Source organism: Hirsutella rhossiliensis (assembly GCF_020360975.1).
Source record: "Hirsutella rhossiliensis strain HR02 chromosome Unknown scaffold00013, whole genome shotgun sequence".
Taxonomy (NCBI): Eukaryota; Fungi; Ascomycota; class Sordariomycetes; order Hypocreales; family Ophiocordycipitaceae; genus Hirsutella; species Hirsutella rhossiliensis.
In genome coordinates, this window is record NW_025408679.1 from 2,062,824 (window position 1) to 2,129,213 (window position 66,390).

Genomic DNA, 66,390 nt, shown 5'->3' on the forward strand with positions numbered 1-66,390 from the left:
CGGGGCGAGCTCTCCGGAAGGAGGGGGTAGTGTCAGGGCCCTACCTGGGACCCCTGGGTTACCGTGACACACCTGGGGACTACTACGGAAACCGCGGACGGGCACGGCACCCGCGGACGGGCAGCTCCGGGCACGGGCAGCTCCGGGCACGGGCAGCTCCGACGGTAGGTACGGGCAGCCCCGTCATCCAGGTCCGAAGCGACAGGGAGGATATGAGGAGGTCACGGCGTTAGGAGTTATGTGGTTTTCTTTCCTCTTCATCTTAGTATTCTTTCGTTACAGAGTATCTTGCTAGCTTTGTCTGCAGTCTCCTTTCGCTCGCCGTGACACAAATTCGGGATCGCTGATGCATCGGCATCGCTTGGGTCCTCTTCCACAACCTCCTCAACGGGGCCCTGGGGGACTTCGCCGTCAGGTATGTCAGCCACTTGGCTGGCAATGGAAGCAACTATGCTGCCATCAAGAGGAATCCGTTGCAGGCGATTCTGGCTCACAACAATATCGCGATAGCCCGGGTGGTGACGCTGTAGGTAATGCAGCCAGGCCGACAGGCATGAGCGACGTACCCGGAAATCGCGAGCAAACTGTTGCCGGAAGCGAGGGTCGCCCTCTATATTAGGAGGCCGCAGGAGGATGATATCTAGCTCTTCAGGTAGGACTGGGAGCTCTTCAAAAAGCCTGCCAACATTGCGAAGGAAGTGGACAACGTGACCGCGATATTTATACTGAGCGCCACGCACCTGCAGGACTTTCACGTGTACGTGAACTCTAGCAATGAGCATCTCCTCGACCATCGTTAGATCAGGTAGATCGGCGGGGACTTCCCAAAGTCAAGGTGATTCGCAGCGCTAAAGAAGTACGGTTCGTTAGGGGCTTTCTTCCTGTCTCGACCAATGCAGCGACTGCAGATTTTCAAGCTATTTCGCTTCATATCGAACCAACGCTCCTGGCAGCGAATGCAACTATGCATCTTGTCGTCATTCACAGCAGTATAGAACTCGCGCACAAGGGCTTGATCCCCCTCACTAAGGGCAGGTAAGTCAAGGTCCCTGTAAAAGGCGGATCAACTATCTGATCGAACTGTCGCTCTTCAGGCTGTGGCCGTGGCCGGGGGTTAATGTTGACTCGACGTGTATAGCGGCCGCGGCGATGACTCTGTGGCAGTAATGAAGGAGGGGTACGAAGCGGGGGAAGAGATTCCTGTGGTATAGGCGTGCCTTGCACAACAGAAGCCGATTGAAGAGTGCCTTGAGGAATTGGCGTTTGTGGAATCGGCGTGCCCAGAACTACTGTTGGCAGGCCAAAGGTAGGAGGGGTGGAAGGTCCTCTACCGCGCTTGAGGTAGATGGCCTCGGCAGAGGTCTAGGCAGTCCCTGGAGTGCGGGTGCCAGGCACGGCATAAAGTTGATGTGGCAGGGGTCGTAAGGCTTGCACACAGGCAGGCGTTGGCGCAGTCCGCCTTGAAGGCGTCAGGTTAGCTAGAGAATCGGTCCGTTTCGTGGCTCTGCGTGGCGATAGCCTCAAAGCGAAATTCCGCATTGCGGCAACGGCGGCTCGAGATTCGGTAACCCGTTCCTTTCGGCGTGCCCTACAGCTAGCACAGTCTCTTGTAAACTTCGTAGGGTCCTTGACGCTTCGAAATTCGACTTCGGGCAGGTCTTGCTTGCAGGTATGGCAATTGAACTGCCTGGGGTATGTCGTCCTCCATCTGGCCGTATATGTATGTATCCACCTCTTACCCACCAGACTGCTAGATGAGGCAGAATTACCGAAGAATATTGGGAGGTGGGCCGGCTGCCGAGGTAATATGTGAACCTATGTACCGTTAGTAACCTGATGAGTTTGATATATTGGGCAGAACAGGGAAGCAGCCGCCATGTAGGTTAGTTAGTGTGAAGAGTGCCGAAGAATGGAAGAACTGAAAGAAAGCTCTTGGAGAGCTTGCCAGGCTGGCTAGTTACCTAGTCAACGCTCAGGGGTAATTTTTGCGGGCCTTCATTTGGTGGCGTTATCGGTCGACCAATCCGCGCACGAGTTGAGCACAGGCCAGGCCAATTAGCCAATCAGAGGAGGTTTTATGCTCGAATCTTTCTGACTGAGTAGAACGCCCTTCGGGCTGAATAACGAGGGGAAGGCTCGCCAGCCGCGGCTCGCGCAAAGAGGCCTTTCGGAACGAAAGTTGGCGATGGCGACAGGAGAAAGTCGGGGAGAGGAGAGAGTTGGCGACAGGAGATAGGAGACAGGGGAAGTGAGAGGAAGACAGGAAGAAGAGTGAGATATGAGATATGAGATGGAGATCCGGTGAGAGACGTAGAGCATTATCGTGAGTGAAATCGAGACAGAGCGTCAGAGAGGCAGCCTAGGCCGCTGCAAGGAGATTTTGCTTTGCAAAGGCGCAAAGGGCGTGGAGAGGCGGCAGGGGTGAAGAGAGTTGTGGGTGGGTAATGCATGTGTGGGCGAGTGGAAGGCTCTGAGGATTTACAGGTGCTATAAGTGGTGGATATAAACAGAATAAGGAGTATATTGAGAAGTTTTGACTGGATTGTCTTTGTGAAAAGGAGAGCAAGAGGAGAAGGAAATATCCCATTAGGGCCTTTCGCACTTGAGTTTGAGGATGATGAAACATGTTCCTTGTCATGTTGTGTTGTTTCGTTCGTTGCTTTACAGAATATTCTTGGGCGGATGTCGGGCGCGGTGGGGTCGGGAAGAGATTGACGCCGGAGGTCTGATAGGGCCAGAGGCGGATGTGGCTGGGTGATTGACTGGCTCGGTGTCCGTCTCTGAGTCTCCGGGGTCTTCGTGGGACAGAAGGGAGGAAGTGTCGGATTTGGCGGGGCCTCGACTATCACAGGCGGCGACTATGGTGGAAATTTCTGGAGAAAGTCGCGGTCTCTTGGTTGGGGTTTGGTCGGGATCGGGCAATGACCGCTTTGATGTCATCATAAGGATCGACTGACCTAGATGCAGGCGGCGTGGGGAGGCGCCGCTTGGGGCGGCATTGCGTTTTTGGTAGAGGTAAACCTGGCCAACGCATCGCTATAGTCCGAGGGTTGCCGACTGAGCCCTGGGTGTCGTCGGCAGTAGCTGTGTCGCAGAAGCCTGGTTGGACATGGCCCTGTCAAGGAAAGTCCATGTATCGGGGACGACGATGAAGATATAGTCTTGCTCGAAGGCCGGGGCATGTGTCATGATCTGGTGATCGAGTAAGCCGGCGATTTTGCCCGTGCAGGTGAGGAGAGCGTTCGGCTGGAACTGGCTATCGCGCCTCTCGGTCATCTTCTTGCATAGGAGGTCCAAGGATTGGCGTGAATGGGAAGATGACGAAAAGTTGAAAGGGATGAAAGCCCTTGAAGGGTGTTTTGCCCGGAATCCCAGGACAGATAAAGGTCGAGAGCTGGACAAAGCCGCAACAGCTCAGCTGGGTGTCGTCAAGGGCCGCAGCCGAGTTTCCATGCAGAAGGTCGCGGCCGGAACCGATGACAGGTCCCGTGAAGGAGACAATTGGTTGTATCGCTGGGAAGGCATCCGCCGAGCCGAGGGTGCGAGGGATGACTCTGTGGCCATCGTCAGAGATGGTAGTGGTGACGGAGGTCTGGAGCATACACCTACGGCTGGTAGCTGTGGTCGCGGACGATGAGAGCCGGGATGGTGTATTCTGTAATGTTGTCATCCTCCGACTCGAAGCTATCACGTCGCTCGATTTCCCACGTCAGGGCAAAGGGATGAACACGGCCGACCATAAAGAACCACTGCTCGGTCCATTCCGAGGGGATTATCTGTTGGTTGTATATGGAAATATTAAGGCTCAAGAAGATGCAGGTCGATGGATTGTCAGGATCTGACCGGATTGCTGCATACTCTGGAGTCGACAGCCATGAGGGCGTTGGAAGGAAGACCTCGCTAGGGTTTCTGCGTTGAGCCCTTTGACACGATGCTCATTCTGGTAGGCGAACCTAGACGGGCAGCCGGGCTGGACAAAGGCCATCATGGACATGTCGGCGCCAGCATTTTCTGGCTGTCAAGAGGTTGCCGCGGGGAGGACGAGGTATCGACGTTGAGCTGGGAGGCCGACATCGTGAGAACATGGCAGATGTGGTCACCGTGGAAGTGTAAAGGAGGGTTAGGCAGAGTAGAGGTAGGCATCCTATAAAGCAGGTTTTCTTGCTGCTCGAAAGAGGGCTCGTGGCTCGGGTCGGGGAGACTTGAGAGTCAGTGAATGCTACCTAGGTGATAGATCAGAAGCGGGGGTATGCGGGAATGAGCTGGCGAGGTTCTCGAGCAGTCTCGACCATCTGGTTCTGTGGTCGTGAGTGAAGTAGGGAGCCGGGGGTTGGAAGTTGAGTAGGGGTGATGGCTATGTTGCGAGAAGTTGGAGGTCGGCGAACGGTAAGGTTAGTGTGGGTAAGACTGCGGAGAAAGAAAGTCCAGTAGTCCCCTTCGGTGTCATCGTTGCATGGAGTAGATAGCAAAGGGGGCAATACCGAATGAGAGTGAAGGAAAGAAAGAGGTTATGGTAGTATTGCAGGACTCCCTTTGACGGTCGTCGGTAGTTGGATGGGCATTGCGTGCGGCTGAGCGAGGCGGGTGCCGACCGTGTCGAGTCTACTATTGGGACACGGTGAAGTCGGATATATGGGTCGACCTGAGGAGGAGGATGCGAGTTGGTCACGAGAACTTTCCAAGAGGGTTTGCAAGTCGAGACTCCGGTGGCTAGCGACTACAAGAGGACAGGCAGGGGTCCTGGCTATCGCTTTAGCATTAAGGCCGTTGATGCGACATTGGTGCTGGCGAGGGAGCAAATCTAGAAGGGTAGTCCGGCTGCATGAGGGACGTCATGGACATGTTATCGCCGGCAGCCTTGTGGCTGTTGCTCGACAAGGCGGATTGGCGGGTATTGATGGTGAACTGATGCGCAAGGTTGGTAGGATGGTGTTGGAAGGGCTGAAGAGTATGGTTTGAAGTGTGCGGCAGGCGGTTGTCGCGGCCATCTCCATGTGCCGGAGGTCGGCAGTGGCCAGGGATTCGCTGGAGTGCGCAAAAGAGAGCACGGCGATGGAAGGGTCGCTTTTGGCAAAGCCGGGGTAGCAGGTCGCACGTGGAGACCAGGCGAGGCCGGGACGGTGGACGCACATAGATAGGCATGGTAACGGGGGAATATAGAGGGGTAGTATTGCATCGCCTCGGTACCATAGGGAAGCATTTTATAGGGAAGCTATAAGGGAAGAAACGCCACGGCCATGAGGGAAGTGATGGCTAGGGAGCTTCCCATTCGGGAGAAGTAGCGTCGTCAACAAGCGAGACTGTCCAAGTGGAGGTGCTCCGGAGCCAAAGCTTTATAGCCTGTTGCCAATTTACGGCAGTCGACGTCGAGGAGGCAGCAGCATGGCGGACAGTCCTGCAGTGAAGTTAAGCGAGGCGGTTGCTCACCCTGAAGCCTGTTCGTTGTCAGTCGGGGATGGAGAAGAGGTGAGAACGTGAGCGGGTCGGGTTCGGGGCTCGGAGATGGTGCGACAGGAGCCGGTGTAGATGTGGTGGCAGCTTCTGAGAGGGCCGCAGAGCACGGGGAGAGCCTGGGACGGTTACGAAGATACGAATCACGGGCGAATGCGGCATCAACGTTCCGGCCGATTCAGCCTAGGAAACCTGTGGTTGAAGACACCGCATGGAGACAGCACGCAGAAGCAATTGCGAGGTCGTTGCCGAGAAGACCGCCGCGAGGCGGTTTGCGGTCAAACAGAGCACGGAAGTTCCATAATATGGTTAGCAGCGGAAGTTCCGCGCAACATCAGTCACCGGGTCAGCTTCGGAGGCCCCTGTTGCCTAGGGAACGTGGAGATATGGGGTAGCGGACTCTGATCGTCCGCTCCTCATCGGCACTTTCTGCCTCAGGAGGAGATCCTGAAGATGAGGAGCAACGTGTTACGGCGGCGGCGGGCGATGTCCCGAGTGTTCATTCGAAGGAGGTACCGAAGCTTCGATCCATCCAGCCTAGGGAACCGGTATTCGACAACTTAAGAGAAAACGGGCAATTAGCAGCAGCGATTGCGTCTGGTTTGCCCAAGCGCCGTCGGGGACGGAGTTGGCGGGTAAAGGGAGTACCAGGCCGCAGGGGTGTCTCCAACGCAGCAGGTACGGCGCAGCATCCGGGGCCGTCTCCTGTGGGGGTGGGCGACGCCGCGGCAGAGCCAGCGGACGCTTCGCTGAGCGGGCGGAGGCTGCAGCAAAGGGAGGTGGGCGGCTCATCGCGGGTGGCGGCTGGGGAGCCCGTGCAGTTTGATCGGCAGCAAGAACGAGGAGAGTGCTGGAAAGGGCAAGGACTGAGGTCAAGGTTCGGCGTGGAAAACGTTCGCCAGCACGGCCCGGTGCCTGTCCAGTGCAAAGGGCCGGATGGCGTGTCAGGGGATGCGCACGTAGTCGGGCAGTCGTCGCCAAAGCTGCCGCATCCGACGGCTTGCGAAGAAGCGAATCAGCCACGGAGAGAAGAAATCATGGATCGGAGGCGGCCCGGAGGCGGCCCCGGAGGCGGGAGAAGAGAAAACGTCTTCCTGGTCCGGACGAGCGCCCGAGAAAACAGATTCGGAGGAATCGGAAGGCAGAGGAGTCGGGAGCTGCGGGCCGAAGACCTGGCGAGTGTGCTGCGTTTTTGGAGGAAGACTTCGCCATGAAGGAGAGGCTGTCTAACGATCAGACGTGGTGTACGCCAATACCGCACGACAGGAAGGTTTCGACGGTGCGGATTTTTATCAGGCGTTCCACGATGCGAGCACGTTGCCGATACGGACCTGCATGATGTGCTACCGCAAGCGTACGAGAAAAGAGCTGAGGAGATCAGATGGGATCAATGGCTGTCAAGCTGCGTGCCAGAGGGCGGCCGCTCACCATTTTCATGCCGGAGCTGCTTTCCCGAAGGCGAGCCCGTGTCGGTGTGTGCGGAGTGTGCCCGATGCCTGGCGCGCGGGAGTCTGTCGCCGGCGGTCCATCTTCACACTCGCCTTGGCTGTGAGCACATGTTCCTGACGAGCTCAAGGGACTCACGCTGGTCGAAGAGAAGCTCGTCTCGCTCAACTCCTGCTATGGGTTTGTCACGAGATATAGCATTCCGGGCGGGCAGAGGCAGGCCGTGAGGTATCCGAGGCACGTCAAGGGCCACATCACAGTGTTTCCCAACAACGTGCAGGAGCTGGCGACCAGGTGCTCCCGCACCCCTTTGCAAGCACTGGACGAGATCCACGTTTCGTGGCAGGGCGTGGAGAAGCCGGCACCGAGCGACCTGTCGAGTCTCTTGTCGGTGAGGCGGCGGGTCGTCGAGAGGGCTCTTGTTTGGCTGAAGAGGAGCAACCCCCACTACGCCGAGATCGAGATCGACGTGGCGGAGATGGAGAGTTGGGAGACCCGATAGACGGGGTGCCGGCCTTGGTGTATGATCGCATGGAGCGGAACGAGCCGTCCGCATGGGAGAAAACGCGGACGGCGCACGTTGTGCCGCCCACGGAGCGCGCCATGGACGACGAGGGGTCGGTGGAGATCGAGGAACTCTTCGCTCTGCTCAAGCAAAGGCAGGAAACGGGAGGCGAGGCTGAAGGGCACGGGCCCAACGAAGAAGGCGCGGGTCGTGATGGAGTTGGTGCTAGCCCCGATCAGAACGTTCGACCAATCAACGAGGTGACGTCTTCCGGCATGTTTGGGCTGGACGGACCGCCAGACGTGGCGGATGTCGAGAAGCTGCGGTTTGCCTGTGACGCTGTTGGCGCAGGTGCCGACGACGGCCGCGCGGGCCCGAGAACGTGGGTCGGATCCTCGGTGGGGGGGGGTCGAGGGCGTGGCGACGATGGCAGTGAGCCATACATTCGAGTCTCGCGGGGGGATGAGTTTGCCGACTCCTTTGAGACGTCCTTCTTCGCCAGAACGTTCCCGACCCTGTTCCCATTTGGCGTTGGGGGACCAAGGCTGGCCGAAGAGGCCATAGCCGAGGCGGGAAGGCCCTTACCAACTTGCGAGGCACCGGTAGAGCTGTTGAGGCAGGGGCGGCAGCGGGAGACATCGTATCCTCCCGAAGCTTGAACCTCCGGATCTGGGCCGACATCGTGCTCCGGCGCCATGGTGGCCGGTTTGCGTTGCACCACATATTTGCATTTCTCGTCTTCAACATGGGGGTGCGGTCGAGGAACCGCCGCGTCAGCATGCTGAGTGTGGCGAGGAAGGACTTCGGCAAGGTCGAGCGCGTTGCCCGCTCGATGACCGCGCAAAGGTTAGCGGCGGCGAGGGTCGAGTTGGAGAGCTCGGGCAAGACGACCGATGAGGGCGTGAAGGAGCTTCTCAGGAGCCTCTCGCTGTACGGCCACCGGCAACCCATGTCGAGAGAGTTCGGCTCAATATGCGGCGGAAAATCCAGTCGCTCATCGTTGGCTACGGCGTTCCGGCCATCTGGTTCACCATCAACCCAAACGACATTACGAACCCGGTGAAGCTGCGACTGGCGGCATATCGGACACGCGATCCCGGCGCGGCCGAGGAGTTCCTAGAAGGCCTTGGGAGTGCGTACAAGCGGACAAGGCTGGCCATGTCCGATCCGATGAGCGCCGCCGTATTCTTCCACCGGGAGATGAAGCTGTTCTTCGATCATTACGTGAAGGTCGGAGAAGAGTCGGTATTCGGGCGCATCGGCAAGTACTATGGCGCTGTGGAGACCAACGAACGAGGGCGCTTCATGTTCACGGCTTGCTCTGGTTGCATGGAAACGCGCATCTCAGCTCGATGCTTGCCGACATCCACGGGAGGATCAGGCGGCGTATCGCGAGCGAATCATACGATACGTCGATAGTGTCTTCTCCGAGGTAAGAATAGCTAAGACGTGTCACTGAGAACCTGAATTGCTCGTCCGATGGACAAACGGGGCCAGGCTGACGTGCAAGATAGGATCTGGATCAGGAAGGGTTCTGCGCCGTGCAAGCGGGGCGATCTGTGACGTCCGATATTTCCTCCCTGCTGGACAACACCGAGCAGTTTTCGGCCGCATTTGACCAGGAGGCCAACTTCTGTGCCGGCGCTACACAGGTTCACACGCATAGCCCGACCTGTGTCAAGTATTCCTTGGGCAAAGGAGCGCGGAAGGAATCTATGCCGGTTTAAGTCTCCATGGAGGTTGGTCGACAAGACCGCCATCACGGCAGACGGGGTGTTGCAGATCCGGAGGACTCACAGCATGGTCAATCGATGGAACAAGGCTATCGCTGTTGGGCTCCGGCACAACCACGACATTTCCTTCATTGCGACGCAGCGCAAGACCATGGCCCTTATGTATTATGTCACGAACTACGCGACGAAGGTGGAGGACCCGGTGTGGAAGCGTGTGGCGGCCGCGGCCGATCTCCTGGCCGCCTCAACGGGTGACGGCACGGCCAACGGAGGACAGGACGACGGTGGAGGTGCTGTTGGCGATGACGCCGCCAAGGGAACAGGACGCGACAGTTCTTGATGAGGTGGCGAATCGTGTGTTCACGGAGCGTCCGCTATCTCAGGTCGAGGTCGTCGCTCATCTTCTTGGATATCCGGCCGAGTTCACCAACAGCAGCGCCTGGGCGTACCTGAACACATCTCTGCTGTACTGGGAAGTCTTTCGACGGTGGCCGTATCTCCGACGAGCAAGTGGCGCGGCGGCCATAGATGATACTCTGGATGAGTCGGTCGTTGTCGAAGAAGCAGGCCTGAGGATCTCCCACGTTGAGGCGTACCAGCACCGGGAGAGCTCCTGCGAGGGCTATGCTTATACGACTACATATCGCTCGTTAGACTAAAACGCACCAGTAAGGATGAGAGCTGTGCGGCCTGGGGGGAGGTGCCCTTCGAGGATGGATGGGCGCCAGGGAGACGCTGGGTCCAGGTGCTCAGGCGGCCGGGCAAGCATGCTACCGTCTGCCTCGATGGCTACCTGAGCAAGGACTTCGGCCACAACGACGACGAGGAGTCGTGCCACCGGAGGTGTGTATGGCAACCGCCCTGCCGGCAGGCATCATCAGAGTGGCTAACCTCCCCCCCTCCCCCTTAAAGGGCAGCCGTGCAGCATCTTGCGCTATTTGTGCCGTGGGAGTCCTTTCTGTGCGAAGAAACAGGTGAGATCAATAGCATCTGGGAGCGGGCGCGAGAGGCGCTGGCCCCGAGAATATCATGTCTCGTCGACAACGTGCAGCTGCTTCGACGATCAGCCGAAGACGCAAAGCGCGACGCCAAGCAATGGGCGGCCTCATCCGGCGATGGCGATTCCACGGTCGCCCACGTCGAGGAGGGCGAGACAGGCGAGGCGGGCGCAGAATTTGCAGCGACGTATCGGTCCAACAACATCGGAGACGCAACGCGCCTGATCGACGTCGTCCGAGGCGCAGTGGGCACGAATCAGGTGACGGCCAAGTCGCCGGAGCTCATGGCAATGATGCGGCAGCTCTGTCGATTCCAGCAATCGGCGCTCTGCTCAACGGCCGAGCTCGAGGCCATCGCGATTCCCGAACAAGGGTTGAGGTGCATAAGCATGCCAGGGCGGGTATTTTCCGGGGCCGCACTACCGCCGCAGGATCAGGTCAAGGCTATCAAGTCGCAGCAGATAAGTGCGTCGAGGAAAGGAGAGAATGATCCAAGGCGTACAAACCACAATCGCAGTCCGGGAAAGCGATCGCCGAGCTGCGTTGCGGAGGGTGATGACCGGCTTCGGGAGGACGACGTCGAAATGACGACAGCCGACTCCGACGAGACGGCTAGCGACGCAGAAGCGGGAATGCGCGTCCAGCTTGGCCCATCGACCTCCTTCTTCGCGGCGGGCAAGGAGTTGTCAACACGGCTAACGCTGAACAAGAGGCAGTCGATCGCTTTCCTAATAATATGCCGCCAGCTCGATTTGATGCGACAAACGAATAGGGCGATGCCGGCCAGCTCTGCCAGTTCGTCGGCGGCGAGGGGGGCACCGGCAAGTCGCGGATCATTGGGGCACTCGTCGAGCTGTTCAGTGGGAAGAGCCTTTCGAATCGTCTGCTGATCACGGCGACGTCAGGGACTGCCGCGGCGCAGATCAACGGCATCACGATCCACCCGCCTGCGGGTTCACTAAAGACCAAGGGGCGGGCGGCGCGAACACAGCCAAGGACCTTGACGGGGTGCGGCTGACAAAACGGGCGGAGCGGTTCATCCACGGCCAGTCTCGGATGGACTGGCAGGAGAAGGACGTGCTTGTCATCGACGAGGTGAGCATGCTCGGAGCGCGGACGCTGCACGCCATAAACGAGCGACTCTGTCGGCTTCGCGGATCGCAGAAAGATTTCGGGGATCCCCATCGTCCTCTTCTGCGGAGACTTTCAGCAGTTCCGGCCGGTCCAAGAGAGGTCGATCGTCCTGCCGAGCGCGGCCATCTCGTGGGACGTAGACAACTCGTTCAAGGCCGAGCAGCGGCACCAGCACGACAAAGCGCACGCGCTGTGGAAGAGATTCACGACGGTCGTCATGTTGAACGAGCAAATGCGCGCCGCCGGTGATCCGGAATTGCAGGGGCTGCTGAAGCGGATCCGGCAGGGTGTGCAGGACCGCACGGATCTGGACCTCCTCAACTCAAGGTGCTACCGCGAGGGCAGGCGGATCCCTTGGGAGACTGGCATCACCGTGGTGACGCCGCTGAACAGGAATCGGTGGAACCTAAACATGGAGGCAAGCTTGGCGTTCCGGGTCCAGCAGCGGTCGACGATGCGCATCTTCATCTCTGAGCACAAGTGGAAGGAGGGCCTGCCGACCGAGGAAGAAGCGATCATGGTACTCAATCAAGGCGACGATAGCGCGATCCCCGTGCCGGCCGTCTTCATGTTCGTGGCCGGGATGCCGGTCGTCGTGAACCACAACACCCATCAGGGGCTGAAGCTGGTGAACGGCGCCGGCTACTCGGCGGTGGAGGTCATTGTCGACAAGGCGTCCCCAGGGCATCGAATCTCGTCCGACATGACGATCCACTTCGGCCGCCGGCGGGGATATTACTGGAATCGGCGACGACAAAGGACCTCCACTTCGTCGGGATGCCGCCGGGCACGATCTTGTTAACGCCGATGAGCGTCAGGATACACTGCCAACGAAAGCGGCCGTGGCAGCAGAACGACGTCAGCCGGAAGGGATTGCCGTGCGCAGCAGCCTTCGCCTGCACGGACTACAAGGTGCAGGGCAGAACGCCAGAGCGCGTGGCCCTGGAGCTGCGGGGACACGGACGACGAAAGTCGATGGAAGGGCCGTGCCCTCGCAATGCGACCCGTACAGCTTATATGTGCAGCTATCGCGCTGTCGAACGCTAGACGGCATCACGCTCGTGTCCAAGGTGCGGGAGAGACTTGGTGGGCAACCGAGTCCCCGAAGAGATGACCGCCGCGCAGGCCAGGCTGGAGGTGCTAAGCGAGAGGACTGTCTAGGAAGCTTTGCGTCGGTCGGATGGCGACGCTGAAGAGTCAGGAGAGTTGTCAGGGTGAGGTGACGAGGGGAGAAGACGGAGGAGCGCCGGCGGGCAAGAAGAAAAGGGCACTGGGCAGCAGCGATCAACGAGGGGCGACTTTTAGACTTGAAGGAAGAAACCGCTAGAAAGGCATGAACGAAAAGGGCAAAGACAAAAGACGCAAGTTTTAGACACAATAAGAAAACCGGCGGACGAAAGGAAAAAGGTTGGCATTGGCATTGGCAAGGGGTAAACAGGAGTATAAACGGGGGGGAAACAGGGCAAGGCATGAGAGGGGCAAGAGAAGGCGGCAGCGACCAATGATGAGGGAGGGACGGAAGGGTCGGCGACCAATCACACGGGATCTTTTATTCCGAAAGAGGAAATAAATCAGCCAATCAGAGGCGGAGGATGTGGGGGTGAAGCAGTCTGGGGCCTTTTTTCCCCGCGCGCTAATGAAGTCCTTTCGTTCCTCAAGGCAAGTTAGCAAAAAGGACGGCTAGACAACACGCCGTTCTTGTTCGACAGGTAAGGCAACCCCTCATGGGTTGCGCAAAAAGCCTTGAGGAACGAAGACTGAGGATTGAGACAAACAAGACGAAGACAGAGGGCGAGAGCAAAGAACGCAAGCAGGCGGTAGCGCCAGGAACTAATGCATGCAAGAAGGTAGGCAAATAAATCGGCCATTCGGGCACCATCCCGCAGCGGGAAGAGGGAGAAAAAGCAAGAAGGCAAATACAGCGATGATAACGGTTGCGGGGTAAGAGAGAGAAGGGAGTATAAGAGAGGCACCAAGGCACGAATAGGAGAGCAGAAGCGTCTACCTAGCTACCGATCGAGCAGTTAGGAAAACAACTACAGCATGGCCACTTGCAACGTTTCCGTGGAGTTCTGGTGCGAATTCGGGGCCACGGAGCTGAAGTACAAGCATAGCATCCCGAAGACGCTCGTGACGCAGGTAGGCCAGGCGAGGCCGAACCACGCAGCCAGTGCACTGTTCCTACAGTGGATAAGGCCGATCCTACGGGAGCACGAGGCAGCGTGTCGGAAGGCAGCAGGGGTGCGCTGCGAGAGCTGCGGCGGACTCGCAAAGGAGATTCTACAGAGCCCGATATCGTACCTACACGCAGAGGCCGTTTGTGCTCGTGGTCGTGTCGTCGTTCTGCGGCAAAGAAGGATGCGAAATTAGGACGAGGCAGGAAATGCAGGACACGATGGCAGAGGCGGGGCAGGCGGGCGGAAACAAGGGCGCGACGCAAATGCAAGGGCAGGATGCGCAGAGCACAGAGGAAGGTCTGCCGGGTTTGTGGAGAGATGGCGGGGCGAGGAGGTGCAGCCGATGCCTGACGGTGGCGTACTGCAGCAGGCAACACCAAAAGGAGGACTGGAAGGTGCACAAGAAGGGATGCAAGCCAAAGGCAAGCTAGGAGCTAGGGAGAGGAGGGAAGGAAAGTAAAGGGACAAGGCATAACGCGCAGGACATAAACAAGGTCACGGAGAACAAATAGAGGCAGGCACTATCGTAAGAAATAGGTCGCAAGCTAAAGTTGTTGTTTCAAAAAGAGATAAACGTTGTAATGTGTAGAGTAATGGTAATTTTGCAGCGATAAGTTTCGTTAGGAATAGCATCTCGAGAGGGAGAACGGTTTATTTTAGTAAAGGCAAGAGGCGTAAGAGAGCGATAGGTTTATAGTAGGCAGCTCATTTCTGCATGCGATAGCGGATAGGTCGAGCGGGCGGGTCGGAGGTGCTCGCGACAATAGAGTCAAGAGGGAGACCCGGCTTGGCTGCAGGAGCGGAACGGCGGGACGCCGCTCGGTCGAGACGAAGAAGCGGCCGGCGGGGAGAGGAGGAGGGGCGGCGGAGCTGACGGTGTCCGAAGACGAGGAAGGCGGCGAATTCTGCTGCTGCAGCAAGCGCCCCTCTTCATGGGCGTATCGGCAAGGGCCGGGTGGGAGCGCTTAGGCGGTGGTGTGACGGGGTCGAGGGCGGTCGGGGCCGAGGCCAAGGAAGGGGAGCCGACGCAGCCGAGGCCGGCGCAGCAACGGAGTACAAGGCGGCGCGGACGGAATCAAAGGTAGAGGAGGCGGATAGGGTCTGACGTTTAAGGGGCGTAGCGGGGAAGCCGAGGCGGAGGCGGCCGCCGAGGGCCTGTCGACAAAGTTCCAGCTGTCCGGGACGACGATAAAGACGTAATCGCGCTCTGAGCCCGGGGCAGAGCATAAGACGGTGGTCGAGAAGGCCGACGACCTTTCCAGTGCAGGTAAAGGGACGCCGGGCAGGAAGGAAGAGTTAGGCCTTTCAGCAATTTTCTTGCATAGCACGGCCCAAGGGTTAGCATAGATGGGAAAGATAACAAAGACCTGGAAGGGGTGGTAGCCCTTAAAGGGAATCCGGTCCGGCAGGCCAGGGGCGATGTAGGTAGTGAGCCGGACGAAGCCGCAGGAGCGGAGCTGGTCGGGCCCGAGACCTGGCAGGAAGTCTCCACGCAGGAGGTCAAGGCCAGGCCCGGCGATGACGCCATGGAAGGAGACAACAGGATGCGTAGACGGGAACTGGCCGCCAGAGGCCAAGGAGCGTGGGAGGACGCTAGGGAGAGAAGTCAGCGAGGCGGCCGGTGAAGGGGCAAAAAAAAAAAAAGAAGGGGGGGCGCACGGCTGGTAGCCTTGGTCGCGGACGATAAGGGCGGGCACCGTGTAGAGGACGGTATCGTCTGGGCCGGCCTCAAGACCGTCGCGGCGCTCCACCTCCCAGGCGAGGGCGTAGGGGTGAACGCGGCCGCTCATAAAGAACCATTGCTCGGACCAGTCCGTGTCGACGATTGGCTGGCCGTAGATAGAGAGGTTTAGGCTAAAGAAGAGAGAGGGGCCCAGGTCGTCGCCCTCGGCCCGGAGGGGTGCGTAGTCGGCCTCGAGCAGCCACGAGGGCACCGGCAGGAGGACGCGGGCGATAGCCTCAGCGTTGAGGCCCCTAATGCGGTGCTCGTCGTGGTGGGCGAACCTCGCGGGGCAGTCGGGCTGGGCGAAGAACATCATGGACATATCGCTGCCCGCGCCCTTGCTAGAGCCAAGGGGCTTGCGGAGGTGCGGGCAGAGCTGTCCGCCGACGGAGACGAAGACATGGCTCGGCCGTGTAGTAAAGAGCAACGTTGCTGGGGCAAAGCTAAAAGCGGCGAGAAAGATAGGCAGGAGTGCTCCTACCTATATACCGTCTTACGAGTTTAGTGTAAAGAGAAGGGCCAGTGGCGATGGTGTGTAAGAGAAGTCAAAGGATTCTAAACAAAGACGCAACATGGCGTTAGTGGTAGGTTATATAAGGAGCCTTTGTAAAAGAGGGTTATAAGATGCGTATAGAGGAGAGTGCAAGAGAAGGGAGAACTTTAAAAGGCGGTCTAGTAAGATGTTGAGAGTTTTAAGACAAGCAGGACGCGCGAAGCTATATTCGAGGAGAAGCAGGCAGCCCTATTCGCAACACGTGTAAGACATGGTTTTAAACTTCAGCGGGCAAGTGTCTAGGGGCATACGGAAGCTTTGACTGATAAGAGCTGGATGACAAGAAGGAAAAGCGTAGCATGCAAAGCATAGGCAAGAAGAAGCCGTCGCGGCGACGTACATATAAGGATCGGCCGAGGCCGTCTAGCCTATCGCATATAGCAGCAGGCAATGGCGGGCGGGCTTAATAGAAAGGCGGCGCCGGTATAATGCAAAGAGCAGCAGCACGCATATAGATATAGTAGAGAGCTACGAGTAAGATATATAGACTTTTGTAGAGGATCCTATATGCGCAAGAGGGGTGCCAGTCAGCAAGATAAGTGCAGGGCGAATAATCGAGGCAAGGATTTATACGCTGTTATTACACTTACGAGGATTTACGCCAGGGGCCTAGTGGCACCATAAGTAGGCAGGGCCAAAGAGGGCAGGTGCAAAGAGGAAGACAAGACGTCCGTGGGGCTTTGGTAGACCGGTGTCGCAATGAAGCCAGCCAACGGAAGGGACCAGTCCGAGCGGGGACGGGGCAAGCCCGGCGCCAGAAGCCTGCGCAGCGCCGTACACAGGACCAGAGTTCCAGCCGACCACAGCAGCGCCGGCACTTGCTAGCGGCGCCCTCGGAGAGAGCAAGAAGAGGCGTCAAGGAGGCGCCTCCGAGGCGAGGGCGGGAAGACCGCCAGGACTAGGGAGATGGAGGATCAGCGCAGGCCGAGTCATGCCGCGGGATATCCAGCCTCGGCCGACACCAAGCGCGGCGGCAACTTGGCTGCCGCCGACACCGAGGGCGGCAGGGCACTGGCTGCCGCAAGGCGTGCCCAGCGCCGTCTCGGCCTCAGGAAAAGCCAGCGCGCACCAAGAGAAATCCGGCCTCTGCCGACAGTAGAGGCCGCCGGTCCTTCGCCGCCGCCGACGAGAAGTTCGGACGTTCCGCGGGACATTCGGCCACAGCCGACATGGAGGGCCGCCGGCCCTTCGCCGCCGACGAGAAGTTCGGACGCGCCGCGGATATCCAGGCTCTGTCGACACCGACGGCGGCAGGGCGCCGGCTGCCGCAAGGCGGGCCTAGCGCCGTCTCGGCCTCAGGAAAAGCCAGCGCGCACCGAGGGAAATCCGGCCTCTGCCGACGGTGGAGGCCGCCGGGCCTCGCCGCCGCCGACGAGAAGTTCGGACGTTCCGCGGGATATTCGGCCACAACCGACTTGGAGGGCCGCCGGCCCTTCGCCGCCGTCAAGCGGGACTAGCTCGGCCGTAGTCTCGATCGGAAGCCAGCACTCGCCGCGAGCCATCCAGTCCCGGCCGGCCAGCAGGGCCGAGATCCCCGCCACAACCCGGCCGCAGCCGGGCTGCTTGTTGGCGGCAGAGATAGCGCCTCGGCAGGTACGGTCGTAGAGCGAGGTAAAGGCGTGTAGCGGTGATAGCTAACCGGACGCAGGTAGATCGGCGATAAGACGGCAGGCGAGGAAGAGCAGAAGAGGAAACGCCATCTTAGTAGTGGGCAGGCCGAGCGGAAACGCGCCCGGGTCGGTGAAAGGGTGCCGAGACCAAGGGAGCTGCAGGCCGAGGACCTAGCCAGCGCGCTGCGGCACCTCGACGAGGAGTTCGAGGCGGGCGAGAGGCTGGCTAACGAGCAGACGTGGTGTGCGCCGGTGCCGCGCGAGAGGCAGGTGAGGACGGTGCGGAAGTTCTACCGGGCGTTCCACGACGCTGGCACGCTGCCGATCGCGACCTGCACGCTATGCTACCGGAAGCGGGCCAAGGGGAGCTGAGGAGATGGCGTGGGGGGTGGGAGGGGTGGTCGCGGAGCGGTGTTGCGGGGGCGGCGGTCCCCGTTCGGGTGCCAAGCCTGCTTCCCGGAGGGCAGGCCGGTGGCGGTCTGCGCAGAGTGCGCGCGATGGGCCGGGCGTGAGGGGGCGTCGCCGGCCATGCACCTCCATGGGCGGCTCGGCTGCGAGCACGCGTACCCCGACGAGCTAAAGGACCTCACGCCGCTCGAGGAGAAGCTCATCTCGCTCAACTCGTGCTACGGCTTCGTGACGAAGTATAGCATCCCCGGCGGCCAGAGGCAGAGCGTGAGGTACCCGAGGCACGTCAAGGGCCATATCACGGTGTTCCCGAACGACGTGCAGGGCCTGGCTGCCAGGTGCTCCCGCACCCGCTGGTCCGGGTCATGGACGAGATCCACGTCTCGTGGCAGGGCGCTGAGAGGCCCGGGCCGCGGGACCTATCAGGCCTGCTGTCGGTAAGGCGGTCGGCGGTCGAGAGGGCGCTGGCCTGGCTCAAGGAGAACAACCCGCTCTACGGCGAGGTCGAGATCGACGCGGCGGAGATAGCCAGCTGGGGGGCGCCGCCGCACGGGGTGCCGCCGGTGGTGTGCGAGCGGCTGGAGCGAAACGAGCCGTCGGCGCGGGAGAGGACGCAGACGGCGCAGGTGGTGCCGCCGTCGGAGCGGGCCATGGACGACGGAGGCGCGGCCGAGATCGAGGAGGTCCTCGCGATGCTAAGGCAGGGCCAGGACCCCGCCGAGGGGAGCCGCGACGTCGGGCTCACGTGCGAGGACGACGACAGGGACGGCGCTAGGCCCGAAGAGGACGGGGACGTAATCAATGAGGTAACGTCTTCCGGCATGTTCCCGTTAGATGGGGCGCCAGATGTGGCCGACGCCGAGAAGATTCGCTTCGCCCGCGACGCGGTCGGGCCCGAGGAGCGCGCGCCAGCCGAGGACGTGGGTAGGGACGGCGGCCAGAGGGCGGCGGGCGACGGCGGCGACGGCGAGCCGTACATACAGGTGCGACGCGGCGAGGATTTCGCCGACTCGGCGGACGCCTCCTTCTTTGCAAAGGCCTTTCCGACCCTGTTCCCTTTGGCTTAGGCGGGCCGAGGCTCGCCGACGAGGACGCCGCGGGAGAGCGCGGGCCTAGCGTCGGGAACCAGGGCGCCCAGGCGGAGCGGGTTGCAGAGGGCCTTATGTCGACGCGGAACATGAAGCTCCAGGCATGGGCCGACGTCGTGCTGCGGCGTCACGGCGGCCGGTTCGCGACGCACCCTATCTTCGCCTTCCTTGTCTTTAACATGGGCGTGCGGTCTAAGAACCGCCAGGCCAGCATGCTAGGCGTAGCGAGGAAGAACTTCGCAAGGGTCGAGGGCCTACTAAAGTCGTTAACGGCGCAGAGGCTCGAGGCGGCCAGGCCGAGCTCGAGGCCACAGGTAAGACTAGCGACGACGGGGTAAAGAGCTCCTCCGGTCCCTCTCCGTGTTCGGCTACCGGCAGCCAATGTCGAGGAGAGCCGCCTTAGTATGCGGAAGAAGATACTATCCTCATCGTTAGGTACGGGGTGCCGGCTATCTGGTTCACGCTGAACCCGAACGACATTACGAACCTAGTAAAGTTACGGCTAGCGGCGCACCGCGGCCGCGACCCGACGAGGCCGAGGCCTTCCTAAGTGACCTAGGGACCGCGTATAAGCGGACGCGGCTGGCCATATCGGACCCGATGAGCTCGGCCGTCTTCTTCCACCGGGAGATGACGCTCTTCTTCGAGCACTACGTCAACGTCGGGAGGAGTCGGTGTTCGGCCACGTCGGCGCATACTACGGGCGGTAGAGACCAACGAGCGAGGCGCCCTCCACATCCACGGGCTCCTCTGGCTAAGGGGCAACGCGGGCATTGGCGACGCGCTCGCCGGCCCGGACGCGGAGGAGCAGGCGGCGTACCGGGAGCGCATCGTCCGCTACGTAGATAGCGTCTTCTCTGAGGTAAGGCGGCCGCCTTAACACAAACCCCGATGCCCCTATCTGGGTCAGGCTGAGGGGCCTAAGCTGAACCGAGGCCGCAGGAGCTAGACGCAGAAGGTTACTGTGCCATGCAGGCAGAGCGGTCGGCCACGGCGGACATATCGTCGCGGCTCGACGACGTCGCGCGCTTCACGGACACCTTCGACGAGGAGGCCAACTTCTGCGCGGGCGCGACGCAGATCCATACGCATAGCGCGACCTGCGTAAAATACTCGCTCGGCGTGGGGCGCGGAAGGGGACCTCTGCCGGTTTAAGGCGCCGTGGAGGTTGGTGGAGAGGACGGCGCTGACGGCGGACGGGGTGCTCGAGATCCGGCGGACGCATAGCATGGTGAACCGGTGGAACAGGGCGATGGCAGTGGGGCTACGACACAACCACGACATCTCGTTCATCGCGACGCAGCGCAAGACCATGGCCCTAATCTACTATATTACTAACTATGCGACGAAGGTAGAGGACCCGGTGTGGAAGCGTGTGGCCGCCGCGGCCGAGTTCCTTCCTGTGCTAGAGCCGACGGGAGAGGGCAACAGAAGTGGCGCCGACCGCGACGCCGGCCGGGAGGGCGGGGCCGAAGGGGTAGCGACGGCGGCGGACCCGTAGGGGAATAAGACGAGAACGTTCCTGCTTAAGGCGGCGAATCGAGTCTTTACGGAGCGGCCGCTGTCGCAGGTCGAGGTGATCGCGCACCTCCTAGGGTACCCGGCGGAGTTTAGCAGCGGCTCAGCGTGGGCGTATATAAACGCAAACCAGCTCTACTGGGCCGTCTTCCGCCGGTGGCGGCACCTCCGACGGGCGAGCGGCGCCGAGGCGACGGGCGACGCGCCGGACGAGACGGTCGTCGTCGAGGAGGCTGGCCTGAGGATCCCTCTCGTCGAGGCCTACCGGCACCGGGCGAGCTCCTGCGGGGCCTCTGCCTTTATGACTACGCATCGCTTGTAAGGTTAAAGCAAAACGGCAGCGGCGCCGACGGTATGGCGGGCTGGGGTGAGGTACCCTTCGCGGAGAGCTGGGCGTCGGGGAAGGGCTGGGTGCAGGCGCTTAGGCGGCCGGGTTGCGGGGCGACTGTATGCGTCGACGGATACCTCAGCAAGGAGTTCAGCGAGGAAGACGACGAGTCGTGCCACCGGAGGTGCGTACTATAAGACGGGGGGCGCCTAAGAGGAAGGCAGAGCAGCTAGGGGCATCGGCTAACAGCATCTAGGGCGGCGGTGCAGCACCTGGCCCTATTCGTGCCGTGGGAGTCCTTCCTCGGCGAGGAGGCAGGCGACATTAACAACATCTGGGCACGGGCGCGGGAGTCGCTGGCGCCGAGGGTCGCGCGGCTCGCAGACAACGTGCAGCTCCTCCGGCGGTCGGCGGAGGACGCGAAGCGCGACGCCAAGCAGTGGGCCGCCACGGCCGAGGAGGGCGGTATGACGGCGCCGCAGGCCGACGACGAAGGCAGGGGGGCGGCCGAAGGGGGCGAGGAGGCATACCGCGCCGGCGGGGCGGGCGACGCGGCCCGGCTCATCGACGTCGTCCGGAACGCCGCCGGCGCGGGACAAGTCACGGCGCAGTCAACAGAGCTGCTAGCGATGACGCAGCAGCTCTGCCGGTTCCAGCAGTCGGCGCTCGGGTCGGCGGCCGAGCTCGCGGCGACGGTGGTGGCGGACGAGAGGGCAGGCAGGCGGGTGAACCTACCGGGCTCGGCGCTGTCGGGGGCGGCACTGCCGCGGCAAGAAGAGGTGCGGGCCATCAAGTCGCAGCAGAGGAGCGCGGCGCGGGAGCGGGAGCGGGCGATCCAGGGCATCCAGGGCGGCGGGGCGGCGGCGGGCGTCGGGGCCGACCGCGGCGCGGCCTTCGCGGGGTGATGGGGGCTTCGGCGAGGACGACATCGACGTAACGGCGGCCGACGGCGACGCAGACGCAGGCACGGCGGCGGGGATGCGCGTGCGGCTCGGCCCGTCGAGCTCGTTCGTCGCCGCCGGCAGGAGCTGGCGGGCCAGCTCACGCTCAACGAAGCAGGCCATCGCCCTCCTAATCGTGTGCCGGCAACTCGACCGAATCCGGCAGGGCGACGACGCAGGCGGCGACGGTGGTGGCCAGCTCTGCCTATTCATCGGCGGCGAGGGCGGCACCGGCAAGTCGCGCGTCATCGAGGCGCTCGTCGAGCTGCTCGCCCGGAGGGACCTATCGAGCCGGGTACTGGTTACGGCGACGTCGGGGACGGCGGCAGCGCGGATCAACGGCATCACGCTGCACTCGGCCTGCGGCCTTACGGTCGGCCAGGGCGGCCGGGCGGGAGGGCGACGAGGACATTGACGGCGTACGGCTGGCGGGCCAGGGCGAGCGCTTCGTCGACGGCCGGTCGCGGATGGACTGGCAGGAGAAGGAGGTGCTGGTGATCGACGAGGTCAGCATGCTCGGGGCGCGGACGCTGCACGCCGCCAACGAGCAGCTCTGCCGGCTGCGGGGGTCGGCGCGGGACTTCGGCGGCATCCCGGTAGTGATCCTCTGCGGCGACTTCCACCAGTTCCGGCCGGTGCAGGAACGGTCGATCCTGCTGCCGAGCGCGGCGGTGGCGTGGGACGAGGACGGGGCGTTCGCGGCCGAGCAGCGGCGGCAGCACGACAAGGCGCACGCGCTGTGGCGGCGCTTCACGACGGTCGTCATGCTAGACGAGCAGATGCGGGCCGCCGGCGACCCGGAGCTGCGGCGGCTGCTCGGGCGGATCCGCCGGGGCGAGCAGGACCGGTCGGACCTAGAGCTGCTCAACTCGAGATGCTACCGGCCGGGCAGGCGGATCCCGTGGGAGACGGGCCTGACGGTGGTGACGCCGCTCAACCGGCAACCGCTGGAACCTCAACCTAGAGGCGGCGCTCGCGTTCCGGGAGAGGCGGCGGACGGCGGCGCGCGTCTTCCTCTCCGAGCATAAGTGGAGGGACGGCGTGCCGACGGAAGAGGAGGCGGTGCTAATGCTAGGCCAGGGCGACGACAGCGCGACCCCGGTGCCGGCCGTCTTCCTCTTCGTGCCGGGCATGCCGGTCGTCGTGAACCAGAACACGCACCAGGGGCTAAAGCTTGTGAACGGGGCCGGGTACACGGCGGTGGACGTCATCCCCGACCGCGCCTTCCCCGGCCACCGCGTCTCGGCGGAGCTCATCATGCATTTCGGGCCGCCGGCGGGCATCGTGCTGGCCTCGGAGACGACCAAGGACTTCCACTTCGTCGGGATGCCTGCCGGGACGATCCTGCTAACGCCCATCAGCGTCAAGATCACAGCGCAGCGGAAGCGGCCATGGCAGCGCAACGACGTCAGCCGGAGGGGCCTGCCGTGCGCCGCGGCCTTCGCCTGCACCGACTATAAGGTGCAGGGCGGGACGCTAGAGCGCGTGGCGCTGGAGCTGCGGGGGGCGAGGATGACGACGGTCGAGGGGAGGGCGGTGCCGTCGTCGTGCGACCCGTATAGCCTATACGTGCAGCTGTCGCGGTGCCCGACGCTCGACGGCATCATGCTCGTATCAGAGGTGCGGAGCGGACCTAGTGGGGAACCGGGTGCCTGAGGAGATGACGGCAGCGCAGGCCCGGCTAGAGGAGCTTAGCAGGCAGACAACACAGGAGGCGGCCGACTGGCTCCGCAGGTAACGCAGGCGCCCTGCATTTTCCACACTTCCGACGTAAAGGAGTGTAGGTTAAGGGCCAGGAGGACGGGCGAAGGGGTGGTCTGTGGAGGCGTGTGGTCTATGGCGGGGTTAGAAGCCGGGCCGGGGCACCTTCCTCTATGTGGTCTGCGGCGGCGTATGGTCTACGGAGGCGTTGGAAGCGAACTGCGCAGCTGGAACTAAAAGGGGCAGCAAGGGGGCAGGGCATTATTTATTTTTATTTATTAACGAATGAAAAGCGAGAACATCGACGAATGAAAAGCGAGAAAAGAACAACCGACGAATCAAAAGCGAGAACGCCAGCGAATCAGAGGGCGGCATTTGCGGGGGGGAAATCGATGGCGAATTTTTTTTCTCCCCGGGGAGGAACCCTAAGAACCTTTCGTCACTCGTTCCTCGTTCCTCAAGGCATGTGCTTATCAACAACAGGTAAGGCAACCCCTCATGGGTTGCGCAAAAAGCCTTGAGGAACGAAGACTGAGGATTGAGACAAACAAGACGAAGACAGAGGGCGAGAGCAAAGAACGCAAGCAGGCGGTAGCGCCAGGAACTAATGCATGCAAGAAGGTAGGCAAATAAATCGGCCATTCGGGCACCATCCCGCAGCGGGAAGAGGGAGAAAAAGCAAGAAGGCAAATACAGCGATGATAACGGTTGCGGGGTAAGAGAGAGGGAGTATAAGAGAGGCACCAAGGCACGAATAGGAGAGCAGAAGCGTCTACCCTAGCTACCGATCGAGCAGTTAGGAAAACAACTACAGCATGGCCACTTGCAACGTTTTCGTGGAGTTCTGGTGCGAATTCGGGGCCACGGAGCTCAAGTACAAGCATAGCATCCCGAAGACGCTCGTGACGCAGGTAGGCCAGGCGAGGCCGAACGACGAAGCCAGCGCACTGTTCCTACAGTGGATAAGGCCGATCCTACGGGAGCACGAGGCGGCGTGTCGGAAGGCAGCAGGGGCGCGCTGCGAGAGTTGCGGCGAAGTCGCAAAGGAGATTCTACAGAGCCCGATATCGTACCTACATGCAGAGAGGCCGTTTGTGCTCGTGGTCGTGTCGTCATTCTGCGGTCAAGAAGGATGCGAAATAAGGGCGAGGCAGGAAATGCAGGACACGATGGCAGAGGCGGGGCAGGCGGACGGAAGCATGGGCGCAAAGCAAATGCAAGGGCAGGATGCACAGAGCACAGAGGGGAAGGTCTGCCGGGTTTGTGGAGAGATGGCGGGGGCGAGGAGGTGCAGCCGATGCCTGGCGGTCGCGTATTGCAGCAGGCAACACCAAAAGGAGGACTGGAAGGTACACAAGAAGGGATGCAAGCCAAAGGCAAGCTAGGGAGCTAGTGAGTGGAAGCAAGCAACGCCGTCGAGGCGGCCTTAAGGCCAGCCTCACACGCCGCAACGGCCTTTGTAGAACCAACCGCCGATTTCGGCGACCCTCGTCCCTATGACTTGCACAACTAAGGAACGGAATGTAAGATAACAAAGACGCCCTTTGCGAGGCGCAACTACAGGGCCCCCGTCGCCGCTAAACGCAACTGAGAGGTGCGGCGGCAAGCTGGCAAGGAGAGAGAAGGGAATGGGAAGGAAGGGAAAGAGAAGGGGCGAGGCGCAACGCATGGGACATTAACGAGGTCACGGAGAACGTCTAGAGGCAGGCAGTGTTGTAAGAAACGGGTTCGCAAGCCAAAACTGTCCTTTAATAAAGGGAGAAACGTGGCAATGCGTAGAGTAATAGTAATTTTGCAGCGACAAGCTGTGTTAGGAATAGTATCCCGTTCCATTTTAGTAAAGGCAGGAGGCGTAAGAGAGCGATTGGTTTATAGTAGGCAGCTTATTTCTGCATGCGATAGCGGAGAGGGCGAGCGGGCGGGTCGGAGGTGCTCGCGACGATAGAGTCGAGAAGGGAAGGCGGGGGGGCCGGAGCGGGCGGGATGCCGTCCAGTCGAGACGAAGAAGCGGCTGGCGGGGGACAGGAGGAGGGGGCGGCGGGACCGACGGTGTCCGAAGACGAAGAAGGCGGCGAATGCTGCAGCTGTAGTAAGCGCGCCCTCTTCATGGGCGTATCGGCAAGGGCCGGGTGGGAGCGCTTAGGCGGCGGCGTGACGGGGTCGGGGGCGGTCGGGGCCGAGGCCGAGGAAGGGGGCCCCGACGTGGCCGAGGCCGGCGCGGCAACGGAGTACAAGGCGGCGCGGACGGAATCGAAGGTAGAGGAGGCGGATGGGGTCTGGCGCCTAAGGGGCGTAGCGAGGGGGGAAGCCGAGGCGGCGGCGGCGGCCGAGGGCCTATCGACAAAGGTCCAGCTGTCCGGGACGATGATAAAGACGTAATCGCGCTCCGAGCCCGGGGGGGAGAGCATAACGCGGTGGTCGAGAAGGCCGACGACCTTTCCGGTGCAGGTAAAGGGGACGCCGGGCAGGAAGGAAGAGTTAGACTTTTCGGCGATTTTCTTGCATAGCACGGCCCAAGGGTTAACATAGACGGGAAAGATAACAAAGACCTCGAAGGGGTGGTAGCCCTTAAATGGAATCCTGTCCGGCAGGCCAGGGGCGATGTAGGTCGTGAGCCGGACGAAGCCGCAGCAGCGGAGCTGGTCGGGCCCGAGACCGGGCAGGAAGTCTCGACGCAGGAGGTCGAGGCCGGGCCCGGCTACGACGCCATGGAAGGAGACAACGGGAGGCGTAGACGGGAACTGGCCGCTAGAGGCCAAGGAGCGCGGCAGGACGCTAGGGGGCAAAGTCAGCGGGGCGGTGGGTGAGGAGGCGCATTACAATGAAAAGGGGAGGGGGGCGCACGGCTGGTAACCTTGGTCGCGGACGATAAGGGCGGGCACGGTGTAGAGAATAGCATCGTCCGGGCCGGCCTCGAGGCCGTCGCGGCGCTCCACCTCCCAGGAGAGGGCGTAGGGGTGAACGCGGCCGCTCATAAAGAACCACTGCTCGGACCAGTCGGTATCGACGACCGGCTGGCCGTAGATGGAGAGGTTTAGACTAAAGAAGAGGGAGGGCCCTAGATCGTCGCCCTCGGCCCGGAGGGGTGCATACTCCGACTCTAGCAGCCACGAGGGCACCGGCAGGAGGACTCGGGCGATGGCCTCTGTCACGACCCTGGGCGCCAGCGTAGAGCCGCCAGCGCAGCACCTCACCAGTGTCACGTGCCCAAGCAGCATCACGTGCCCACGCGCGACCTCGTGTCTATATAAGGGCCCGCTCGGTCGTGTAGTCTAGTCTTCCTTTCTTGCTCCTTAGCTTTGAGTCTTTGTTCATAGTGCCAATACATCTTTATAGCCGTCAAGGCTCGTATGTGCCTGGCCGTAACACTACTCAAAGCTCAATCTTCGCGTGCCCCGCGAAACAAATATAGGCAACCTTCGCGTGCCCCGCGATAAACAAATAGGCACCCACAACCTGGTCCTTCGCGCTGGACTGAAAACTCGTGCACTCCGACCGACCGTTGACCCGTTGCACTAAGGACTGTGCCCGACTCAACACCGACCGACCCTCCTGTGTGTGATCAGGAGCCCGACCGATTCGCTTCGTTAAGGACTGCGTTGCGAATCACTTCCGACCCCTCTGTATGTGATCAGAGGGTTGACTGTCCGTGAGGACACTCGACCAAGCCCTCCGAAGGTACTGGAGGCACCTGTCGACTCGTCTGCGTGTGCAGCTCGGCTCGGCCTTGACCCGCGCACGCACTAAGGACTGTGCAGCGCATCGACCCGTTCCCTCTTCCTAAAGACTGGAAAGGAACAACCTCCGCCTGTCGACTTGACCTCCTGTGTGTGATCAGGAGGTTTGGCCCACCGATTCGCTTCGTGTTGGATTCGACCCCGACTCGCCCTTGACTAGGTGATGCCGAAGAAACTCGACTACGGACCCCGACAAGGAAGTCAGTCCGTACGGCATCGCAAGTGCCTGATCAAGGCCCTCGACCCAAGACCAAGACCAAGACTCGACCCCGATTCTCCAGCTGCAAGAGGAGACGTCGGCCTCAATCGAAGACCCGCCAACGATGGCCCAAGTGACGGCTCAGCTGGCCGCCCGTCAACCTGCAATACTGGATCGAATGTGCTGCAGCGGAGGAGGGCTGCGAGGAACGAGACGATGACGACACAGCAGAGAAAGCCGTGAAACCAAGAAGCCGCCGCCACGACTGACTACCTTGATACGCATATCAAGGCCTTAGACGGGGGGCAGTGTCACGACCCTGGGCGCCAGCGTAGAGCCGCCAGCGCAGCACCTCACCAGTGTCACGTGCCCAAGCAGCATCACGTGCCCACGCGCGACCTCGTGTCTATATAAGGGCCCGCTCGGTCGTGTAGTCTAGTCTTCCTTTCTTGCTCCTTAGCTTTGAGTCTTTGTTCATAGTGCCAATACATCTTTATAGCCGTCAAGGCTCGTATGTGCCTGGCCGTAACAGCCTCGGCGTTAAGGCCCCTGATGCGGTGCTCGTCTTGGTGGGCAAACCTCGCGGGGCAGTCGGGCTGGGCGAAGAACATCATGGACATGTCGCCGCCCGCGCCCTTGCTAGTGGCAAGGGGCTTGCGGAGGTGCGGGGCAGAGCTGTCCGCCGACGGAGACGAAGACATGGCGAGGCCGTGTAGTGGACGAGCAACGTTGCCGGAGCGAAGCTAGAAGCGGCGAGGTATAGGGGCAGGAGTGTTCCCTACCAATATGCCGTCTTAAGAGTTTAGTGTAGTAGGGAAGGGCTGGTGGCCGTGGTGTATAAGAGAAGTCAAAGGATCCTAAACGAAGACGCAACGTAGCGTTAGCGGTAGGCTAAGATAAGGAGCCTATATAAAGGAGGTCTATAAGATGCGTATAGAGAAAAATGCGACAAGAGGAGAAGAGGAAACCTCGAAAGGCGGTCTAGTAAGACGTAGAGGGTTTTAAGACAAGCAGGACGCGCGAGGCTATGTTCGAGGAGAAGGAGGCAGACTTATTCGCAACACGTAAGACATGGGTTCAAAATTCAGCAGGCGAGCGTCTAGGGGCGTACTGAGGCTTTGACCGACAAGACCTAGATGACAAGAAGGGAAAGTGTACCATGCAAAGCACAGGCAAGAAGAGGCCGTCTCGGCGACCTACACGTAAGGACCGGCCGAGGCCGTATAGCCCGCCGCCTTTAGCGGCGGGCAATGGCGGGGGGGCTCGATAGCAAGGCGGCGCCGGTATAATGTAAAGAGCAGCGGCGGGAGGGCCCAGTCCGGAGCGGGTGACAGGGTAAGCCCGGCGCCAGAAGCCCGAGCAGCGCCGTACACAGGACCAGAGATCCGGCCGATCACAGCAGCGCCGGCACTCGGTCGCGGCGCCTCTCGGAGAGAGCAAGAAGAGGCGTCAAGGGAGGCGCCTCCGAGGCGAGGGCGGGGAAGACCGCCAGGACTAGGGAAATGGAGGATCAGCGCAGGCCGAGTCGCGCCACGGGATATCCAGCCTCAGCCGACACCGAGTGCGGCGGGGCAGTGGCTGCCGCTGGGCCGGCCCAGCGCCGTCTCGGCCTCAGGGAAAAGCCAGCGCGCACCGAGAGAAATCCGGCCTCTGCCGTCGGCAGAGGCCGCCGGGCCTTCGCCGCCGCTGACGAGAAGTTCGGACGCTCCACGGGACATTCGGCCCCAGCCGACATGGAGGGCCGCCGGTCCTTCACTGCCGTCAAACGGGATAGGTTTAGCTGCAGCCTCGGCCGGAAGCCAGGGGGCTCCGCAGGATACCCGGCCCCAGCCGACATGGAGGGCCGCCGGGCCTTGGCCGCCGGCGACGAGAAGTTCGGTCGCCCCGCGGGACATTCGGCCTCAGCCGACATGGAGGGCCGCCGCTCCTTCACCGCCGTCGAGCGGGATAGGTTTGGCTTCAGCCTTGGCCGGAAGGCGGGGGGCTCCGCAGGATGTCCGGCCCCAGAGGAGAGCCGCCGGCCCGTCGCCCCGAGCCATCCAGTCCTGGCCGGCCAGTAGGGCCGAGGCTCTTGCCACAACTCCCGCCGCAGCCGGGCCGCTTGTTTCAGCATTGGCCGGAAGCCGGGGGGCTCCCCAGGATATCCGGCCCCAGCCGCCAAGGAGGGCCGCCGGTCCTTGGCCGCCGGCGACGAGAAGTTCGGACGTTCCGCGGGACATTCGGCCACAGCCGACATGCAGGGCCGCCGCTCCTTCACCGCCGTCGAGCGGGATAGGCTTGGCTTCAGCCTTGGCCGGAAGCCAGCACCCGCCGCGAGCCATCCAGTCCCGGCCGGCCAGCTGTCACGGCGAGCGAAAGGGGACTGCAGACAAAGCTAGCAAGATACTCTGTAACGAAAGAATACTAAGATGAAGAGGAAAGAAAACCACATAACTCCTAACGCCGTGACCTCCTCATATCCTCCCTGTCGCTTCGGACCTGGATGACGGGGCTGCCCGTACCTACCGTCGGAGCTGCCCGTGCCCGGAGCTGCCCGTGCCCGGAGCTGCCCGTCCGCGGGTGCCGTGCCCGTCCGCGGTTTCCGTAGTAGTCCCCAGGTGTGTCACGGTAACCCAGGGGTCCCAGGTAGGGCCCTGACACTACCCTCCTTCCGGAGAGCTCGCCCCGAGCTCTGACCAATGCCGTAATGCCAATACCCAGAGACATACCTACTTCGTTACCCGCCGCCGCCTCATTTTTGTGTTGTCTTGCCGTTGAGTCGGGGTCGTCATCTGGTGTGTCTAGGGCGACTTGGTCCGTCGCCGCTGCTTGATCCATGCAGCTAGGCGGCCCGGAGGGCCAGGCTTATCGGGGTGGGCGTTGTGGAAGTGTTGTAGGGCTAGCGGAGTGTTTTGAAGTTACTCGCTTGATACCAATCTGGGTCCGGGTCCCAACCCTTCCAACTAACCTGGTATTGCAGCTTTCCCTGGCAATCCTGGATGCAAGGACTTGGTCGATCTCCACTCGGATTCCCCTGTATGACTACCGGCGGGGCGGTTCGTAGGTCTGTCCTGGTACCGGATCCGAGGGCGCTTTAAGTAGTCGGCTAGCGTTAATAACCCGGTGGATTTTCATCGTTGGTGGTAGGTCCAATTCGAAAGCGTTTGGCCCCTTAGCCGATAAGACCCGAAACGGGCCTAGGTAGGGTTGATCAAGCCGTCACTCGGGCGTCCTGTTGACCAGTGTCCCTTTTCAGGTATACCAGGTCGCCTACCTCCCAGTCGACCTCCTACGGCGTTTATCCGCCTGCCGCTTGTATTCCGCCTGCTTGGTGAGTAGGGTTTCGCCCACCGGACCCCTCGGCGGCCCGGGAGGCGAACTGCTGCGCCGCTGTTCGCCCTAGCTGCTCTCTGGGGGCCGTCGCTGTGGTGGCGCCACGGACCAGTCGAACGACATTCGGGGTAAGTATCCCATCTCAAGCTCCGCAGGTGCTAGACCGATGCTCTCGTGTGGGTGGGTTGAGTGTGCGAAATCCAAGCAGGGAGCATTTCGGACCAGTTATCCTGGTAGTAGTCTAGATAGGGACGGAGCTTTGTCTGTAGGAACTGGTTTATTATCTCGGTCTGACCGTCCGTCTGAGGATGTTCGGCCGTAGATAGCTTCATCTTCGTCCCCACGAGGCGACAAAGTTCGTTCCAAAAGCTCGAAATAAACTGCGGCCCGCGATCTGACGTAATGGTCTCCGGTGCGCCGTAGGTCCTCCAGATATGCTCGTAGAAAAGCCAGGCCATATCCTGCGCGGTACAGGTCGTATATGTCGGTAGGAGAACGTCCTCTTGCTCAACCGACAGACCGTAACGAAGACCGCCGTATACCCCTTCTTGTCTCGTGGCATTGTCTTAAAGTCCATAGAGATGTGCTGCCAGGGGCGCTCCGGAATTGGCAGTGGCTGGAGTAGTCCTGCTGGTCGGAGGCGGGAGTCTTGGGACCGCTTGCAGTCCGCGCAGTTCGCGCAGTAACGGTCAATAAAACCTCCTATCCCGAGCCAGTAGTACCGTCTCGTTAAGATCTTCCTCATCTTATTCCGGCCGGGATGTGCCTGACTTCGCGGACGGTGCGCCTCGTGACAAAGGGCAGTCCGTAGGTTCGCCTCGTCGGGGACGACTAGTCGTCCATCGTAACAGAGGAGGCCACTCTGGACTTGGAACCGGGAGTCTGGTATCTCTGCTTGCTCCTTTCGGAGCGTAGCGAGGTGAAGCCCGGTTTGCCTGGAGGATCGCTTCGATAAGCTCGAATCCTTCCAGTAGGCACCCATCTCTAGAGTTTGGGGTCTCGGCTTGTCTTGCGGAACCGGGGTATATATGGCAATAGTAGGGTCGTCTCCGCCTGCGGCGCCTGCGGCTATAGCAGCCCTCCCGTCGTGCCCCTGCAAACTGAGTTGCTGGGATTAGGATCTGCGAGCGGTTCAACTCCTTGAGCGCCTTCTGTAACTGCACGTCCTGGGCCTTGCGGGAAAGAGCGTCGGCGACGACGTTTTGCTTGCCCGGGCGATAGTGGATTTCGAATCCGACCATAGCAAGGGTCTCGATCCATCGAGCTTGCCGTGCGTTTAGCATCCTCTTTGTAGCGAAGTACTGGAGGCTTGGTGGTCGGTGAAGATCTTGATGACTCCGGGAGCGACTAGGATACAAGGGGCATCCATTCCTTCAGGCACACGATAATAGCCAGGAGCTCCTTATCGTGTATCTCATAGTTACACTCCGCTGCGTTCATCGTTTTCGTAAGGAACGAGACCGGGTGCCATTGTCCATCGTCCGCTAGTTGTGAGCACGCCCGCGATAACCCCATCCGACGCGTCAGTCTCTAGCTTCGTCTCGCGGTCCTCTATGAAGTGGACGAGGACTGGCGCGGTAGTTAGAGCTGTCTTTAGGGTCTCGAAGGCCTCAAGGCACCGGTCGTCGAAATCCCACCTACTCTCCCTGTCAAGCGGTTTAGGGTCGGCAGATTCTACCGTAGTTACGGATAAACCGACGGTAGAAGTTGCAGAATCCGAGGAAGGACTGCAGCTCTTTTTTGCATCGTGGGGTCTGCCAGGTCAGGATAGCCGAGACTTTCCTAGGGTCGACGGAGATACCATCCGTACTAATAATAAACCCAAGGAAATCCGTCTTTGTGACACCGAATTCGCATTTCTTGATGTCTACTTGAAGACCCGCTTCCCGAAGTCGCTCTAGAACGAGCCGTACGTTTCGCATATGTTCCTTCTTATCTTCGGAGAACACGAGGATATCATCGAGGTAGGCCGTACAGAAAGAGTCGAGGTAGTCCCAAAGGGTCGTGTTAATAAACCGTTGGAACGTACTAGGCCCGTTGCATAACCCGAAGGGAAGGACCTTGTAGTGGAACTGGCCGTAACGCGTGCGGAAGGCGGTTAGTTCGACTGAATCCGGTTCGAGCCGGATCCGGTGGAACGCCTGCCTAATATCTAGCTTCGTAAATATCTTCGCCTTCGCAATGCGGTCTAGGGTCTCGCTAATAAGAGGATAGGGTACCGATCCTTCTTAGTTAGCTGATTGAGTTCGGAAATCTACGCAAAACGCAGCTTGCCATCCTTCTTTTTGCAAAACAGACAGGATCCGAACTGTGCGCTGCTTGGCTCAATGAAGCCCTTCTGGAGACTATCCTGTAAATACTCCTTCATAGTCTCCAGCTGTTCGCGGTTAAGGCTGTACAATGGGTGCGTTCGTAACGCAGCAGGCCCTGTTAGTTCGATCTTATGGTCTACCCTGGGCGGGACGGAGGCATCCTATTGCTGTCCTCGCGGGAGAACACGTCGGCTAGGTCTGCGAGCTCTGGAGGTAGCTTTTCTGCGAGGAAACGGTCGTCCTCGTCCTGTTGGTTATCCTGCTCGCCCCTTTCCCCGAGCGCCTTATCGATCATGTGAAGGTTGAGGAAAGTCACATCTTCGTAGGCATGCCGATGGTCCTTCCTGCGACGGATACCTGCGTGGAATGCTGGTGCCGAAATCATCAGTATATCGAGATCCTGCGCCCTCCGTTGGTACCGTGGCCTGATATCCTTCTGGCAGGGTCTCTCCACTCGATGCCCGCCAGTGCTCGGTTCATCTTCCCAGGTCATCCCCTCGATGAGTAGAGTACCGTGGACGATGTTGCCGTGGGCCGATGGTGCTCGTGGCCCTGTTGGTTCCTGTATCGCGGGAGAGATCTGGATGATATGGGCCGCGCCGTCTTCTTCCTGGTCCTGTCTTTCTGCTTCTTCCCAAAGGTGGTCTCGCCGCTCTACGTCGGCCTGAACTCGTAGGAAACTGGCTTCGGGTACATAAGACGAGAAGCCTTAAGTGCAATATCCGGGATCCAGTCCCTCTGGGCTTCCAGCTCAGGAGGGAAGATAAGGCGACGACGGCGGCAGTCGAGACGGATATCGAAATGGCTCAAGAACATAAGTCCTACGATCAGGTGGAAATCGTTCCTCGTCCCTAGGTCGGCCTCAAGGATCGGTTGATCGCGGAAAGTCCGCCCCTGGAGCTGGAAGTCTGCTTGGATAGAAGAAGTGATACACTGAGCACGACCATCAATTCCCTTAATATAACGCGGCGCTGTATAGCTGCGTCTAGGGAGGTCGAGTCGTTTAGCTGCTGGCTTTGTTAGGCGTGAGTTGCCTAATAGCCACGTTTGTGCTCCGGTATCCACAAGGATGCGTACTGAGATAGCGAGACCATGTTTGCGAATCGTGCTATTAATCACAAAACTAGGACCGCCAATTAAGTGATCAATTGTCGATAAGTTCAAGTTCTCAGTAAGCTTGCGAATACTTAGGATATAGCCTGTGCGGGAGCCTTTGCTCAGGCTATGGCATTTCCGCCACCTCGGACTCCTCATCTTGATCGTCCTGCGACTCGCTACCTTCGCTGTCCGATCCTTCCAATAACGCTCTCAGTTGGTCGTTTACCGTCCCCACTGCCGCCACAAGTGCGGCCACTCGTGGGGATCCTTTGTCGGACAGACGGCAGCCTGATGGCCCGGTCTTTTGCAAACGAAACAGTTCCCCTTAAAGGTACCATCAGACGGCAACGTGGTAGTCGGCGGAGTCGAGGGTCGCTGGGCCCGTAACTCGGTTTGGGGAGCGAATCGGACTGCCTTTGACCGAGGAGGCGGATTATTCCTCGGTCTGGGGTCGGTATCCTAGTCTTCGCAACCTCCTCTCGGTCCTCCTTCAGTCCCTCTAACGCGTCAACCTGGACAAGATACCGGGCAGTCATCCGGTCACGATATTGAGCAAACGTAAGCTCCTCGTACCGCTCGTAGATATCTTGGCTGTTTAGGCGGATCCGACCGGTGAGCTTCTTGTGAAGCTCTGTGATCCGGTCTCGGTCATGGAGTCCTGCTTTTGTCGCAAGGGTTACGAACTTCGCTGCGAAGTCGATAAAGGACTCCCCTTGTTTCATTTTCAGGCTATCCAGCCGCTGCCTCGCCTCCCACTTGTGGCTCTTGTTATCGTAAACTGACCCAAGGAGCTCGAAGATCTGACCCACGGATCTGATCTCCAGGTCGTCCTGTTTCGCGAGGTAGGGCGCTAGGACCTCGTGCGCTTGTCCCTTGATAAGGGTCGCGATCCACGTAATCCTAGCGAATTCGTCGGGAAAGAAGTAGGCGTTTAATTCCATCTTCCGCTCCACTGCTGCCTTCCAGTCAGCGTAACGCGGATTCGATCCATTGTCCAAGGGCTCCGGGTCCTTGATCTTGATTGTATTGTGCCGGGTCCGGGCTGTGGACGTAGTCGACGATGGCGCCTGCGAGGGGGTTCGTTCTTCAGACGGGGGAGATGGCGTGAGGTCGTGGGGTGTGTGGTGCTCCTGAGGGGGCCCGGGGGTATCCTGTCGGAGCGCCCCAGAGTCTTTGATGCCTGCATAGCTCGCCTCGATCGCACGGATCTGGTCCGTGTAATCCATAAGATCTTGCTGGCGAGCTCAGCCTGACGGCCTAGCTCCTTCTGGTTCGCGAGGGCTCGTTCGAGGATCTGACGGGCAACCTTCTCTCGGGTGCTGGACCGTTCGACCGTCCAACGAAGTAACTGTAACGCCGCGTTACGTTCGTTGACTAAGTGTTGCAGTTCCTAGCAAGGCCCTCATGTTTCGCATTTGCGATGACGCTTTTCACCCAGGCCGCGTCTAGGGTCCCGCTCGTGCGGCCTGTCTTTGCTGTAAAGGGGGTAGGGTTCTCCTGCGCGGCAAGGACGGTGTGTGCGAACTGCTGGACGAGGTCCTGGTCGGAATCCGTAAGGAGGAGCTCGTGCAAGTCTGTTGTCAGTTTCTGGGGGACCTGGAAGTCGCGGCCCACTCTAGCCGTCTCTTCTAACGGTCTCTGCATTGTCGTTCGTCCCTCAAGTAGGGATCAGGTTGTCTCTCGTTCTTCTGACTAGCCATCTGTACTTCGATGCAGTCGTGGTCGTCGGCGGGCCCGTCTAGGCTGGCCGGAGTCTCGCTCGTCGTAGGAGCCATCGTACGCGTACTAGCGGACGGAAGATCAGTTTCTAACTGATATCCTTGGAATCTTCCACGTAGGGTAAGGGGTGCCGGGTGTGCGGCGTGACCGGCGGCAATAACCACTTAGCGCAATTGGCAGAGCAATTAACGCAAATGGGTATTGGGGTCGGTAAGGGCGATCTTAGTATTATGTCACGGCGAGCGAAAGGAGACTGCAGACAAAGCTAGCAAGATACTCTGTAACGAAAGAATACTAAGATGAAGAGGAAAGAAAACCATAACTCCTAACGCCGTGACCTCCTCATATCCTCCCTGTCGCTTCGGACCTGGATGACGGGGCTGCCCGTACCTACCGTCGGAGCTGCCCGTGCCCGGAGCTGCCCGTGCCCGGAGCTGCCCGTCCGCGGGTGCCGTGCCCGTCCGCGGTTTCCGTAGTAGTCCCCAGGTGTGTCACGGTAACCCAGGGGTCCCAGGTAGGGCCCTGACAATTTGCAGGTCACTGATACCGAATTGAATGCTCTGCAGTCCCGATTTCTTGATGGGACCCCTAACCCTGAGCGCATGACTGATCTGGAGTATATGCCGCGTAGCGCGCAGGCTCACCACCAGATGCCACTGCCTTCCATTCGCAGGACCCCTATCGACGAATTCAACCGTTCTCAGCCGCTTTTATCGCTTGCGTTCCCTACCCTCTACCCCGACGGCAAGGCCGACTTCGTGGAGCCTCGCCTACGGAGCATCACGTACCAGGACTACCTTGCCCACGCGATGAGATGGCATGACGGACGTTTTGCCCGCCATAAGACGTGGCCTTTCGTCGCCCTCAACACGATGTTACGTGCGCAGGTCCGAAAGAGAAGTGACTACTTCGTCAAGCAACGCGACAGCCGCCGTCAACCCCTTACACGCGCCGACCTAGAGGAAGCGATGGCTGGGCCTGACGAGCCGGAGGCTCAGGCGCTGATCCAGTCAATCACGCGCCAAGCCGCGGTAATCAGGGGCACCCGGCCATATTGGTATAAGCAAAGGAAGGAATTGGAAGCATACGCCTATAATTTAGGCAAGCCTGGCCTTTTCGCTACTGCAAGTGCAGCCGATTACCACTGGGAATCCCTATACCGTCATATGCCTCGATTTGACGAGTGGCAAGCAGCTCCTGAGGCGGCGCGGATGGCTCTATCCCGGCAACTGCTACGAGACAACGCCCATATTGCTGCTTACCACTTCTATAAACGTTATACGCTGTTTAGGACTATTGTCCTGAAGCAGAAGTTCAACCTAACGGACTCTTGGGGCCGCTACGAGTGGCAGGGCAGGGGTTCCAGTCACCACCACCCTATATTGGCTAAGTGGCCACCCAGACTTAGATCCTGATAACGACCGGTCCCGGGAGCAATTCGCCCGCATCTGGGGATATCACGTATCTGCCATTAACCCAGAGCCACAGCGAATACAGGCGCCTGGGAAGGGAATCCTGATCGGTACTCTATTGGAACATCCCCTTACCGTTCAGTTTCTATCGATGGTAATCAACCGCGTGCAACGCCACCGCTGCAACAACTACTGCATGCAGGTCAATAAGCATACCAAGCAGGTGGAGTGCCGCTTTGGATTTCCTCACGGCCAGCGCCTACTAGCCTCCCTTGACAAGGTTCCTCACTCTAAACACTGGTATCCGAGGGTTTGCTGAGCGCCGCTGATCTGGTCGGGTGGGGCAATCCGAGAATCAGCGACCAGGCGGGCCAATCGTATCTGCGGATATCCACCCCACCCGAACGGCGCGCGCCGTGGATATACGCAGATATCGGTGCCCCCCGCTGATTGCGTCGCTGATTCGATGGAGAAGCCGCTATTCACGTTCGCTACGGCGCCCTGTCCACTGGAATTTTAGCGGGCGACCCGACCAGGCGGTGCGCATCGTGATCGCTAGATAGGGCATCTCTCGTCGCCGCGCGCCACCCCGCTCCAACCCGGACTGGTGGTCACTCGCAGGCTTGCCTTGGTCTTCCCCGTCACGATATATCCCATGGCCCGGACGCCAAATCGACGGAAGGCGAAGACAAAAGCGGGGCCCAAGCCGAAGCTCGCAGGAGCAGCGGCCGGGGCAGGGGCAGGGGCAGGGGCAGGGAGTCGCGCAAAGCCGTCGAGCGTACGAGTGGACCAACGCATCCGGCAGAACGCGATAAACGACGCGGAGCTACGCGCCAATGCGCAGACGATCCTCTCTGCGATCCACGAGTCTCGGCCAAGGAATACGACCTCGGCGTACGCACCGAAGCAAGAGGAATTCGAGCAATTCTGCCGCCACAAACAGTACTGTGACGGCGCTACGGTCACAGAGGAGAAGCTCCTCCTCTTCCTCGTCGAGGAGGTGGCCGGTCGGCCCTTGAAGGTCAGGAGCCGCAAGGCCGCCACTGATACTCCGCAGGACGAGACCCGCCTGGCCTGGCGGTCGGTCCGAACTTATGTCACCGCAATCACGGATCTTTACCGGACGCAGAAGGCCCTCGGAATGAATACGCACCCGTCGCCGCGCGAGGACAACGTACGAGAGTACCTCAAGTCCCTACAGCGCCGGGACGCCCAACGAGACAGGGAGAACTATGCCGATAAAGGCCGCGATACTCTGCTCGATGGTTACTCGGAGTCCGAGTTCGAACGAGTATGCCACGAGCTGTGGGCCCACAGCGGCACATCGCCCGAGTGTCATTTTCGGACCCTCGTGGATCTCCTCTTTGGCCATTATCTTCTCACCCGTGGCGGCGATCGTCGGGCTGCAGAGATCTCAGACCTATTCACCTTTGAGTTTGCCGGGGAGGGCTCGACCCGGTGCATGCCGCTCATCTTTACGACACGAGCCGGCAAGCAGAACCAGCACGGCCGCCTCGAGACCGCCGGCGCGTATCGGAATAGGAACCCGCTAATCTGCATCTTGGGTGGCCTCTCGTTCTACCTCTTGTATCGTTGGGATCTCGGTAGTGAGCCGTTTCCCGATTTCAGCAGGCGGTCCTCGTGGTACGACATCCGGCTAATCAAGGGTAACGGCACCGGCCGGACGGCGGCTTTCTCGTACAACTCACAGCGCGAGTGGGTTGTCAAGGCCTTCGCCTACGCCGGCGTCACGTCGCAGAAGAAGACGCATATCGGCCGCAGCTCGGGGCGAGGACGGCTGAACTAAAGGGGATTAGCGAAGACCAGATCCGTCGCGCGGGTCGTTGGAACCAGGAGCAGATGGTCGGCTGTTACCTGAACTCGTTGCCTCGCAAGTTCATGCGTACGATGGCCGGGCACCCGCCACAGGCCGGGTGCTTCGAGATACGCCGTGCCGGCGTGACGCCGCCGGAGGTCCTGCTCTCGATGATCTGGCCCGAGCTGGACCGTTGGCGAGGCCGGTTCGGTCCCGGTACCGAGCAGGAGAACGACCTGGCAGCGATGGGTTCGACGAACCTCATCTTCTATTTACGGGAGGTTGTCTTGCAGGATTCCGTTGTCCTGATGAAGAAATACCCCGGCAGCCCCGTTTGGAACCACCCGGTCTTCCGGCATCCGGCCTACGCCCCGTTCGCGCACCAGCTATCGGACTTCATCCTTGAAGAGGAGCGTCCAAGCCAGCTTGCAGTCCTAGTCCAGGCGATGCCGGTCCTCGCGGACTATCTTAAATCCATCGACGCGCGGAACGAAGCAAGGACGATCCAGCTTAAAACAGAGCTAAGCGAGCAGCTTCGAGCCACCGAAGAACGTCTTGCGGTAGCCCAGTCGTCCCTTTTTCGAATGGTTTCAACTTCCGTTACGGCCGCGACGACCACCACTGCCACCACGGCCCCGGCCGTGGTTGATGTCGTTGGGCAGGGAGGACGAGGAGATGGAAGCCGATTCGTCTCGGCTCAGTCGAGCATTGTTGATAGCCGTGCCACGAGCCCGACGGCGACAGATACGATCACGGTTAAGACAGAGCCACCGCCACGGTATCAGATGTGCCGAGCAGTAAGATGGTCGAGGCGCTCTGGAGCGAGTGGACGGTTGGCCTTCGAGGCGGGCCAGCCATTGCCGACCTCGACGGTAGATGGGAAGCCGGTGGCGCGCCGGGCGACAAAATGAATATGCAGTGGTATTCGTTACGGCTCGAGGTTATAAGGAGATTCGCAAGGTGGCGAAGGCCCACAGGTGTAGCGAGGAGGCCGCGATGCACATTGTCAACTTACAACAGCAGCAAACCGGCTGCTCGCTGGACTTATTTTGCAAACAGCTCCGAGCCAACAGAAAGGCAAAAGTTGTACAACTAAAGAGGTAGAAATACACTATTTTTGTTTCTCCCCTCGTAATTTGACGAGCTCGTCGAGCCTTGAGAGCCCTTCAAGACGCGGCGTTCCGGGCGGCGGTCGGCCGTCCGGCCGACCGTGGACAAGGGTGGATATTGGAAGCCGCTGAGGGCACGGACGCTAAACTGCGGTGTTGTGGCGCTCAGCCGCTGAATCAGCCACCAAAACCCCGCTGTGGATATCCTATTGATAATGTGTCGCCGCAGGCGTGATCTTAAGTGGTGATGCCATCCTTCCGCAACTGCTGAAATCTCTCTCCGTTTAGGCAGATAATGATGCTACAGTGAGAAAGTGTAGACTGTCTCAACTGAATGTGTTCACAGCTAGCTGAGGAACTGGAACGAGCTTCAGAAAGGGAAATCAGAGCAAAACTCAGGAAACGGGCGCCGGCTCCAGAACTTCCCAGCTCGTGTGGGTCCGGTCGAGGGCGACTGCCGAGACCCCACATGGGACCAGCCCGTTACACCGCGCGGTCCACGTGGCTGTGGAATGTCACGCGTATTTTGAAGACGCGTTGGCAAATGCGTCCTCGGCTGGGAACTACCCTACGGTACCTTACCAAGGACTCCGTCAATATACCCAGCGATCGATATCGATCGATTCAAAGCCGGACGAAATCGATCGATTTCGAAGCCTGATCTGGGCAGATGCATATGAGCCAATGGTACCAAGTCAAGGAGCTGGACGGAGACACGGTCATTGGAACATCACCGACTGGGTACTCGAACGACCATCACAGCCTACACTGGCTCAAACCGTTGCGATTGAACTTACTTCTATTCAATTCTGTCTGACAGCTCTCAACATATATATACATAGTGGCACGTCCGTGCCACTATCCAGTGACTCACCACTTGTAAGTGCTGCCTAAACATGTCTTGGTCCATGTCTCATACCAAGTCAACAGTTTCGTAGCAGGAACATTGCTCGTGCTTCGCCGAGCAGTCCATCCGACAACTAAGCACTCCGGCATCCAAATCGACCACGTCTGCTAGCCCCCTACTGTGACGGCTCAAGTGCACGAACAAGGTCGAGTGCGACTTGGGTAAAGTGATTGTCTACAAAGAAGGAACGAGATTCCTAAGACTTTGACTTCCGCTATTTTACATGGGTAAAAGTGGGGATGAAAGTCACATGATAGTTCCCTCACACCTACATATCCAGCAGCAGCAGCAGCACTCGAAATCCAAACCGCCCCCGGGCTAGATGTAGTACATGGTGTCCTGCAGCGTCTCGTGGACCTGGCGGCTCGCGGCGGGCGCGGTCTTGCCGGTGGTGGAGACGCTGTCGGTGTCGCTCGCCTCGAAGATCTCGGGCCGGTGGGCGCGGGCGCGCTCGCACACAATGTCGGCGTAGTAGGCGGGCGGGCAGATGCTGACGGCCTGTGGCGCGGCCGTACAGGTAGCACAGCTCGTGGGTGAGGCGCTCGAGCTCGTTGGCGGCCGTGGCCTTGTACTTTGGCGAAAGATCTCGTCGAGGATGACGGTGTAGTGGGCCGGGCGGGCGGTGCCCTTGAGGGCGTGGTGGGCCGTCAGGAAGAAGTCCCAGTAGCGGGCCTGGGTGACGCCGCGGTCGACGACGGTGCCGTTGCGGATGTTGCCCGAGTCGGACATGACGTCGCTGCTGGTCGGGAAGAAGCGCGTCTGGTGGCGCTTGACCGAGACGATAATGGTCAGGCGCGGCGGCGACGCCTTGGCCGGATACTTGGCGCGGCAGGCCTGGCGGATCGACGGCAGCTCCAGCTCGAGCACCTGCGAGAACTGGCCCTCGGACACGCCGTCGCGGAAGATGACGATGTTGTCGGGCAGGGCGCTCTGGTTGTGCTTCTGCCACAGCTCGAGGCGCGACTTGAAGGCGTCGACGAGGTGTGCGCTCAGCATCTCCTGCTTGGACGGCTGCTCCCACGAGCAGGCCGGCCACTGGGCCAGGTCCTTGTCGATGCTGGCCACGAGCCCGACCAGGCTGGGCGCCTCGCACGCGTCGCGGGCCGTCGTCATGTTGGTCGGGTGCGTCACGTCGTAGCCGGCCACCATGGTCTTGCCCTCCTTGAGCAAGCCCACGTCCTCGCGTAGCCGGTGGTTGACGCCGCCGGCCTTGAGGTTGACCTTGAGGCCGACGTTGGCGTAGTACATGAAGTTGTTGGGCTTGAGCAGGTGCTTGGACGTGACGACGCTCGTGTGGATGCCAAAGGTGCAGTCGCCGAGGCTCTTGATCTTCGAGTACAGGCCCTGGCTGTCCTTTTCCGTGAGGACAAAGAAGACGTACTGGATCCGGCTGTTCTTGGCCCACGTGAAGAAGTTTTCGAGCCCGTCGCCCATGGCCCGCTCCCAGCTCGTAAACATCTTGCCGTCGCCCGGCACCTGGGGCGAGTCCTTGATGCGGATGCCCATGTTGCTGCCCAGGAACTTGGCAAAGTCCTTCATGGCCGACACCTCGATGATGGGGCTGTCGCTGCGCTTCATGACGTTGAGAAAGGTCCAGCGATCAATCATGGCCCCGGGTTTGACCACGCGCACGTTGCGCATGTTCCAGCTGCCGTTGAAGGGCGACACGTCGGACCGCTTCTGCTGATTGTTGAGGTAGCTGATCATGGGCACGTTGAGCACCCGGCCGCGGACCGTGAGGAGGCTCTTGTCGACCGAGATGCCAAAGGGCCTGAGGCTGTTGTCGTCGAGCCCGAGCGTCTTGCGGCCGTCGGCGCTGATGGACGTCGCGTTGGAGTAGGGCGAGCGGCATGCCACGTCCAGCATGGCCGTTGTCTCGTTCATGGTGAGGCGCGCCTTGACCGACTGGCCCGGCTGGATCTCGATGACCTCGGCAGGGAACAGCGTCGGCTTGTCGGAGCGGCCGAGGTTGACCAGCGGGTAGTCCTGAGCGTTTTCTTGTACTCTGCAGCCACGGGTCAGTCCTAGTCCAAGAAGAAGAAATGGCATCCAAAACTCACTCATCTTAAAGTAGTCAAAGACGGAATGTACTGGCCGCCGCCTTTGCCGTCGTTGAGGAAGAACTGCACCTGCTTGGGCCCCGGATACTCGTAGTTGGGCGCAAACTTGAGCGGCTTGCCGTCGGCGGGCTTCTGGCGGGACAGCTCCGACTGGCTCACGATGGCGTGGATGGACTTTGTGCGGCGCACCGCCTCGCCCGTCGACAGCGTGATTTCGGCCCAGACGCGCGTCTTGGGCATGAACTTGGCAAAGGCCTTGATCTTTCGCATGGCCTGGTTGTCAAAGCCTGCGTCGGGCGGATCTGGAAGCGGTCAAAGAGGTCGGCGAGGCGGCCGGCGGCGCGGAAGACGCCGTGGCTGACGTTTGCGTTGAGCAGCAGGCGGCCGGTGCCGAGGCGGGCCGACTGGAAGAAGCCGCGGGCGGCGATGAGCTGGTGCCAGTCCTGGAACAGGTCGGTAGCGGCCTCGTCCCTGCCAAAGGGGAAGAAGCGGGCGCTGCCGACGGCCGAGATGTCGTGCAGCTTGGAGCGCGGGCCGTGGCCGAGGACGACGTTAAGGGCGTCGACGACGTCCGGGTACTTGGGGAAGAGGTCGTCGACAGGGCCCTCGCTCATGGAGCCGACGTACTTGAGCAGGGCGTCGAGGGGCGCCTCGGTCGGGCCGTGGATGGTGGCCTCGATGACGTCCCAATTGTTGCCGCTGGTCTCGACGGCGAGCCGGAACCGCAGCGGGTTCTCGGCCAGCTTGAGCTTCTGGAGCGAGACGAGCTGGCTCTTGTACTCGGTGGCAAGCACCAGCGTCTTGTCGGCGGCCTTGAGGGTGGCGAGCAGCTCGCGCACGGCAAAGTAGAGCTTGCGGCCCTTGACCTCGCGGCTCGCGGCCTTGACCGACTTGGACGGCTCGCCCGACGACGTCTCGGAGCCGACCTGGACAAACTCAAACGTGTACTTGTACAGCACCATGGGCTTGAAGTTGACGTTGAAGTAGTTGGACCACAGCGTCACGGGCTGGCCGTTTGTGCCAAAGGCCGGCCGCAGCGGAAACACGTCGGTGGACCGGGCCTGGAGGGGGGCCGCCTGGATGTTGGCCTTTGCCATCTGCGCAGCGAGGCCGGCGGCCGACGACGCCTGCGTCTTGATGAGGCGGTCCTCGAGGGCCGTGACGGCAGGGTCGGGCGGCGGGAAGGATCCATTGACGCTGCGGGCCTTGTCAGCGGGCCGGGTGTCGAGCATGGAAGACGGGGGCAGGATACATACTTGTAGGCCAGTTCAGTCGTCGTGTCGCGCGGCCGGCCCCCGCGACCGCGATAGCCTCCGCGGTCACCGTCGCCGCGGCCGCGATAGCCTCCGCGGCCGCCCCGGTCAGAGTAGCCGCCCCGGTCTCCGCCCCGGCCGCGTCCGCCTCTCCGGCCGCGGTCTGCCATTGCAACTGCCAAGTCTATCTCCAGGGACGTGTCAAAAAGAAAAGTAAAAATAGCGCGGACCGAGCAAGGTCTATCGCGACAGGCCAGGGTCTTGGCCGGGGCACGGCAGCGGGGGGCTTACACGTTATTTATATATGAATACACCTAGGTGCACGCCAAGGCGGTGAGCAAGCAGGGCAGTCGCCGTTTGCGCGTGGCGGCAGAGGCCGTGACGAGGGCTGTGAAGAGGAACGTGTGCGAGGCAAGCGCAGGCGCAGGGCTCGGGCGTTTGCTGGCTGTGAGGAAGAGCACGGGCTCGCACGAAGTGAATGGCGCGATGAGATGGGCCAGTGTTGGGTGACGGGCGACGGGCGGGCGGGGAGAGAGAGACTTGCAGGAGCCGAGGCCCGTCCCGTTGTCCTTTTATCCTTTTTAGCCAGGTCCTGTTCCCGCAGACTGTGCACCTCGATGCGCCCGCTGTTCACGACACACTAGAGAACAGGGCCGGAGAGGATGCTGGCTGGCCTGGCATCGTCGACGAGGTTGCAAAAATCAGGACGCAGAGAGGGCGGCGAGGTGGTAGTTGGGACCGAGTCAAGAGCGGGCCGAGCCTCGCGCGCTATGTACATGGCCGGGACATGTACGTATAAGGGGTAGTTAACAATCCACCGCATTGCGCTATCCATACACTTAGCCGTCGCCGACGAGCCAAAAAAACATATCTCCGGCAAGGAGGAAGTATGACTCTCGGCGATGGACAAGATCTTCAGGCTCAGAATGACATAGATGCACAGGTAACACAAGAAATACGTCAGAGCTGTGGTCGCAAACCAAGGACATAATCGAAGGGACGGCGCTGCGGCTTCTGCAGGAACCTAGGGCATAACGCGAGAACTTGTCAGAGAGCTCTAGAGACGTCTGAGGAAAACTCTCACGAAGAGAGCATGCCAAGTGGGCATTGATTGTGTAACAATAGGTGTGATCTCTTGTATTCCCTTGTGTCTCGTTGTGTCTGTCCCTCTTGCGATGCCCTCTTCTAGGCTCCCTATTTATATCCCCTTTTCAGTTGTATAGGTACAATATCTAGGAGGCTGGGCTCCTTTCCCAGCCCCCCCTTTGCATACTGACTTTCCCTATCCGTAGTCGCCGAGAGCTCTTTCAGCTTCCCCCGTATATGCAGTCTCTCTACAGCCTATGTGGCTGCCTAATGCGGTCTCTAAAGGGATGATTGTGAGGCTCGCACTTCGCGGTGGGCTGCACAGTCCAGCCGCCTCCCGCTCCAGGCTGCTTCTTAAGCCCAAGGGCGAACTTGCAGTCGGTGCATTGTGACGATGTGTTCGGCCGGCTCTTCGACTCGTGTACGCCTGGGTCGTGGTTATCAACGTACGGGCCGTACTTCGTGCAGATGAGCAACACATAGGTCGGCGCACGAGCCGAAGGCTTCGCATTCCGGCGCCTAAGGCCAAAGCCGATCTCCCAGCCTACGGTCTTGCAGGCACGAGTAGCCTCGGCCTCGGACTCGTAGGTGGTAGAGAACACAGTGCTCATGGACTCCATAGCGGCGAGTGGTACGGTGACGTGGGTGGCACGGTCGTGACGGGGGCGGAGCGGCGGTGATAACGGCGTTGCAACCGATTAAGGCGTTGTTAAGATATCGCGAAAAGCTTCACTTACGGGTGACTGTGTGATGTTGCGCGGCGTGCCTTGTGTGCCGGGGAGGTTTGCCTTGAGGAACGAAGAGACGAAAGGATCCTTCTTCCGCCACCTCCGTAAGCTCGGGCCACTTAGCGCCCCGTGCGAGCTGCGCCAGCCTTCACCGCCACCTTCCACTCGGCTTCATGCCTTTCCCGAGCCACACAACAACTTCTCCCCTCCCTCTTTTTTTCCGTTCTCGCCTCCACCGCCCGCGTTGACCGCTCCGGCTCCGGCCCCGCTGCCCGGGCCGGAGCCCTACTTCGACCATGGTCCAGCCCGGCCCCCCGATGTCCATTTGGATACGGATCCTGTGCTGGGAGACGGTCTACCCCAGAAATCGACGTCATGGGGCCCTTGTCGTATGGGCAAGGACACCATCCACTCCGCCAAGAACCGTACAACACATGATTGGCCCTCCCGTTTTGCGGGATGTGCTTCTAACCCTAAGCCCCGGCGCAACCATCCACTCGTCAACCGGTATAATAAGTCATTGGCGGTCGGCCTTCGCCACAATCACGACGTCTCGATGATCTTGACCAAGACCAAGGGCCTGGCCATGGTGTACTACATCACGAACTACGCCACCAAACTGGATACGCCGATGTGGAAACGCATCGCTCTCGCCGCCGAGGTTGGCCGCCACCTTCGCGAAGCCGGTCGTCCGACGTCTCGCGTACCAGATCCCGCCCTGCCCGACGACAGGCAGCAGGCAGTATTGAATGAAAGCCGTCAGTTCCTGATGAGAACGGCAAACCGCATCTTCTCCGAGCGACAACTCTCGGCCGTGGAGGTCTGTTATCACCTCCTTGGATATGACACCGACTTTACCAACGTGCCGCATTGGTCTTTTCTGAACTTGACGGCCCTCTACTGGGCGATCTTTCGGCTTTGGGCACATCTCCGCCATCAGGCCGGCGAGCTGACGGACGCTAAACAGCCCGCGGAGACAATCCGTCTGAGGCAAGGAGGGCGGACCCTTTATACCTAGACGCGTACGCGTACCGGGGCCATGTTCTACGAGAGCTATGCCTATATGACTATATGTCAATGATTTATTTGGTGCGTCGGAAAGGCCGGAGTGAAGACGATTCTCATATTTTTCTCGATGGGCCCGCTTCCGACTGTGACGGCTGGATGCAACGGCTTCGACGGCCCGACCAGTACGCCGTCCCGATCTTCCAAGGATACATCAGCGACGACCATGAGGACGATCACCCAGTCTATATTAAGCGGTACGCTCTAACCCCCCGGCACCGTTTTCGCTCCGTCTGACACTCTCTGTAGAAACTCTGTCCTACATTTGGCGTTATTCGTCCCTTGGGAAAACTTCATTTCTGAGAGCCTAGGCGATATAACTGACATATGGACGACGCATCGGGCGGGCCTTTGTCCCCGCCTACGTTTCTACGTCTCTAACATTTGTCTTTTGAGGAAGTCTGCCGAAGACGCGCGTAAGGACGCGAAGCTCTGGGCTAGTCGATCGGAGGGCGATGACACAAATGACGTCGAGTACCCACTTGATGATGGCCGATACGAAGAAGAGCCTCCAGTGCTGGCTCATCGTCAGGCCTACAGAGCTCTACTCCATATTTTGCGAAATGCAGTGCAGGACACGGACGCGACGAGAGACTCACCCGTCCTTGGAGATTTCATACGCGATCTATGCGAAGAGAACCTGACTGAAGAAGAGCAACCTTTGGTGCAACGTCAGCAGGATTTGTACCGGAATATACCCCATGATCAAGGTGATGCCTTGTGCCAATTCCCAATATCCCGAGACGATGTCCAAGCAGCGGCCAAGGCCCAACAGCTAATGCATCTTCGGATGCTTGACGACATTGAGAGTGGTTCTCAGGGGACCATGCTTTCCGCGGATGGCGCCGACATCGACGATACGCTAGCTCGCTACGGCGATACGGAGTCCGCTGCTGCGCTCCCGGGCAGCGACCTCAATGAACAAGGCCCTCGGATGCTTGTCGACGTCAGTCCGGCAACTAGCTTCGCAGAGATGGGACACACCACCGCGGCCAGCTTTACACTGAACTATCCACAGAACACGGCCCTTCAACTCGTTTGCGTGTTTCTGGACAAGTATACTGCCAATCCGGACTCAGCGGGTCAGCATCTTCAATACACCGGCGGGCCGGGTGGCACGGGAAAGTCGAGGATTATCGATGCCCTGAAGGACGTGTTCGCGGCGAGGAACCAGCCACATCTTCTGCAGATAACCGGCACATCGGGCAGTTCGGCGGCCCAGATTGGCGGCACGACCATCCACTCGGCCTGTGGGTTAGATTCCCATCGCGATCCAAACAAACCGCCTCCCCCCTTCTCGGAGGCGAAGAAGTGGATATGGAAACAGAAGCTGGTACTCGTGATTGACGAGGTCAGTATGCTGGGAGGAGCCACTCTGCACAACGTCAGTCGTCACCTGCAGGCACTCCGTGACTGTCCGGACGAACCGTTTGGTGGGATGCCCGTCGTTCTACTGATGGGAGACTTCTACCAGTTCGCCCCCGTGCGGGAAACAAGCCTACTGATCATCAGACCGCCGGACCGAACAGAGACCCCCCTGCGACAAGCGACCATCTCTCACCACAGCGGCTGCAGATTGTGGCATCTGTTCAAAACCGTGGTGCTCCTCGAAGACCAAGTCCGCGCACGCAACGATCCCCAACTCCGTGCACTCCTGGATCGAGTTCGTAACGGGCGCCAGACCCATGAAGATCTGAGCTTGCTCAATGCCAACATTGTAGGACGCTCCCAAATCACCTTCCATGATGGTTTGCGCGCTATAACGCCGCTGAACCGCACCCGCTGGGCCCTCAACATGGAAGCTGTCGTGGGCTGGGCGCGCTTCAACAAGCGGCATATCCGTATCTTTGTCTCGACTCACACCTGGCGTAGCGGCGCGCTTTCTCCAGACATCGTAGCGCGAACCATCGGACAAGGCGACGACTCTGCCTGCAAAGTCCCCGGCGTCTTATTCTACGCCCAGGGCATGCCCGTGGTTGTGAACAAGAACATCTACACTGGCCTGAAGGTTGTGAATGGGGCCGACTTTACTGCCGTGGATGTAATAATCGATCCCAATCACCCGGGATACTGCTTGGCAGATGACGTGACCATCCACTTCGGGCCACCGCTCGGCATTCTTCTGCAGTCCGAGGAGACGAAGGCCTTGGCGATACCGTCCCTCCCGGTGGGGACGGTACTCATCCGACCCATGTCGCATACGCTCGATTCGACTAACTCTCACTTCAAATTCTTGTCGGCAAGATGCACGCGACGTGGATTACCCGTTGCGCCAGCGTTCGTCCTCACGGACTACAAATCCCAGGGTAAAACGTTCGTGGAGGTACTCTTGGAGCTGCGTGGAAATCATCTGACCAATGGCGAACCCTCCAAATGCGATTTCACGAGCCTCTATGTTCAACTGTCCAGGTGTACTACGCTTCATGGCATCAAGCTCCTCAGTCCCGTGAGATACCAGGATTTTATTGACAATACGCTAGATCGAGCCATGCTTGATGGAATGCGCAGACTCACAAACTTGGCGGCGCAAACGAGACGGGCATATGAGGGTGGCGATTCAGAAAAGCAGTGACAGTGGTCAATCCGATCGTTCATGTAGCCTTTTCGTGTGTAGAAGAGTCACACCTGATAAGGTGACCGGGCCGCACGCCAATCGTCTGGATCTCGCTCCCCTCCCTTCCCAGAGCGCAAGTGCTTTTGGCTTTCACGATAATTCACCCACCATTTCTCAAACGCGTGGCGGCTGTAAAGCCATCTCGGCGGCCCGTCTCCTTCCCCGAACAGGTCCAGGATATGGTCGCAGAACATCCACACTCCTTCAAGATGCTGCGGATAAAATGACTTCCTGTCCTTACGCGCGACCACGACGGTGCCAACTTGTGACTGCCATTCTGGAGGTGCAAACTCGGAGTTGGCATCAATATTGAGGTACGTAGCAATCTGGTTGTCGAGGTCTGCCTCGTTGACGGACTGAGTCCCCGTCCGATACAGGACCAGCGGGACCTCGATGAGCGCTGGGACGGACGGCACCGACTGCGAAAACACGACATGATTCGCAGGGATTGTTAGGGGTGATATACGAAGGTGAATTTTTTGAAGATTTTGAATGAAGGATGAATCAAATGAATTGAATTTTTGGGATCTCGATTCAAAATCTTCAAGCTCCAATTTTCGCGATTCAAGTTGGGTTTGGGCCAATTCAGGCCATTCATGAATGGTTTGAAGGGATCCCCCTAAACGAAGTGAATTTGGTGTGTACCTAAGCGATTGCAAAAATACCTCAAAACTCCAATAAGTAGTATATAGTTTTATAGCCCTCTGAGAAGTGTCTTGATAATCCCGAATACCACAAAAATTAACTTACATAAATACTGATCCGCATGTCCTAGGCAAATCGCTGAAAATAAGCACTTTCAAAAGCTCTGCCGAATCCTCAAAATGCGTCGGTACAACGCGTTCGAATCGCCATTGTGCACGGCTACACACTCGTAGAGCCTCAATCCTCCGAAGCCTCCATTGTACCTAGATAAGGGGTTGATATCGCAGACTTATTGGCTTGGGAAGCAAGAGGTTTGGGGGTGGGAGGTTCGGTGGGAGCCTCGGTAGGACCCTCGGTGGGAACTTCCGCCGGAGCAGGGGGTTTAGGAGGAGAATTCTCGCCTGAACGCAGATTAGCATTACACACAAACAATGAGGGTATATTCATACCATTTACCAGCATTCCCGGAATGTGGTCTGGTCTCCAAATAATACTATTAGCGAAGGGCAAGATGTCATACTCCATGGCCGCCTTGATCAACGCCTGATCGATCTTATCTTCCTGAGTATAAGCACTCCGTAGAAGTGTTAGTACTCGCGCTGTATCTGCCTTCAAAGCGTGACGGCGGATACCGAATTCGTCTCTACAACCACTGAAGAGGCGTTCCACGTCAACTTCAGAGCCAGGGACAGAGAGGAGATCACGCGCCGCCGCAGCCAAAAGTGGCCACTCCTCCTTGTGTTCTTTCCACCACTTCCGTAAGAAGTCTGGAGACTTTGCAATAGACTCGTCGAACTCTATTCGGGAAGTTGCAAACCACCGTTCAAGCTCCGAAATAGGGATCGCCGCGCCCGCCTCCGCCTCCTTCGCCTTCTTCATTTGGATGGCTCTCCACTGCGCAATGGAGACTCCTTGAGGACGCTCAGCTGGTCTGGATTGGCTCATAGATGAGTTTGTGGCATCCAATGTTGCTAGCTCCGGCCACTCCGTTCTGAAATACTTTTGACTTTAGCCATAATCTCAGAGTATTGATCCGGTATCATCATTTCTAGTTGGTGAGCTTTATACCGCGGATCCAGGATGTGAGCTGCGAATAGCATCATTTGATCGTCAAGCTTCTTCATATATGTAACGTGTTTTGCTTTGCCCTTCGAGAAGGCGTTTCGAATGGACATATCAAGGTCTGAAAAGTCGCCAACCCCTTCGACTACATCATCAAGGAGAGCTTCCAAATCCCAATAGATATCGAGACTTTGTGAGATCTGCGGCATAGCTTCGGAGACTTTCAGAGTGTGGTCTTTAAACGGCTTCAGAACCTTCCGTAGTTGATAGAGCGCGACAATCTCTTCCGATAAGGGCAGGGGGCACTTGACTTGCTGGTGAGTATCAACGAACTCGGTATATTCTGCCTCAAGCTCCAGGAATTGGTCAATCATGTCGTAGGTCGAATTCCAGCGAGTGTCGACATCGTAGGTTGGCTTCCGATGGTGCGTGCGGGGCATGCTTTTGAAGTCTTGCTCCCTAGGCCCGGATCTCAGCATCCAGAGATTAAGGAGGCGGATTTTGGCAATCCCACTTCGACTAGAGTCTCCCGGAACGGTGTAGTTGTTGCTTTTATTCTCTTCGTCCCACTTATCCAGCATCTTCTTGGCTTCCTTCGCTGTGCCTGCCTTGAGATCTTGCAGGACGCCCTCGCAAATGAGTGAGGTAATGTGAGCTAGACAGCGGATCCAACTCTTCCTGCCGTGAAAGCGCATGCGGGCCTCCCTATTGGGCTCACCTTGTCGTCGAACTTGATCTTGAGAGAATCGTACAGAGACTGACAGAGCGTGCCGTTGTTGGCGGCGTTGTCTCCCGTAATGGCGAGAAGCTTGGGCTTGAGCCTGAGCTCCTCACAGTGATCGGAATGGTCCGGTATGAGTTGGTATTGGTATGGTAAATACCGCCAAGACCTGGTATGGTAAATACCGCCAAGACCTGGTATGGTTTGACAAAAACTTGATACCATGGTATTACCGGTATACCGAATCATACCAGTAACGCTAAAAATAAGCTCAGGTAAGAGGCTCACTGCGGAGAATGACCAGGCAGAATCCGAGCGGCGATGATTCCAGTGTCATCTGTAGGGCTTATTGACCAGTTTTCTGCCAGTTTATCTACTCCATTCCATCATGAATACCATCATCCTCACAATATCGACCTGGCTACCTTGGTCAGGTCGATCCGGCACCGAACGGATGCTTTTCGTCTTTGCTGCCGGGTAGCTATCCCAGGAAGGCCCGAAGGTAAGGCTAGTGTTAGTGCGTAAAATACTTCGAACACCCGTTAAGTTGCCAAGGCAAGGGGCTTAACGGCTGAATATCCAGCCCGAAGGGTGAACATCGTATTCCTGCAATTCAACTTTCCTAGGGGACCCCTAGAACCCCTTTGCCTGCGGCGGCCATCCAGCTGTTTAAACCGCTCCTTGACTGGCCCAATCTAACTATATACCCTATATCGAACCTCCCCCTTCCCTGTAGCTTATAGGAAGACGTCGTTTAGTCAAGGTAGAGTGGTGGATACGGTGCATCGCTCAGCTGTTGACCCTGACGCCGTTGTTGGTCAGCGAGGCGCATCTTCATCCCTGCTTTAGCCTTTGTAGTTAGCCGTAAACGCAGCACGTAGGGAGACAGGCTTATAAACCTTCTGTCGGCGTGTGGTTATAGAGGCTCTGACGATCGAAAGGCGCCTCAAGGAGTAAGCCTTGCAGCGACGTAACCCGTGACACAGCAACATAGCTAATACCGGCCTGGAAGTCGCGTGTAGCGAGATCAGTAACTATTTGCTCCTTCGTTAGGCTCTGGCATTTGTGAACAGTGATAGCAAACGCCACCATCAGGGGAAACTGCGTGCGAGCGCAGGTCTCGTTGCCCATAAGGAAATCACGCCTGACTGGGAGGATGGGTGAGATTTTCCTGCCCTCGTTAGTTATTAGATATGGCGGTCCATCGTAGCTATCAAAGTCCACCATAATAACGGCCGGGGATCTTCCATGGTTCGGCGCCTGGGTTCCAGGCGATATCGTATACAGTACCCTGGGCACCGTTAACTAGGCCAGCTGGCTGCCATAGGTTAGTAGTGAGCATTACCCTGGCGCCCTTAGCAACAGGGAACTTGTTAGATAGATTGCCAGCATTGTCGCTTGGTGCCTGCCCCGCGCCCTTGCCCTGATTCTTTGCCTCCACCTGTATTGCCGGGGCGTTGAGATGCACCATATGCTCGTAATTGTATTCGTTGACCCGGGCCCTGGTAGAATACACCCGCAAAGCGGCCCTGAAGCTGTCAACCTCGCTCTGCGTTAGCCTGGACTGTACCCGACTGCTAAGGAGGTTCCAGGACGGTATGGATAACTTGACTTCACGCAGTTCCTGCAACGCCCGACGGAACTGAGCCTGATCATCACCAGCCTGGCGCTGTACCGTGGTCAGGAAGACGGTGCGGTCAAATAACCGGTAGGCCACCTGCCCTCTCCTTTCCAACGAAGACAGGCTGGTGCTAGTCGAATACAGGGCTTTTGCCGGACTGGTGGTAACTGGAAGAAATCGCCCACAAGCAAGACGCTCACACCACCAAAGAACTCGAGGCTACGCTGTGGAAAGGCCTGTCGCAGACGGGAATCGATCCGCGCGAGCTGCTCAATCCCCAGCATGCTCTTTCATCGATCACGAGGTATTTGACGTGCCGTAGGCGGGACTGAAGGGCGGCTGCGTCGGCTGGGGGAAGGTCGGTAAAAGCACCACCTACTGGGAGGCGTAGCAATGAATGAATGGTGCTGCCCTGTATCTGGTTACTCGCAACGCCTGTTGGCGCTACGCGGCAAATAGGGCTAGGATTCGGCAGAGCGGCCGCCTGAAGATGGGAGGAAAGCACCTTGATAAGGAACGACTTGCCGGTGCCACCACCACCATCAACGTGGAGAAGGATTTGAGTGGGATTTCGCGCCTGGAAGTGGCCCATGAATGTGTCGTACACGAGCCGTTGTTGTGGATTCAGCGTATTACGCCATTGAGGCCAAGGACCTCCACATCGTTGGCCATGGGGTGGCTAGCGATAAGGTCCTTCCAGTAGCCATCTCGAAGTTCCGGATATGTACCCATGCCGTGTCCAGTCGTAATTGACGTCGATATCGCGGCGGCCAAGAAGGTCAAGAACTTCCTGGGTAAGGGGTGGTCAGGTAAAGGGCAGCGAGGCGAATCCAGTCTTCGTCATCAAATTCTTCCCCACAGGCAGAGCCTCATATTGATCATCTTGAGGCTGTAATCGAGCCTCTTTTGGCTGGCCGTAATGGTCATCACCATGATTGTGATGCTGCCAACAATAGGAGAAGGCCTGAACGTGGGAACTAAAAGCCTGGCCGTCGATGTTGCCTGGCCGCCATTGCTTCCATGCGGAAGGGTCTCTAGAGCGGAAATTCCAGTGTTTGAGGAAGGAAACGTAGGTCAGGTCCTTCAGGGCTTCCGGGCGCTGACCGTACTTTTCGTAGACGTTGGGGCCTCGTCAACCTCATCGCCGTCAATGCGTAAGGAGCGGGAATGTCTGTCAGGATGACGGCAGTCAACGTATAGGCAGATTCGTGAGCCCTCCTGTAACGGCAGGCCGAGGAGTAAGTGGCTAACCTCCTGCTTCGAGTAATCCCGTTCAGCAACTAGCTGATTCAGGAGCTTTGACGTGAAAGAAATCAGGGGGTTGTGGTCCTTGACCCGGGGCATCAGCGCCTTCCCAATCTGGGCAAAAGACTCGCTCTTCTTTTCTGACTTGGAGCAGTATTTGGCTGCGTAATCGATCACCTGCTGGAGGCTCGTGCAGGGAGAGACATCTGTATTGGCTAGCCATGCAACGGTAAGCAAGCGGTTGTAGTGGTTAATCTGGCCATCGTTCCTCCCACCCCTAAAGGTCCAGTGCTTGGAGTGAGGCAACTTGTCAAGGGAGGCTAGTAGGCGCTGTCCGTGAGGAAATCCAAATCGGCACTCTACCTGCTTGGTATGCTTATTGCGCTGCATACAGTAGTTGTTGCAGCGGTGGCGTTGCACGCGGTTGACTACCATCGATAGGAACTGAACGGTAAGGGCTGCTCCAATAGATTGCTGATCAGGATTCCCTTCCCAGGAGCCTGTATTCGATGAGGCTCTGGGTTAACGGCAGATACGTGATATCCCCAGATACGGGCAAATCGCTCCCGGGATCGATTATCGTCAGGATCCAAGTCTGGGTGGCCACTTAACCAATATAGGCCATGGTGGTGACTGGACCCCCTGCCCTGCCACTCATAGCGGCCCCAAAGGTCCGTTAGGTTGAACTTCTGCTTCAGGACAATAGTCGTCGAAGCGTATAACGCTTGTAGAAGTGGTAGGCGGCGATGTGGGCGTTGTCTCGCAGTAGTTGCCGGGACAGGACCATGCGCGCCGCCTCAGGAGCTGCTTTCCACTCTTGGAATCGAGGCATGTGACGATATAGTGATTCCCAGTGGTAATCGGCCGCACTTGCAGTAACGAAAAGGCCAGGTCTGCCCAGATTGTAGGCATATGCTTCCAATTCCTTCCTTTGCTTATACCAATACGGCCGGGTGCCCCTGATTACCGCGGCTTGGCGCGTGATCGACTGGATCAGGTCCTGAGCCTCTGGCTCATCAGGCTCAGCCATCGCTTCCTCTAGGTCAGCGCGTGTAAGGGGTTGACGGCGGCTGTCGCGTTGCTTGACGAAGTAGTCACTTCGCTTTCGGACCTGCGCACGTAGCAGCGTGTTGAGGGCGACGAAAGGCCACGTTTTATGGCGGGCAAAACGTCCGTCATGCCATCTCATCGCATGGCCAAGGTAGTCCTGGTACGTGATGCTCCGTAGGCGAGGCTCCACGAAGTCGGCCTTGCCGTCAGGGTAGAGGTAGGGAACGCAAGCGATAACAGCGGCTGGGAACGGTTGAATTCGTCGATAGGGGTCCTGCGAATGGATGGCAATGGCATCTGGTGGTGAGCCTGCGCGCTATGCGACATATACTCAACATTAGCCATACGCTCAGAGTCAGGGGCAACATCAAGGACTCGGGACTGCAGGGCGTTTAATTCGGTATCGGTAACCTGCAAGTTCGGGATCGCTGATGCGTCCGCATCGCAGGGATCCTCTTCCAAGGCCTCCTCAACAGGGCCTTGTGGGATCTCGCCGTCAGGTATGTCAGCCACTTGGCTAGCAATGGAAGCAACTATGCTGCCGTCAAGAGGAAGCCGTTGCAGGCGATCCTGGCTCACGACGATATCGCGATAGCCCGGTGGTGGCGCTGTAGGTAATACAGCCAGGTCAACAGGCATGAACGGCGTACCCGGAAATCGCGAGCAAACTGTTGCTGGAAGCGAGGGTCGCCTTCCATATTAGGAGGCCGTAGGAGCACGATATCTAGCTCCTTCGGTAGCACTGGGAGCTCTTCAAATAGCCTACCAATGTTGCGAAGAAAGTGGATAACGTGGCCGCGATATTTGTATTGAGCGCCACGCACTTGTAGGACCTTGACGTGTACGTGAATCCTAGCAATAAGCATCTCCTCAACCATCGTTAGATCGGGTAGATTGCCGGGGACTTCCCCAAAGTCGAGGTTATTCGCAGCGCTGAAGAAGTAGGGCTCGTCGAGGGCTTTCTTCCTGTCTCGACCAATGCAGCGGCTGCAGATTTTCAAGCTATTTCGTTTCATATCGAACCAACGCTCCTGGCAGCGAATGCAACTATGCATCTTGTCGTCATTCAGGGCAGTATAGAACTCTCGCACAAGCGCCTGATCTTCCTTACTAAGGGCGGGCAAGTCAAGGTCACCTGTAAAGGCGGATCACTACTCTGATCAAACAGCCGCGCTTGAGGCTGTGTGCCTTGACGAGTATAACGGCCGCGGTGATGACCCTGTGACAATAATGAAGGAGTGGTAGGAAGCGATTCCTGTGGTATAGGAGTGCCTTGCACAACAGGAGCTGTAGAAGCAGTGTCTTGAATCGGCGTGCCCAGAACTACTGTTGGCAGGCCAAGGGTAGGAGGAAAAGGGAAGGTCCTCAACAGGGCTTAGAGTAGATGGCCCCAGCGGAGGTATAGGCAGTTCCGGTGCAGGCGCCAGGCCACGGAATAAAACAGGCATGGCAGGAGGTCGTAGGTCAGTCACAGACGCAGGCGTTGGCGCAGTCCGCCTTGGAGGCGTCAGGTTAGCTAGCGAATCCGTCCTCTTCGTGGCTCTGCGTAGCGATGGTCTCGAGGCGATATTCCGCATCGCGGTAACGGCGGCTCGCGATTCGGTTGCCCGTTCTTTTCGGTGTGCCCTACAGCTAGCACACTGTCCTGTAAACTTCGTAGGGTCCTTGACGCTTCGAAATTCGACTTCGGGCAGATCTTGCTTGCAGGTACGACAGTTGCGGACTGCCTCGGGCATATTGTTCTCCATCTGACCGTATATATCCACCTCTTTCCCACCGAGACTGCTAGATATTGCTCGGGCAGGAGGCTTTGCGAGGACTTGCGTGGCTGCAGCAATACACACCCGCAGGTGGTGCCAGGGAATGTTGTAGCTAGGTCGGCCGCGGAGCTAAATTTGACCTAGAATCCGTTAGTAACCGATGGGTTCGATAGATTCGACCCACGATGGAAGTGGAAGCGTGTGCTTGGAAACTTGCATTGAAGAAAAGCTCGGAAACGGCTAGCTCGTTACCTAGTCAACGCTCAGGGTTTGCGGCATGGCCTTCATTTGGTGGCGTTGCCAACCGACCACTCCCCGCACGAGTTGAGTACAGGGGAGGCCAATTAGCCAATGAGAAGAGGTTTTATGCCTCTCTTTCTGACTGAATAAACGCCCTTCGGGCTGAATTAGAAAGTACTTCTCATTGCACCCAGTTTTATGAGTTCTTCCATGTAGGACGGAGCATGACCTAACGTATCACTGGCCAGACTTGTCAATCGCGTCGTCGGAGGGACAGGAAAAGCTTAAATGATCCTTTCAGGGACAGGAAAGCTTAAATGATCCTTTCAATCGAATTACTTCCGTGATGTTGGAGCCCGAAAATTTTTACGTTAGGCTAGTTGGACGATGGACCAAGATCGAATGATCGAAAGCCACCATACCTTAATTGGTGTATGTCATGATCATGGAATCTCCAGCGCCAACCTCGCCATCTTCGTTTACGACAATTTCAGCATCAATCCGCTCCAGATCTCCTGCATCGTGTCCCGCGCCACACTTTTCCGCTACGACGCCATCGTCTAATTCTGTCCGTTATCCTGAGCCTCCGGACGAATTCGTACAAGACCATGTCACGTACCTGCGTCGCGCGAAGACGACGAAGAAGGCAGCTCGTCTCGGCTCGTCGCATGTGTGGAAGTACGGTCTTCATTACATCCGAGACAGTGACAAGAAAGAGGTATACTACTGTCACGAATGTGCGATCGGAAAGTATAAGCAAGAGTTATTTGTGATCAATGGCACGTCGGGAGTGAGAAATCATCTCGAACAGAGGCACCAGATTGATCCACAAAGCGGCGTGAGGAAACGCGGTGCGACACGGGCGTCTGTATTGGAGCAACAGAAAAGCGCAGCTGCTAGTAGCAATTTTTCTGGAAAGATACCGTTGAGAGGTTCAAAGAGCTTTTGATTCGTTGGGTTGTGTACTGCCATATTGCTTTCTTCCAGTTGGAGAACCAGTACTTCGAGAGCTACTCTTCTTTCTGAACCCTGCTCTACTTAATCACCTCCCAAAGGCTGCGAAAACAATTCGAGGTTGGGTTATGGATGCGTTCCTGTCGAAGAAGCAACAGCTGAAAGAGGACCTCCAGCGGTCGCGGAGTAGAATCTCCATCTCCTTCGACCTCTGGACCTCGCCAAACCCGTACGCAATCCTGGGTGTCGTCGCCATGTGGATTGACGCCACCGGCAAGCGACGAAGTACCGTCCTGGGCATGCGACGCGTTCATGGCGAGCACAGTGGCGAGAATCTTGGGTCGACCGTTCTCGAATTATTGACGGAATATGACATTGGCGGAGATCAGATTGGATACTTCATGCTGGACAATGCTTCATCCAATGATACCGCTGTTGAGTTTATACTCAAGGAGCTCTGCCCATGGATGAAGCCGCAACAGCGTCGCCATCGCCGACTGCGCTGCTTGGGTCACATTGTCAACCTCTGCTGCCAGGCGTTTCTCATGGGTCGAAATTGTGAGAAGCATTTGGCGAAGCTTGAAAAGCACCACCAGCGCGGAGATTACGTGAAGGTAGAGGAGCTGTGGAAGAAGTTTGGATGTTTAGGCCGGCTCCATAACCTTGTGCGGTACATCCGGCTTACTCCTCAAAGGCGGGAGGAGTTTGCAGCAATTATTATCGGCGGCCATCTCTCCGAATTCGATGGGCTCGAGCTTATCCAGAACAACTCCACACGCTGGAATTCGTGGTTTCATTCGATCACACGAGCGTTAAATGTTCGAGAACGTTTGGAAATCTTCTCAGCTCGTCATGTACCAGGAGAGGGTCTCAAGGGATTTCGAACTTCAAACTAGATGGACAGCACTGGTTCGAGCTTGAAAAGATCGAGCTCGCACTAAAAGACTTCTTCGCGGCAACTATGCTTGCTGAAGGAAACAAGACATCCTCGCTGACTGGTTTTCGACTTTGACTGTCTTCTCCGCGAGATCAACGAGACGAAGGATCACTACCATGACATTCACGAGGAAGACGACGACGACAACTTCACGTGGAGGTATTCCAAGGTTGTGCAGATGCTGCGTGGTCAAAGTGCGAGGAGTATTACAGCAACCGACAACGGAATTGGCAACATCGATTTCCTGAAGATACTGATCTTCCGCCAGCGTATTACGCAGCTCAAGTACTCAATCCGTATCGAAAGTGGGCATGGTTCAGGCAAGAATGGGTTCTTCAGGGCGACGAAGGAAGACAGAAGTGGTATGAAAGCGCACAGCTGGCGGTGAAGCAGCTCTGGGAGACAGAGTATAAGGAAAGTACCCTGTTGAGGCGCTACCACCTCCAGTCAGGAAGGACAAGGATCCAGACCCAGCATTCGATCGGCAGAGGGAACATAAGCGCATTCGCATAGACGGCCCGGCTGCTGCCACCGATCTGTATGAGCAGTATATTTCGACCGACCGGCTGCATGACGAGGAGGCAGGTTGCGATGAGGCCATCGCCTATTGGCTATCCCGTTATGACTCGCAAAGAGACCTCGCCCGCTTCGCTCTGGATCTATTTGCGGTTTCCCAATGTCAGATGAGTGCGAACGGCTGTTTAGTAGCGCAAAGCTTGGTATAGTTGATCGTCGAGGTAGGCTTAAGGCAGATATCATAGAGGCTTGTGAGTGTCTACGTGCCTGGTATGGGAAGCCTCGGGCTGAGGATAGCGAAGATAGCGGGGATAGCGAGAATGAAAGCGAATAAGCGATCAAGTTGACAGCTAGTAGCCAATACATTTCCTATTTTTGCAACCCGCCTCATTCTGAGCGGTCTTGGCGGTATTACTGGTATTACCGGTAAGCCATACCGGTAAGGATATCAGCAGGTGGTATGGTATGGTATAGAGGTCATACCATACCATACCGGACCATTCCGATCACTGGCTCCTCAAGTGTCTTCTCAACTATCTCAGCTAGTTGTTTGCCAGTGTGCGATCCTTTGAGCTCGATAAACTCAATAACCTCTTCTCTCTCCTCAAACTCCGGCGTAATCCAGTGCGCAATAATGGCGAAAATAGGCACCCGATTCGGTGCTGTCCAGATATCAAGGGTGAGCGAGATGGTAGCACAATTGTACTCAAGCTCAATCTTCAGCTTCTCTCTGCGTTCGACAAAGTCTGTGTAGATATGATTGCGTAAAGTTATACGACTCCTGTACACACAGGTTGTATTGTGAGCCAAGAACATCTCTTGGAAAGCAGGGGTCTCAACAACAGAGAAGGGTTGTCGGTGTTTTACAAACCACTGGCGGATAGACTCCTTTGCCGTGAGCCTTGCTCTTTGCCGGGGTCGACCGCTCCATGCATCTGCCTCTGTATAATCTCCTCCGCCAATGGCGCGGCCGTATCCATTGATTCGAGCGTGGTGAGACTCCTTCGTAATATTGTGGGATTTTAAATGGTCTCCCATGCCAGAGGTAACCCTCGGCGGTTCGATTCAAGGACCTGGAATATCTTCCGAAGAGTAGAAGGATTTTGAAGGCACTCTATACAAGTCCACCGGAACTCTTGGAATATCTTCGGTCCATACTTGTACTCCGAGTAAAAGCTCCTGTCAATGGCTTCCCTCTGCATGTACCAATAAACGTGGCTGTTCTTGTCTCTCTTCTTGCGAACATGCTTCTGTTTGTTGTCGGCCCACTTCTTGATCAGTCCGGCTTTCTCTGCGAGCGTCATATGACTACCGGTACTGTTCAATGGCGGCTCTGGTGTATCCGCGTCGGGCATGTCATCATCTGACTCACAGTCAGGATGGCCCGGGGGGGCGCAGACAATTGTATCTTCGCCAGTCGGAAGAGGGGACGAAGGAGCCGGAGCTGTGCTAGGATCAGGGCGCGCGCGCGCGGGATTCTGAGGGTTGAATTGAGGACGTTCGATGCGGGCATAGTTCTGCGTTGGCAATTTACGCCGGGTCCTAGGAGCAAAGAAACTTGCTGCGGCAGATGTTTTCGATTCAGCAAGGGCCATACTATGTATCATGTTATAATTAGCTATTCACTCGTAAAGTGATTAAATAAGAGGGGAGGTTGGAGGGTCGCGAAGTTTTACCCGGTCTTGGCTAAAGGGCTCGAGAATACCAAATAAACTACAATAGAGTATAAAGGAGTCGAGGTTGAACGGGTAGGATAGGTCGTCGGGCAGGGCGTTGATTCGGGGGTCGACCCGAAGCCGCTGTCGGAAATATCGAAGCAGGAATTAGGCGAGATCGTCGTAAAATAATGTCGTGGAAGTTGTCGCGAAGACCGTTGCTCAATGCAGGCAAAAAAAGGTGGGATGGGCTGGCCGTGTCTTTCCGACAGCAGTAGGATTAACAGGTGGTCAATTGAGCGCGAATAACGCGTCTAAACGCAGCTGGTTGGCACAATATATCCTTATCATGCAGATGTTTCGGTACTTTCTCATCGGGCTAGCTTGTGTGGACAAACAAGTAGCAGTCATATTGGGCTCGAGGAGTAGATAAGTCCCTAGCAGCCTCTTAATCGCGAGATGACGCAATTCGTGTCACCTTGTCAGGGCCCTACCTGGGACCCCTGGGTTACCGTGACACACCTGGGGACTACTACGGAAACCGCGGACGGGCACGGCACCCGCGGACGGGCAGCTCCGGGCACGGGCAGCTCCGGGCACGGGCAGCTCCGACGGTAGGTACGGGCAGCCCCGTCATCCAGGTCCGAAGCGACAGGGAGGATATGAGGAGGTCACGGCGTTAGGAGTTATGTGGTTTTCTTTCCTCTTCATCTTAGTATTCTTTCGTTACAGAGTATCTTGCTAGCTTTGTCTGCAGTCTCCTTTCGCTCGCCGTGACACACCTCCAATTGTTCGCGCAGTATTGAGATGTTGAGGGATCTGAACGCGTTTTTCGAATTAGCTTGCCGGAGGCTGTTTAACGGTATAAGTCCTGTATTCTATTTTAAAAATTTGGACTGCCGAGCTTAATATGTGCTTGAAATGTAGTTTTGCAACTAGAAAATGATTGATCTATTGATTGACTTGAGGATGATGTGGCATTTATGGAGCAAATGTTAAGCACAGATATCGAGAGTTATATCACCCGAACGAGAAAATCCAGAACATTCGAGTGGCACTACATTTAAATGGTGTGCATTATAAAATGTCACTGTTCACGAGCTTCATTGTTGTTGTTGTTGTTGTTGTATTTTTCGTCCAGCGGCCTTTAGGCCGCTCAGGTCCCCGAGACGGGGCACAGGACGTGCTGAGCTAGACTATCTAGAATTCCTGCCACCGAAAGGCCACCCAGTACAAGTCACCAGGGCCCCCGCGGCCAGTCCTCCCAGATGTCCATCCAGCATTTCATAGGCTCTTTGGCGCTCCTTGTCGAAGCCTGTCTCCCGTCAGCGGGACTTCCAGGCGCGTGGCAATTGCCACAATGGTCAACCCTTGGTTTTTCCGGTCAGAATTCTCTCGCTCGTTGCTAAGGCTGCTGTCGCAGTCCATGCTCCAGTAACCAAGCGATGGAAATAGCGAGGAGCGGCGGTAGGGAAAAACCCTCAGAAGGAATCAGAGGCTGTCGCGCAGCTTGCCTTCAGGGAGAAAAACCTCCGCGACCGGCCACCGTTGTTTAGAAGGGCGGACCTTCCAATACCCACAGCTCCTTGGTTCCGAAGAGAGCCATGAGGTCCGAGTGGACGTGTTGTCGAGACCGGCTTCGCAGAGGAATATGAACTCTCCTAAGGTCTTCCTCTGTGCTGTTAGGGTCACGATGGACCCCGCAGCTGAAGCGCGGTCGGGTCGCCTGCAAATCTGGCCCCAGCTAGCAAGCCGCTAACAGCCCTCCAGGGGACAGAATTTTTACAGGGGAGAGTTGTTCACGAGCTTCATGGTGTTTTTGATACTCCGTATAGGGTGGCAAGATTGCTGAAACGGCGGGCGTATCAGGCACTCACTGTTAGGGTCGTTATACCAACATATATGGACGCCAACTACCCCACTTCCAACCCACTGGGATTTTGCCAGTGGAGTGTCGACGACGGAATCCAACTGCAACACGCACAACATAATTTTAAATACGCAGAATGTCATCGCAAGGGCGGCCGATTTCGAAGTTACCATGTCCGCGCGGGGCGAACCCCTGCTCCTGTCAGAACGGTGGTTCTGTGGCGTGCCTAATGGGGAAAGTGCATTGTGGAATCTATTGGTATGATGGGGGTCAAAGCAGCTCGTTTCTGTTGCGAAGACCATTGCGCCATGCAGGCAAAGTGGAACGCGCTCCTACAGGTGCGCTGCAATTGACACATATCTGATGTCTGTCTTTCTTCCCGATAGTTTCTTGATGTGTACGTGTGTGTCTGCTCCGAAAGAAAAGGGAGGCCCTTGGTGGGTGGCTTTGGGCATTAGCCTTTTCCTCCCCTGCATGCCCCCTTGGCTGGCAGCTGCGAAGCGTGATCCTTTTTTTTCACCGTATATTTCGACCATATCGCCATTCATTCAAGATTTTGATGAATGAATTGAATAAAGACTCCTGATTTTCGATTCGTCGAATTTGAAGACCTTACCCGATTCCGCTTCATTCAATTCAAGGGTCCCGAGGCCGATTCGACTTCAAAATCTTCAAATATCAGCCCTAGGGATTGTAGTGGCAGACCAAAGGGGAAACTTGCGTTTCTCGGCCTCGCATCGGACAATGACAGCTTCGACATGCCCCGACTTGCTGTGCGTTTCCCTCAAACCTGGCGTACCCATCGGCGGCGAGGCATGCGTGGCCGGCGGGGTGGGTTTTGCCGCTGGCGCTTGCTGGGGCGATGTCTCTGGCTCCGAATCGGTGTCGATGTTGTCCCACTTTGAGTAATCAATCGGAGGCATTGAGTCGATTCTTGACAAATTGTTACCCTTCACTGCATAATTCGCAACGGTTCGGACTCCTTCGACCTTCAAGATGATGGCTCCTGAAAAGGCTCCATTACGTCCTTACCCCGACCCTAAGCCTATCGTGTTGTGGCGGGGTAAAACGGCGTCCAAGCAGCCACACTATCGGGAGCAAGCCTCATCTTTCCTTTCAACAGACTTGTCAGTGTCAAACCAAGCCGAATGCTTCAGTCCCGTTCCTCAAGGCATTGGCGGACCCTGCAAGGGGCCGGTCTCCTGTGCCTTGAGGAACGAGGAACGACGTGACGAAAGGATCTTTCTTCCGCCTCCTTCCGCGCCCTACCTTAGCACGGACCACATGCCGCTCCGTGCGCCTGCGCCACGCCAACGCCACTTTCGTTCCTCAAGGCATTGGCGGCCCCGCAGGGGCCGGTCTCCTGTTTGCGTTACGCCACCTTTGCCTTGAGGAACGAAAGGCTCTTCCTTCCGCCCCCCACGCACGGACCGCATAGCGCCCCGTTCGAGTTTCGCCACAGCTGTGCCCCTCCAGCCACAATCCAAGTCCAGCCACAATCCAAATGTGTGCATACTGTTGTACATGCATACTGTTGTACATAATGCCCACGCCACCCGCCCCTCTGTGGGTCCTACCCGGGTGGGGTAGCCGGATGGTCATTCTGGAAGAGCAAGTCCGTACACGAGACGATCCTCAGCTCGGCGCGCTTCTGGGTAGGGTGCGTGCCGGGATGCAGACACAGCAAGACCTTGTCCTGTTCAACACGAAGCTACTTGACCGCTCCCAAATAACACCTCTGAATCGGAACCGGTCAGCTTCACTAGTTACTTATCTCTACCTAGTAAGTGGTAGTATACCCGGCCTTTTCTAGGCGTCTCAGGTTAGTCATCTGTAGCTACGCACTGCGGAGCCAGTGACTTGGGGGAGGTCTTCGGGCACTCAAAGGGATATATCCGTCTTCATCTCGGCCCACACCTGGCGAAGTGGCACGCTGTCTCGAGAGCTGATCGCCCGGACGATCGAACAAGGGGACGACTCTAGCTGCAAAGTTCCCGGCGCCCTTTGCAACAAAAGCCTGGTGCAAAGAGGTCCCACTTGCGCTCCAGGTGGGGGCTTCCAAGTCGTTCTACCAGGCGTTTACAGATGAACAGACGTTACCAATTTCGCATTAAGTACTCTTGGAGCTGCGAGGAAATCGCGTAATAAACGGTGAGCCTTCCAAATGCGATTTTACCAGTCTCTATGTACAACTATCCAGGTGTACAACGCTTCAAGGTATCAAGCTTCTCAGTCCCATACGACCCCAGGATTTCATCGGCAACAGGCTTGATCAGGCTATAATTGATGGAATGCAGAGACTCAAGGAACTGAGTAACGAAACATGCACGGACGATTTCGAAACATGCACGGAGACTTAAACCCCATTTGGAA

The 66,390-nt window shown here is 58.2% G+C and overlaps 17 protein-coding genes across 17 annotated transcripts; 10 read left to right on the forward strand and 7 right to left on the reverse strand.

Moving 5' to 3' along the window:
• Positions 1–257: 257 nt before the first annotated feature.
• HRG_09781 (ATP-dependent DNA helicase PIF1) lies at positions 258–794 on the reverse strand (the record flags this gene model as incomplete). The annotated part of the gene is made up of 1 exon (XM_044868252.1): positions 258–794. The coding sequence occupies one exon, from the start codon at positions 792–794 to the stop codon at positions 258–260; it is 537 nt and encodes a 178-aa protein (XP_044716833.1).
• A 6,706-nt stretch (positions 795–7,500) lies between these two features.
• On the forward strand, positions 7,501–12,069 carry HRG_09782 (ATP-dependent DNA helicase PIF1; the record flags this gene model as incomplete). The annotated part of the gene is made up of 11 exons (XM_044868253.1): positions 7,501–7,946; positions 8,009–8,303; positions 8,393–8,632; positions 8,751–8,834; positions 8,917–9,054; positions 9,185–9,430; positions 9,519–9,683; positions 9,881–9,978; positions 10,123–10,598; positions 11,039–11,141; positions 11,298–12,069. 11 exons carry the CDS (start codon positions 7,501–7,503, stop codon positions 12,067–12,069), a joined length of 3,063 nt encoding a protein of 1,020 aa, XP_044716834.1.
• A 1,241-nt stretch (positions 12,070–13,310) lies between these two features.
• HRG_09783 (MYND finger domain-containing protein) lies at positions 13,311–13,875 on the forward strand (the record flags this gene model as incomplete). The annotated part of the gene is made up of 2 exons (XM_044868254.1): positions 13,311–13,489; positions 13,542–13,875. 2 exons carry the CDS (start codon positions 13,311–13,313, stop codon positions 13,873–13,875), a joined length of 513 nt encoding a protein of 170 aa, XP_044716835.1.
• Positions 13,876–14,100: 225 nt separating this feature from the next.
• HRG_09784 (uncharacterized protein) lies at positions 14,101–15,480 on the reverse strand (the record flags this gene model as incomplete). The annotated part of the gene is made up of 3 exons (XM_044868255.1): positions 14,101–14,355; positions 14,551–15,037; positions 15,104–15,480. The coding sequence occupies 3 exons, from the start codon at positions 15,478–15,480 to the stop codon at positions 14,101–14,103; spliced, it is 1,119 nt and encodes a 372-aa protein (XP_044716836.1).
• A 1,146-nt stretch (positions 15,481–16,626) lies between these two features.
• Positions 16,627–17,702, forward strand: HRG_09785 (uncharacterized protein; the record flags this gene model as incomplete). The annotated part of the gene is made up of 2 exons (XM_044868256.1): positions 16,627–17,313; positions 17,373–17,702. 2 exons carry the CDS (start codon positions 16,627–16,629, stop codon positions 17,700–17,702), a joined length of 1,017 nt encoding a protein of 338 aa, XP_044716837.1.
• Positions 17,703–17,858: 156 nt separating this feature from the next.
• On the forward strand, positions 17,859–21,577 carry HRG_09786 (ATP-dependent DNA helicase PIF1; the record flags this gene model as incomplete). The annotated part of the gene is made up of 11 exons (XM_044868257.1): positions 17,859–18,005; positions 18,077–18,799; positions 18,868–19,140; positions 19,230–19,261; positions 19,318–19,496; positions 19,552–19,688; positions 19,769–19,930; positions 19,983–20,276; positions 20,328–20,561; positions 20,762–20,856; positions 20,929–21,577. 11 exons carry the CDS (start codon positions 17,859–17,861, stop codon positions 21,575–21,577), a joined length of 2,925 nt encoding a protein of 974 aa, XP_044716838.1.
• A 73-nt stretch (positions 21,578–21,650) lies between these two features.
• On the forward strand, positions 21,651–23,269 carry HRG_09787 (PIF1-like helicase domain-containing protein; the record flags this gene model as incomplete). The annotated part of the gene is made up of 3 exons (XM_044868258.1): positions 21,651–21,986; positions 22,051–22,590; positions 22,694–23,269. The coding sequence occupies 3 exons, from the start codon at positions 21,651–21,653 to the stop codon at positions 23,267–23,269; spliced, it is 1,452 nt and encodes a 483-aa protein (XP_044716839.1).
• Positions 23,270–24,129: 860 nt separating this feature from the next.
• On the forward strand, positions 24,130–24,699 carry HRG_09788 (MYND finger domain-containing protein; the record flags this gene model as incomplete). Its single annotated transcript, XM_044868259.1, has 1 exon — positions 24,130–24,699. The coding sequence occupies one exon, from the start codon at positions 24,130–24,132 to the stop codon at positions 24,697–24,699; it is 570 nt and encodes a 189-aa protein (XP_044716840.1).
• A 498-nt stretch (positions 24,700–25,197) lies between these two features.
• Positions 25,198–26,532, reverse strand: HRG_09789 (uncharacterized protein; the record flags this gene model as incomplete). The annotated part of the gene is made up of 2 exons (XM_044868260.1): positions 25,198–26,089; positions 26,159–26,532. The coding sequence occupies 2 exons, from the start codon at positions 26,530–26,532 to the stop codon at positions 25,198–25,200; spliced, it is 1,266 nt and encodes a 421-aa protein (XP_044716841.1).
• Positions 26,533–28,752: 2,220 nt separating this feature from the next.
• Positions 28,753–29,310, forward strand: HRG_09790 (uncharacterized protein; the record flags this gene model as incomplete). Its single annotated transcript, XM_044868261.1, has 1 exon — positions 28,753–29,310. One exon carries the CDS (start codon positions 28,753–28,755, stop codon positions 29,308–29,310), a length of 558 nt encoding a protein of 185 aa, XP_044716842.1.
• A 4,999-nt stretch (positions 29,311–34,309) lies between these two features.
• On the reverse strand, positions 34,310–35,198 carry HRG_09791 (uncharacterized protein; the record flags this gene model as incomplete). The annotated part of the gene is made up of 2 exons (XM_044868262.1): positions 34,310–34,347; positions 34,394–35,198. The coding sequence occupies 2 exons, from the start codon at positions 35,196–35,198 to the stop codon at positions 34,310–34,312; spliced, it is 843 nt and encodes a 280-aa protein (XP_044716843.1).
• Positions 35,199–37,758: 2,560 nt separating this feature from the next.
• On the forward strand, positions 37,759–38,910 carry HRG_09792 (centromere DNA-binding protein complex CBF3 subunit; the record flags this gene model as incomplete). The annotated part of the gene is made up of 1 exon (XM_044868263.1): positions 37,759–38,910. One exon carries the CDS (start codon positions 37,759–37,761, stop codon positions 38,908–38,910), a length of 1,152 nt encoding a protein of 383 aa, XP_044716844.1.
• A 101-nt stretch (positions 38,911–39,011) lies between these two features.
• Positions 39,012–39,357, forward strand: HRG_09793 (centromere DNA-binding protein complex CBF3 subunit; the record flags this gene model as incomplete). Its single annotated transcript, XM_044868264.1, has 2 exons — positions 39,012–39,168; positions 39,248–39,357. 2 exons carry the CDS (start codon positions 39,012–39,014, stop codon positions 39,355–39,357), a joined length of 267 nt encoding a protein of 88 aa, XP_044716845.1.
• Positions 39,358–41,253: 1,896 nt separating this feature from the next.
• Positions 41,254–44,418, reverse strand: HRG_09794 (piwi domain-containing protein; the record flags this gene model as incomplete). The annotated part of the gene is made up of 4 exons (XM_044868265.1): positions 41,254–42,940; positions 43,018–43,268; positions 43,358–44,192; positions 44,252–44,418. 4 exons carry the CDS (start codon positions 44,416–44,418, stop codon positions 41,254–41,256), a joined length of 2,940 nt encoding a protein of 979 aa, XP_044716846.1.
• A 1,164-nt stretch (positions 44,419–45,582) lies between these two features.
• Positions 45,583–45,954, reverse strand: HRG_09795 (uncharacterized protein; the record flags this gene model as incomplete). Its single annotated transcript, XM_044868266.1, has 1 exon — positions 45,583–45,954. One exon carries the CDS (start codon positions 45,952–45,954, stop codon positions 45,583–45,585), a length of 372 nt encoding a protein of 123 aa, XP_044716847.1.
• Positions 45,955–46,618: 664 nt separating this feature from the next.
• HRG_09796 (PIF1-like helicase domain-containing protein) lies at positions 46,619–49,699 on the forward strand (the record flags this gene model as incomplete). Its single annotated transcript, XM_044868267.1, has 4 exons — positions 46,619–46,882; positions 47,254–47,324; positions 47,377–49,522; positions 49,586–49,699. The coding sequence occupies 4 exons, from the start codon at positions 46,619–46,621 to the stop codon at positions 49,697–49,699; spliced, it is 2,595 nt and encodes an 864-aa protein (XP_044716848.1).
• Positions 49,700–55,729: 6,030 nt separating this feature from the next.
• HRG_09797 (ATP-dependent DNA helicase PIF1) lies at positions 55,730–57,101 on the reverse strand (the record flags this gene model as incomplete). Its single annotated transcript, XM_044868268.1, has 7 exons — positions 55,730–55,851; positions 55,906–55,928; positions 55,983–56,073; positions 56,155–56,382; positions 56,433–56,602; positions 56,665–56,693; positions 56,736–57,101. 7 exons carry the CDS (start codon positions 57,099–57,101, stop codon positions 55,730–55,732), a joined length of 1,029 nt encoding a protein of 342 aa, XP_044716849.1.
• Between the last annotated feature and the right edge of the window lie 9,289 nt (positions 57,102–66,390).